General features: G+C 39.0%; 12 protein-coding genes and 1 long non-coding RNA gene across 21 annotated transcripts; 6 read left to right on the top strand and 7 right to left on the bottom strand.

Moving 5' to 3' along the window:
• Positions 1-754: 754 nt before the first annotated feature.
• On the top strand, positions 755-10,981 carry LOC121972066 (probable galacturonosyltransferase 7). 3 transcript variants are annotated; one of them, XM_042523669.1, is made up of 10 exons: positions 755-1,267; positions 1,526-1,554; positions 1,633-1,692; positions 1,787-1,843; positions 3,772-3,904; positions 3,986-4,041; positions 4,315-4,610; positions 8,909-9,266; positions 9,349-9,894; positions 10,076-10,981. In XM_042523669.1, exons 1-10 carry the CDS (start codon positions 1,111-1,113, stop codon positions 10,355-10,357), a joined length of 1,974 nt encoding a protein of 657 aa, XP_042379603.1. In that variant the 5' UTR covers positions 755-1,110; the 3' UTR covers positions 10,358-10,981. The 3 variants fall into 3 exon arrangements, with proteins under 3 accessions (XP_042379603.1, XP_042379605.1, XP_042379604.1); XM_042523671.1 differs by lacking the exons at positions 755-1,267; positions 1,526-1,554; positions 1,633-1,692 and having other exon boundaries at positions 1,793-1,843; positions 3,783-3,904; XM_042523670.1 differs by lacking the exons at positions 755-1,267; positions 1,526-1,554; positions 1,633-1,692; positions 1,787-1,843 and adding an exon at positions 1,904-2,202.
• A 1,202-nt stretch (positions 10,982-12,183) lies between these two features.
• On the bottom strand, positions 12,184-13,989 carry LOC121972065 (L-ascorbate oxidase homolog). Its single transcript, XM_042523668.1, has 3 exons — positions 13,748-13,989; positions 12,582-13,685; positions 12,184-12,481 (listed from the first exon to the last, which is right to left on the bottom strand). Exons 1-3 carry the CDS (start codon positions 13,987-13,989, stop codon positions 12,184-12,186), a joined length of 1,644 nt encoding a protein of 547 aa, XP_042379602.1.
• Positions 13,990-14,043: 54 nt separating this feature from the next.
• On the top strand, positions 14,044-16,869 carry LOC121972063 (pentatricopeptide repeat-containing protein At2g29760, chloroplastic-like). Its single transcript, XM_042523666.1, has one exon. The coding sequence runs from the start codon at positions 14,602-14,604 to the stop codon at positions 16,333-16,335; it is 1,734 nt and encodes a 577-aa protein (XP_042379600.1). The 5' UTR covers positions 14,044-14,601; the 3' UTR covers positions 16,336-16,869.
• Positions 16,870-16,966: 97 nt separating this feature from the next.
• Positions 16,967-22,539, bottom strand: LOC121972064 (S-sulfo-L-cysteine synthase (O-acetyl-L-serine-dependent), chloroplastic-like). The gene is made up of 10 exons (XM_042523667.1): positions 22,271-22,539; positions 20,897-21,006; positions 20,757-20,814; positions 20,421-20,684; positions 20,168-20,305; positions 19,522-19,573; positions 19,383-19,432; positions 18,243-18,302; positions 18,047-18,127; positions 16,967-17,430 (listed from the first exon to the last, which is right to left on the bottom strand). The coding sequence occupies exons 1-10, from the start codon at positions 22,472-22,474 to the stop codon at positions 17,341-17,343; spliced, it is 1,107 nt and encodes a 368-aa protein (XP_042379601.1). The 5' UTR covers positions 22,475-22,539; the 3' UTR covers positions 16,967-17,340.
• Positions 22,540-23,015: 476 nt separating this feature from the next.
• LOC121972062 (ABSCISIC ACID-INSENSITIVE 5-like protein 2) lies at positions 23,016-27,878 on the bottom strand. 3 transcript variants are annotated; one of them, XM_042523665.1, is made up of 5 exons: positions 27,685-27,873; positions 24,191-25,015; positions 23,985-24,094; positions 23,790-23,861; positions 23,016-23,397 (listed from the first exon to the last, which is right to left on the bottom strand). In XM_042523665.1, exons 2-5 carry the CDS (start codon positions 24,810-24,812, stop codon positions 23,320-23,322), a joined length of 882 nt encoding a protein of 293 aa, XP_042379599.1. In that variant the 5' UTR covers positions 24,813-25,015; positions 27,685-27,873; the 3' UTR covers positions 23,016-23,319. The 3 variants fall into 3 exon arrangements, with proteins under 3 accessions (XP_042379599.1, XP_042379597.1, XP_042379596.1); XM_042523663.1 differs by having other exon boundaries at positions 23,985-24,868; positions 27,685-27,878; XM_042523662.1 differs by having other exon boundaries at positions 23,985-25,015; positions 27,685-27,872.
• A 1,159-nt stretch (positions 27,879-29,037) lies between these two features.
• LOC121973861 (histone H3-like) lies at positions 29,038-32,517 on the bottom strand. Of its 2 annotated transcripts, none has more exons than XM_042525208.1 (7): positions 32,310-32,517; positions 32,177-32,223; positions 32,041-32,077; positions 31,745-31,869; positions 31,549-31,623; positions 30,401-30,476; positions 29,038-29,301 (listed from the first exon to the last, which is right to left on the bottom strand). In XM_042525208.1, the coding sequence occupies exons 1-7, from the start codon at positions 32,404-32,406 to the stop codon at positions 29,249-29,251; spliced, it is 510 nt and encodes a 169-aa protein (XP_042381142.1). In that variant the 5' UTR covers positions 32,407-32,517; the 3' UTR covers positions 29,038-29,248. The 2 variants fall into 2 exon arrangements, with proteins under 2 accessions (XP_042381142.1, XP_042381143.1); XM_042525209.1 differs by having other exon boundaries at positions 32,041-32,074.
• Positions 32,518-33,547: 1,030 nt separating this feature from the next.
• On the top strand, positions 33,548-34,837 carry LOC121973008 (tryptamine hydroxycinnamoyltransferase 1-like). The gene has a single exon (XM_042524607.1). It carries the CDS (start codon positions 33,548-33,550, stop codon positions 34,835-34,837), a length of 1,290 nt encoding a protein of 429 aa, XP_042380541.1.
• Positions 34,838-34,980: 143 nt separating this feature from the next.
• LOC121972061 (protein HEAT STRESS TOLERANT DWD 1-like) lies at positions 34,981-39,619 on the bottom strand. Its single transcript, XM_042523661.1, has 14 exons — positions 39,498-39,619; positions 39,331-39,409; positions 39,211-39,258; positions 38,985-39,091; positions 38,812-38,890; positions 37,652-37,828; positions 37,477-37,575; positions 36,967-37,135; positions 36,783-36,883; positions 36,551-36,690; positions 36,390-36,462; positions 35,525-35,637; positions 35,326-35,443; positions 34,981-35,235 (listed from the first exon to the last, which is right to left on the bottom strand). The coding sequence occupies exons 2-14, from the start codon at positions 39,376-39,378 to the stop codon at positions 35,104-35,106; spliced, it is 1,404 nt and encodes a 467-aa protein (XP_042379595.1). The 5' UTR covers positions 39,379-39,409; positions 39,498-39,619; the 3' UTR covers positions 34,981-35,103.
• A 647-nt stretch (positions 39,620-40,266) lies between these two features.
• Positions 40,267-41,401, top strand: LOC121973860. Its single transcript, XR_006109781.1, has 2 exons — positions 40,267-40,527; positions 41,195-41,401. It is a non-coding gene; the product is annotated as an uncharacterized LOC121973860 (long non-coding RNA).
• Positions 41,402-43,139: 1,738 nt separating this feature from the next.
• On the top strand, positions 43,140-46,822 carry LOC121972057 (LRR receptor-like serine/threonine-protein kinase GSO1). The gene is made up of 3 exons (XM_042523657.1): positions 43,140-43,325; positions 43,449-44,786; positions 44,858-46,822. The coding sequence occupies exons 2-3, from the start codon at positions 43,529-43,531 to the stop codon at positions 46,486-46,488; spliced, it is 2,889 nt and encodes a 962-aa protein (XP_042379591.1). The 5' UTR covers positions 43,140-43,325; positions 43,449-43,528; the 3' UTR covers positions 46,489-46,822.
• Positions 46,823-48,033: 1,211 nt separating this feature from the next.
• Positions 48,034-56,437, top strand: LOC121972058 (phosphatidylinositol/phosphatidylcholine transfer protein SFH8-like). 2 transcript variants are annotated; one of them, XM_042523659.1, is made up of 15 exons: positions 48,034-48,278; positions 48,353-48,475; positions 50,110-50,404; positions 51,205-51,304; positions 51,981-52,247; positions 52,354-52,431; positions 52,519-52,620; positions 52,693-52,742; positions 52,841-52,940; positions 53,019-53,117; positions 53,201-53,317; positions 53,931-54,063; positions 55,348-55,751; positions 55,966-56,040; positions 56,132-56,437. In XM_042523659.1, exons 2-15 carry the CDS (start codon positions 48,442-48,444, stop codon positions 56,150-56,152), a joined length of 1,875 nt encoding a protein of 624 aa, XP_042379593.1. In that variant the 5' UTR covers positions 48,034-48,278; positions 48,353-48,441; the 3' UTR covers positions 56,153-56,437. The 2 variants fall into 2 exon arrangements, with proteins under 2 accessions (XP_042379593.1, XP_042379592.1); XM_042523658.1 differs by having other exon boundaries at positions 48,342-48,475.
• Positions 56,438-58,164: 1,727 nt separating this feature from the next.
• LOC121973007 lies at positions 58,165-58,803 on the bottom strand. Its single transcript, XM_042524606.1, has one exon. The coding sequence runs from the start codon at positions 58,801-58,803 to the stop codon at positions 58,165-58,167; it is 639 nt and encodes a 212-aa protein (XP_042380540.1).
• LOC121972059 lies at positions 58,778-64,256 on the bottom strand. 3 transcript variants are annotated; one of them, XR_006109308.1, is made up of 6 exons: positions 63,971-64,255; positions 63,159-63,874; positions 59,700-60,134; positions 59,265-59,506; positions 59,059-59,173; positions 58,778-58,909 (listed from the first exon to the last, which is right to left on the bottom strand). XR_006109308.1 is itself a non-coding variant. In XM_042523660.1 (4 exons), the coding sequence occupies exons 2-4, from the start codon at positions 63,517-63,519 to the stop codon at positions 59,337-59,339; spliced, it is 966 nt and encodes a 321-aa protein (XP_042379594.1). In that variant the 5' UTR covers positions 63,520-63,874; positions 63,971-64,256; the 3' UTR covers positions 58,994-59,336. The 3 variants fall into 3 exon arrangements, 1 of the variants encoding a protein (XP_042379594.1); XR_006109307.1 differs by lacking the exon at positions 58,778-58,909 and having other exon boundaries at positions 58,994-59,173; XM_042523660.1 differs by lacking the exon at positions 58,778-58,909 and having other exon boundaries at positions 58,994-59,506; positions 63,971-64,256.
• Between the last annotated feature and the right edge of the window lie 2,452 nt (positions 64,257-66,708).

Below are 66,708 nucleotides of genomic sequence, written 5' to 3'. Positions count from 1 at the left end.
AGAATCCAGTATATTTCTATCAAAATTCAGCACTTTAAATAAGAATCCAATATATTTCTATCAAAATTAACCCTCCCCTATTTTTTAGGTATAAAAAATCTAAAAATAAGTACAATTCCCCTTAAATTCGACACTTTAAATTAGATTTCAGTATATTTTCTATCAAATTAAATTTTTTTCCTACTTAATATAATTCCTTAAAAATTCAGCACAATTCAAAGAAAATCTAGTATATTTTCTATCTAATTGAGTATTATTTAAAGAAAATCTAGTATATTTTTCATCTAATTAAAGTGGAAAAAGAGTACTCAATTAGATATAAAATATACTAAATTCTAGTTTAATGTGTTGAATTAAAGAAAAATTATATTCATTTTTGGACTTTTTATCCCTGAAATATCATGGAAAATTAGATAAATTAGTGTCTATTATTTTAGATTAGGAAAGTGAAAATAAAGATTTTAATTAATGGGACTACATGTAAAATTGAATTTATTGTGACAAAAGGTGAATATGCTCACCTCAGTACCCCGCTAATCCGTTCTAAAACAAATACGAAAAAAATAAATTACGGACAGCTAAAATTAAATTTATGATGGAGTACTACATACAAATTTGCACATTTTAAATTATTGTAGCTGATAATTAGGAATAGAAGTCTAGCAAAATATAAAATATAAAATATTTTCAAATTATTCCCTTTTTTAATTATATATATATATTTACCATCTCCTGTCTCCTTCGCCTCCTCCTCCTCCGCTCTCTCTCTCTCTCTCTATTTCTCTGTCTCCCCTCCTCCTCCGCTTTTCTTCTGTTTTATTTTGCGACTTTTGAAAGCGACTAATTCACATTCCAAATATTCTCCGAAGAGAAGAGAAGAAGAGTAACGCCAGATTGTAGCCGGAGATCGAAATGGAGCGAGATTTCCAAGAGGAAATGGGAATCCAGAGATCTGCGTATTGATTTGGATGCGCCCGCTACCCCGATCGGAATCGTCGTGGAGCCGTGCGGATTGGTGGGAGAGAAAAGGGAGGTTTGGGCGAAGAGGAGAGCGGAAGCCGAAGAGTGTGAACGAGAGAGGGGGAGACGGAGAGGTAGCGGCGAAGTGATATGAAAGGGTACGGCGCCGGCGGGCTGTCGGCCGCCGCGCAGCAGGCGGCGAAGAGGAGGTGGAAGGGACAGCCAGCGGCCGTGTTCGCGCTCGTATTCTTCTCGCTGCTCGTCCCCCTCGTGTTCCTCCTCGGCCTCCACAACCGCTTCCCTTCCGGTGCGTCATCCCGCCGGATCTCTCCTCGTAAAACCCTAATCGTTATTCGCAGATCTACTCGTAGCGAGGGGCTTCCTTACAGCATCCGCATTTCGCGGCGGGACAGTATTCTTCCTGATCCAGCTCAGCTCGTGGTCGCGATTCGATTGTGGAAACGCGACGTTGAATATTTTACTTTTCAGCCGTTATTTTTATAGGTTTTGAATTTGAACATGTGGTTGGTGAGATTTCTTATTCCGCATCTGTCATTTTCTGCAGGATACTTAGCGGACGTTCGCTCCCAGCAGGTGAGGGGATTTGATATCTTGTAGTTCCCGATTGTGATTTGTTTATTTGATATCATTTTCTTTTGCATCAATGTCCAGGAAAGTAACTTTGACACTTACCACAATCTTGCTCGTGAACAAGAGCAGATCTCTTCAAAGGTTCTCTTGAACTGTTTATGACAATATCTCAAGTAACAATGATTTATATGCAGCTGCAGCTTCTTATATAATTTCATTGATCTGAACTCGATAGGTTGCTCAGTGGATGGTTCCTCACCTCGAAGAAGAATTTGCATCGACATTTTCAAAGGTTAATTTTACATACTGTTATCAAATTTCTAATGACAATGTTCCTTCATCATTAACGACAACAAAGTATTTTGCTTTGCTTGCTTTGGTTGTTGATGTTCATATGTATCTTTGTATCATAAAATTGATGGATTGAGGAATTGAGATAAATTGGAGAAATGGGAGTTGGATATGATAATTATCCTGTATATTATAAATTAATCTTTTGCATGGATCCATTGATCTTGTTATTACTAGAAAAATTAGCTGCATTCCTTTTGTAACTTTCCTTAATTTCTTTTCACATGTATGGTGCTGAGTGGTGACCCTGTTAAGATGTACGCCCGTTGTCATTTGATAATGGATATGCTTTTGATTATGGTAACTATCCTGTTTTATCCATAGGTTATCATTTAATTGGATTTAATCTACGTTATCCTCTTTGTGTTGTTCTGTCAGTATACGGATGAGTGAATGCTGGAATTCAGACACATTCTGTATTAACTTTCTAAATAATCCTAATCCAGCTATTCTAAGGATGTATTGCTGTGGTGACCAATGAGGTTACCTATTCTATTTGAATGATGAAAAGTATAAACAAAACAATGTTTTTTCCCAAGGCCTGAGTCATGGATAAATATGATTTTTTATTTATTTATAATATATTCACAACTGAAACAATTCAGGTGTAAGCAATTGGTGGAATATCAGTTGATGCTTTTTCAGCCCTTCAAGTAATGGCTGTCTGTAAATTATAATCTCCACCAAAATTATTTAATCCTGCACTTTTCATTGATCAAAGTAGGGGTCCTATATCAATAATTAATTGAAAGACTAGCTCTGCAAGCAGGGTGATTCTTTGCTTTTCATTATGAAATGTATTTCACACAAGTATGAAAAGGAAAAAAGAGGAAAATTACCAAAAATTAATCCCAATCAATTAGTACTAAACACCTACCATTTGTGAAAGAAACAAAAAATGAATTTGCATGATTGGAGGAAATCTTGTTGGATATAGACTTGGAGTCGAGGATGAGGAATTGAGGATAGAGTTGGCCAAGCTCAAGAGTGACTAAGGAAAACAATTATTGTCATGTCAAGTCTTGGAATTGATACTGAGACTCAAGTCTTTGGTGGCTCGACAATGATTGAGAAGAAGCTGAAGTCTGGTCTTGAGAAGAAGTGTTATCATGTTGAATCCATCTTCCTTTCTTCATTTACCATCATCACTGTCTTGATCTTCCTCTCTTCAATCACATACACAATGAAGGTTGATTTGACAATGACTACTCTATAACTGCAAGCAATCGACTTCAAATGCCTCATTGTCCATTTCATTTCAGTTTTAAATGTAGTGTATAATTCTGTAATTTTTTTATCCAGGTGGGTCTAATGCGACATCAACCTGGGTTTTATTTCTAATGGAATCAATCTCATTTATTAATCATATTCTACTATTTTAAACAAGATATTCTACTATTTTATTTATGACCTTGGGGTTCTAAAGATTATTTCAAGTATGTTATAAATCTTTTTTTTACCTATTACACAATGTTTCAGTGAACCTTACAATTCCCCTTCTGAAATTCACTAAAATGATCCATGGCACTAGCGTCAAATTGACAACCTTACATATGATGTTAGGTAGCTAGTTTTGAATCATTATTCAAACCTTTTCCTTGATTCACATTGTTTATTTCTTTAATATCATTATCCTTTAAATCTTAGGGAATTTAAGTATGCAAGCGCCCTACATTTGTATTTTTGATTCACATTGCTATAGCAATTTTGCTCTTCTTTTAATCCATAATCAATCTTGAAGGAACCTTTAAACTTGCAAATTGAACATGGGAGAACTACTGATTCATCCATGAATGAACAAATTTAATTTGAAGTTAATGAAATTTTGTCAATATTTCTTAAAAGGAAATTTAATTGCTTATTTATCAGGATGTCCCTAGTGTGTTGCCTCCTGCTGAGGAATTGAACATGAGGATCAAGAAAACTCTTAGTTCGCCCTCCGCATCACATTACAATAATTATAGCTCTCAGGCAACAACAGGCGATGAGATCAAATCAAAAGGTATATTTACATGTGAATTCTTTCTTACCAACACGTATGTTTTTTATATCTTTTAATTCATCCTTGACCATTGATTTGTAGGCCCTGTTAAGGGACATAGTGATGTCTTAAAAGAGCCTTCATCTCTGAATACTAAAGTAAGTCCTTGACACCTTGAACAATTCCAGAATTCTGTTCAAAATTTCTGTTTGGCGTACGATACTGAATATGTTATCAATGTGCAGTAAATCAGGATGATAATTACTTGTATACCAAGTGAAGTGCTATTTTTCATGACATAAATGTGTTGAATTTACTTATATCTCATGCTTTCGCCTGTATATTACTGATTTAGCTCTTTATACTAGATGGTTTATATTTTCTACTTCTCTTTGATTGCCTAATCTAATTATTGTATTTGTTTTTTTCAGCCTGATGTAGAAGGTCCGAAGTCAAGGCATGACACAGGTTTGAGTGTATATGAGACTGACAGATCTTGTGAACATGAATTTGGAAGCTATTGTCTTTGGGCCAGAAAAAATAGACGAGTTATGAAAGATTCTAATGTGAAGAGACTCAAGGATCAACTTTTTGTGGCAAGAGCTTATTACCCTAGCATCGCAAAAATTAAAGGAAAGGAAACCCTAACTCGCGAATTGAAACAGAATATTCAGGATCATGAGCGCATTCTTACCGAAGCAGTTTCTGATCCTGATCTACCGCCACTGTAAGTATTCTTCTGATAACTATTGGAGCATATGAGCATCTTTGTTTGTTTCTTGATGAAATCAGAAAAACAACTCTTGAGATCTTTTGATTGTTTCAAAGATGACCATTGAATGGCCCACCCCTCTTAGTTAAATAGGAGCCAATATTATTGGTAAGAGATAAAATAGCTAATCAAATGGCTGATAGCACTAATAAAATATAGTATTTTGACATATGTTGTCATTGTCTTTCTCACACATGAATAACAAAAAAAGAAACGATAGCCCGGTGCATGAAGCTCCCGCCAAGTGAGGTCCAGGAAAGGATATATTGTACGCAGTCTTACCCTGCTTTTTGCAAGAGGTTGTTTCTAGGATTCGAACCCTTGACCTTTTGGTCACAAAGCGCCAAGGCTTCCTTTCTTTCTCACACATGAATACCCAGCTTAAATTTAGTAATGTCTCATTAGAAGCGATTTCATGACTGAATGGTTAGTTTATGTGGTAATTAGGTTTCGGTTGGTTTTCTAGTTGTCTCACCTTAGGAAAGTTGCTACTGGTCACTGCCCCATCCTAGGTATTTTAAACAAAATGCGATCTCCACCTAGATGTAAAATAAAGTCCATCACTTTTTCCCTTCACTTTTTTCTCCCACCCACCTGATATAACTCCATGGCTAGTTTTGATATATACAAATAGATTAGTACCATACTTTTTAGAACAAATGTTATATAGTAAGAAAATTTTTATGCCAATTCACATAAAACAATATTTGAAGGACATCCTTAGAAAAATAAAATTATAACATGAAGAAATAAGTTAAATTTAACAGGTAAACTAGATAAAAACAGTTTGGTCTTATCTACAATATAGACTAAAATAATGATTGGCTTGTTTAGAAGTGAATATTATACTATGTGAATCATCAACAGTGTTAGACAATGCTAGTTCTAACTATTTGGTATATTATTTCACTCTCTCATGTTACTAATGTAAGATCGATTGCACGAGAGGGAGGAGGGGAGTGAATCACGTGTATTTTAAAAATTGTTTCTTTTCGACTTTTTAAAACTAAGTGCAAGTGCGCAGCGGAATAAAACAGATTAAGTAAGAAAAGTGGAAATGAAAAATCGAAAACATCAATATGGTCGGTTACTTGGTTTGAAGCCTTTGACGACTCCTACTCCAAGACCCAAGCTCCTTGGACCTATCGATGGGAAATCCACTAAATTCTCTACCGGTAAACTCGAGCTAGAGTAATCAAATACAAGAATACGAAGAAGGGCAATGTAACAAACCTACACTGCCTTAGCAATAAAGTAAATAACTTTAATTAAATTGTTACCAACATAGAAATGTCGAAGTTGAATGCTCATGTGTCGGTGTCGGTCTGCCGGAAGCAGTTGGAAGTTGTATATTAGTAGCATGACAGCGACACAACGAAGTCAGAGTGGCAGAACGGTCGTATGAGCTCGTATGGATGTTGTATTTCAGCCGCTGTCCGAACAGGGCTTTTAAGGAGTGTTGAAAGTGCCTCAAACTTCATCTGAGGCCCCTTCAATGCCAAATTTGATCTCACAAATTCCATCTTTTATCAACTCTAAAACCCTCGGTCTTTATCCACGCGAGGGCGCCTCCAAGCACTGCATCCCTGAAGTTTATCTATGCATTAGCGCCTTCACTGAGTCCATGGCGCCTCCGCGTAACTCCGAGACGTCTCAAATACTATTCATATGAGGTGATTATTTGCAATTCAATCCTACAAGTTCATGTTAGCCCAATAACAAAAATAAATAACCTGCAAAACAAAGTTAACACAAATAAAATGATTATTAATTAGATCTTGTCTTCACAAGACTAGGATCCAGTCATGGTCTCAGCTTAGACATCTGAAATGGCTCTAAATTGGACCGCGCCTATAGTCCCTTTGGGATTCGGTCTCCTTGGATCACTTTTTTCAGTGACTTACCTTCACTTACCATTTGCAGTCATTTGACTTGCCTCTTGACCTACCAGTCTTCCTGTCAGTTGTTAGGTCCATAGATCCAACTGGATTTCAGTTGGTTGTTAGGTCCCGCGGACTGACTTCCTGCCAGATATCATGTTACACTTTGACCTATCTGGACTTCATGTCAGGCTTCAACCTGGTGTTAAGTCCTCTAGACCTGTCAATTCTTATACACTCGGTAACAGTATCATATCACGCAGAATCTAACTTTAACTATTTATCGTTCATCAAAATTAAAGTTCAATTATTAGTGCTAACTGCCAATTGCACTAACAACTAATTCTATAAGCGTTTGTATACAAAGATTTTATGAATTGAGGTGCCGTAATTTTGGTGGATAAGAGATCAATATCAGCCTTGACATGTTTTCTAAACTTTTAAACTGCCAGTCCGTTAACTCTGTCAACATCTGTTAAAATACCCCAATCAGTCTAGTGGACCATGGATTTCATTGAAGCTGCCATCTCTAATTGTAGAGATCAGGGTATCAAGCAATATTTGTTCTAATGGAGGCAAGGGCGGATTGGAATTAGAGATACTTAGAGAAGAGAGAGGGCTGAGGGGATGTCTAGGTTAGTGGGGACAAGGATGCAATGAGGACTTGGTTTGTTAGAAGAGCTTGGTGAATGATATTACAATGTTCCTGGAGTATTCAAAGGGCAGGTTTGAGCAGACTAAATAAGGAGGATAAAGTCAATCTCATAGGGTAAAGAAATGGGGAAGATGGAGATGAAGCTGATTAAACATAATTTCACTGTATCCTTGTGTATATTTAAATAAGAAGAGTTACAAAAGGAAGGAGGCAGTTGAAAGAGTTAGTGAAGAGGGACTTTGAAGAAGGTGAGGAAGAGAAAAGGGAAGGCAATGCAAGATAAATAAGGCGGTCTAAATAAAATATATTGATTTTGAAGTCCGAGTTAATATTATATTTATTTTTCTGTATCTTTCCAAATTATTCATATTAATATGTCCTAGTTAGACTTGCTATAATTATTTAGGTTGTAGAATCCTATATAAGGAGCCTGAATCTATATTCAAGATATTATTCATATATTGAATGAAATTTTATACTTCTTCCTGTTGTCCTTTGTTGTAAGATCACCAACTGAGGCGCATAACCTTGTGCTATCTCCAAGGATGTTGACCATGAACTCAATTTTCCCTACTGTCGTTGAAGTTTTACCCAAAAACTGGAGAAGAGATTTTGTAAATCTTTTAGCTTTTGAGGAAGAAGCTAAGTTCACGACCTCAGCTTTTTGATTGTTGCTTACCTTCGCCAATGTCACCCAATTGTTTGTCGAGACATGTTGTCTGGAGGAAATATCTTCTGCCATTAGTGGAGAGTGTGGTGCTGATGGTGGACATCTCAGATAGGCAAGGAGAGGATTAGAATTTCATTGGGTGATTGGTTAATGTGGTAATTTGATGGCACTTTCGGCTTCTTTAGCGTGGTTTTGCTTGTCCTCTCAATTAGCAGCATTTTTCTTCTCTGTGTGATCTTGGTGTGAATATTTTTGTGGGATGAATAATCGAATACCATGATTACCATACTTTCTCCAAGTGAATGAAATGAATGAGTACACCTCTTTCTTTCTTTGGATTCAAGCAAACATAGTTTTTCCTCTCTTTTCCTGTCCCCTTTCCCTTCCATTCAAGTAAACATGTCCGTTAACCAAGTATTCTAGTTAGCCGCTCTTCTGCTTGCCATCAAATAAATAATAATTGATTGGCTAAAATGGCATAAATTTGAAAGTTGACGGATATAGTTGAAGCAGAAAAAAAGATAAAAAGGACCCAAATAAAACTGGCACCATGTGTAGGGCTATTTTTGTTTCCTCTACTTGTTTATTTATTTTTCTGAAAAAAAACTCAGGGATTGTCATTTGATTTGATATGGAATGATAATTAAGAGCTCATGCTCTTTCATTGGACAAAGAAACAAGCTTAATTCATAGTTTAGTTGATCTTCTGATGGGATGCTTCTGTTGTCATGAGAAATCAATGATTTTGAGAATAAATTGAGACTCAAAACCAAGCTTGGCATCACAATGTTAATGCTTTATAGAGCATTTAACTAGATAATAGAAAGTCAAATGATGAAAGTTAACTATTAGAACTTGAAGTAAAACATTTTGCAAATAGAATGATTGTGATGCTCTGTTGTTGTAATAGATGGCTTGTATGGATTCACATGAAACCCAATATTCCATTTTTGTCTTTCATAAGATCAATCCATTGAAACTCTTATTAAAATATTGCATTTCCTTCCTCTTTCTTTTGTCACAAATGATTAACATATTCTCTTTCCAGTGTAGGTAAGAAGATTTCAAATATGGACAAGATCATTGCAGAAGCCAAGTCGTGCCCCATTGATTGCACTAATATTGATAGGAAACTAAGACAGATACTTGATCTGACAGAAGATGAAGCTCAGTTCCATATGAAACAAAGTGCTTTTTTATATCAGCTTGGTGTCCAGACCATGTCCAAAACTTTTCATTGTCTTTTAATGAGATTGACAGTAGAGTTCTTTAAATCTCCTGCATCTATTATGGATCATATATCTGTTTCTGAAATTGGCAATCCAAGCTATCAACACTATCTTATATTCTCAAAAAATATACTAGCATTATCAGTCACTATCAACTCTACTGTATTGAATTCTGAGGTTTGACACTAACCCTGTTCTTCTATGATTCTCTGAAGATTTTTCTCATCAGTTTTAATGACTCCTCCCCTTTGTATTGCAGGAATCTGATAGAATGGTTTTCCATGTGCTAACCGATAAACAGAATTTTTACTCTATGAAACACTGGTTTGTCAGACACTCTTATGGAAATGCAACCATTGACATTCTGAATTTTGATGAGCTCAAGTCTAATCATATTTCCAACTTAGACTTGGGAGAGATGTCAATGTCAGAGGAGTTCCGCATCTCTAGTCACACTATTTCTCAACGAAGCCCATTGCAGATGGGAACTAAATATCTCTCCGTGTTTGGCCATTCCCACTTTCTTCTTGCTGATATGTTTAAAGATCTAAAGAAGGTAGTTCTTTTGGATGATGATGTGATTGTTCAAAAAGACATATCCTTTTTGTGGAATCTTGATTTGGGTGGCAAAGTAATTGGCGCTACTGAATTTTGTGGAGTAAAATTGGGTCATCTCAAGTCATATTTGGGCACCACTATGTATGACAATAACGATTGTGCCTGGATGTCTGGCATAAACATAGTTGATTTGGAGAAATGGAGAGAACTTGATATTACTGGAGTTTATGAAAGGATTGTCAATCAGGTAATTGCCAAGGATTAGACGTTGTTATGTGTAAATATCAATAACTATTCCTGTTTCCATAGTCGATAAGAATTTTTACTGAACATCAGAGATTTTAGTTTCAAGTGATTCCTTGGTTACCTTTACACAATTCAGAATGTATATGCTTAATTTTTTTTTTCTCTTTCATTGCCTATGGCAGTTGAAACAAGAAAATGAGGTACAATGGAGAGCTGCTGCACTTCCAGCAAATTTACTTGCATTTCATGGTCATATATATACTCTCGACAATACTTTAGTTCAGCAAGGGCTTGGCCATGATTATGAAGTCTCTGAAGACTCCTTAAAGAATGCAGCCGCTTTGCATTACAATGGCAACATGAAGCCTTGGCTTGATTTAGCCATTCCCAAGTACAAGATATACTGGAAGAAGTACCTTACACGAGATGAGCGATATATGGAAGAATGCAATGTCAACCCATAGCTTTAGTCGCAGACTCAAGTATTGGATTTGAATTGAAGAGGAGGAACCAAAACTTGCCTGCATTTTTGTCAATTTGCTGCTGAGCCATCAACTGATACTTCACTGTCAAGAGTCAACCAATAAGAATTGGAAAAGGAGTTTCTTCCATCTTCTGGTTCAGGAGCACTCGGATGACGACGCAATGCAAGAAAAGCATCTGGTTTCTTCAATAATTCTTGACCTCAAAATTTGCAGGGAAGTAAGCTGCAAGCATAGGTCTTGTAAAGCATGTTTCAGGTAAGCTTGTGTTAGCCGGTTGCTTGTCATTCATTTGTCATATAGTCTGAAGTAGTAGGTTGGCACTTCTAAAATGGATTGTCGCCGTGTTTTGACCAATGCAGATCAATTCTTTTTCGCCCCCTATTGTTACGCTAACCCTTATTGCTTATTACCGTAATGAGGGTATATTTTGACATCTCCCATTAGTAATTATTTGTTATTAGTGCTACACTAGCCAAGGTTTTCCATTCTTGACAAACTTAATGTCATTTTGTATTTAAAAGTTCTAGTGTTTGTCTCAAACTTGCAATTTTGGAACTGCCACTCGTGTATCTGTTTCACTTGTAAATTACTTGCAGTTCGCTGGATGGCATTCTTGAAGTTACTTAGCTTTCTTCGATAAGCTTCGTCGTCTTAAATTTCATGTTCGATGTGCATGAATGTTCTAACAAAAAACTAGTTTAACTAATCGATCAATTTATAAAACTTGTTCGTAGAGATGTGCTTGGTTTTGATGTTTTGTTGTTCACTGTGAACAACTTAAAGGAGACGAAGTGGAGTGAGACATCACAAAAGAGTAACCAAATAAAGCTGGAATCGATTGAATTAAAGCTAGATTATTAGATAAATCAACGAGCTCAAGTGAGATTTCTTGTTTTGTTTTTGAAGAATATGCATTCAAGTTTCTTTTACAATAATAAAAAAAAATCAAGCCTAACTCAATCTTTTGTTTATGCTATAAAAAATTATGACTAATGATTCTTTTAATTAGTGAAAAATATAAATATTTATTTAAAAAAAACCTTACTCTTTTATTTTTCATTCACCCGCAATCCATTTCTGTATACTCAAGTTAATGGGGTGATCGAATAGGATAGTTGGATTAAGTCAAGGCAAGAAACCTAGTTTAGTTGGTGGTGGGGGTGGGCACATTAAGTGATTTAAACGTCTTAAGTCTTGCTTCCTTGGTTTACTGTCTAATGTCAAAGCGTTCCATCATAAAGTCTGGAATTCAAATCTCGATAAAATTAAGATAAATATCTTTCTTATGTGTTAGTCATTATTTTAAAGATTATTAGTCGTCCGTGATTTACTTTCTCCGTGTTGACCCTGAGACAGATTGACGGAGACACTAGGAGCGAATGTATTCATCTCTTATCATCATTCATATTTTCGGAATGGCATTCAGTATTTTTATATATATTTAACAAATCGATGAACCTAACTATATTAATTTCTATTCATTACAATTAATGACTATTATTTTATAGTTGGGTTTACTATGAAAAATAGAAAGAAGAGATAATTATTTTCTTCATATTTTTTTTAGTTTAATATTTTTTATCACTAAATAATTAATGATTTTTTCCTTTATGCTTAAATAATAAATTACCACATATATATATATATATATATATAATATAAAATCCAATTTTTAAATAAAAGAATTCTTTCATTTTTAAGAATTTCGCATGTGCGCGGAACACACGTTACACGCACGTGCTGATTAACCAGGAAAAGCCAATAACAAGCGTTACTTCAATAAGGAGGTTGCTGTCGTCGACGAATCAAGTGTAGAGGGCGGGCAGGGGGCGGCCGACAGCGCCGCCGCAGATGATGGCGTTCTCCGGTACGTTGTACTCGTCCCTCAGCGACTCCTCCAGGTTTCCAATGCTGATGTAGAGCTGCTGCCCCAGGTAGCGCCGCTCCCACACCTCCGACCTCAGGTTCCACATCCCCACGTTGTCGAACGACGCCATGATCGCCGACCAAGACCCCGGGAACACCTGCACCGAGTGCTTGCTGACGGCGTCCATCAGGTTGTAGTGCTTCCTGCTCGCCTCCGACCACTTCCCCGGCCCCATCCTGCTCGAGATTCGAGTTTGCCCTAAATCAGCGTCGCGCGCACCGCTTGTTCGGCGAAATGCCGCAGAGAAGGGGCGAACAAATGGAGGGTAGGACTCACCCTACGAGGAAGAAGGCGTAGCCGTCCAAGTGGTAGGCCTGCATGCTCTTCTCTGGATTCTCGAGGATGATCTCCACGAACGACCTGTGCTCGATCTTGATCACGTTGGGGGCGAGAGTGATCGGGCTCGACGCCGGAGGCGGCGGCACGTCGCCGATCAGGTTGTACTTGAAGACTCCGTCGACGGAGAAGTACTCGGCGAGTTTGAGCGGCGTCGCGGAGTCGACGTGGGAGACGCCGTTGAGCGCGAAGCGCTTCTTGCTGGTGGCGGCGGCGGCGCGGGAGCTGGAGAGGCGGATGGTGCGGGCGATGTCGATGGAGCCGTAGTGGTAGGAACCCTGAGGATTGGGGCGGGCGGCGCTGGCGGTGAGGTTCCACCGGAACGACCTCCATTGGTTGAGCGACCATGCCCAGCCGACGGGCGCCTTGGGGAGCGCCTCCGGCGCCGGCGGCGCCCCGTTGGAGCCCGCGTAGCGTACGATCGCCGTCGCGGTGAGCTCCTTCTTGAGGAACCTGGAGGATGCCACGACGTAGTAGTCGGCGGGGGCCTGGTCGGCCTCGACGAGCACCGAGAGGCACTGGCCGAGGTGGAGGTCGAGGGAGGCGTAGGCGTTCTGCACCGTGTGCGATCCCTCCATCTCCACCAGCTTCAAGACGTGGCCTTGGATGCGGAAGTTGAGGGAGGCCTTGGTGCCGGTGTTGCAGACTCTGTACCGGTACACTTTCCCGGCCTCCATCGTGAACAGCGGCGAGTCTCCCCTGTTCTTCCCGTTGATGAGGACGCCGACGGGAACCCCGATGCCGCGGCCGCCGTCGAGGGCGTTGGCGAGGCTCTTGTGATCCTTGGCGTACCAGTCGTTGATGAGGACGGTGAAGTCATCGGCCGGGGGGTCGAACGGGACTGGGATGAGCAGGCGGCTGTTCACGCGGAGGCCGCCGAAGCCGCCGACAGCCTTCTGCATCCCCAGCGAGGGGAAGTAGTAGAAGCTCCCGATCTGGTCCTTCACCTGAAAATGGTAAGTGAAGTTCTTCCCCGGCTGGATGGGGCAGTTGGTTCCGGCCACTCCATCCTGCCACGAGTTCTTCCTCTGCTGAATCCCATTCCTGCAAATCAACGCCATTACCAAAACCACCATCAAAACCTGCAAAAGCTTCCATTTTTGTACCAGGAGAAGAGGAAGGGCTCGTCGAGCTCGTTGAAGACATTGATGACGATGTTGTTGTTGGTGGTGGAGTTGATGTTCGGGCCGGGGAACTGTCCGTCGACGAGGATCACTCGCTGGGGGACGCCCAACGGAGCAGCAGTGCCGTAGGAGACCTTCCACGTGAAGTAAAGGTACGGGTCCTCAGCTCCGACGGCCAAGAACAACGCGGCGGCGATCAACAGGACAACAACAGAATTCCACATTCTCCTTCTTCCTTTTTTTTTTATCAACCAGGAGAGAGGTAATTTTTGGGGTAAATTAGAAGGGAGAATTTAGCGGGTGGCCATCGAAGATCTCCCAAGTCTGAGTGTGTCGCGATCGGAGGAGGGAGAGCTTCCATTTGAAGAAGCGAGGTGTTGGTGGTTTTATAGCGCATGGCATTGTTCATTGGACTGGTCTTGTGGGTGGTGGAGCTTGCCGATCGCCCAAACTTCGGGTGGTTCTCCTCTTCTTCCTCCTCTCTTCTGTTTCTTCCTCCCCTCGATCGATCAACGGTTGTGATCGATTCCTCTTAGACTCATCGGCCGAGATCCCTTCGTGTTAGTACTAGGTCAAGACACCCCTAGTTCAGGGGAGAGGCGAAGGGAGTGTTTTGTAAAAGAATAAACTCTGAAGGAGTGAAGTAGGATTTTCCTCTTAAACCATTCCATTCCTGGGGACATTCCGTCGAATACTCTGCCGGCCTTCTTCAAGTTCAAACCATGGAACGGAAGCAGCCATCGCCGGCCTCGACGGAGGCGAGAACGGAAATGGCTTGTGGGAGGTTTTAGGTCGACGCTCCATGCTCGCCTCCTCTCAGAGCAGCAGCGCCGCCCATGGAAGCCAGCAGGAAGCTCCACGGCCACCTCACCGTCACCGGCTCGTACGGGCACTCCCATCTCGTCTCCAAGGTACTCCTCTCCTACGCCCTCTCCCCGCCTCACCTTCCCCTCGCCCTCCGCCTCTTCGACCGAATCCAAGCGCCGAACACCTTCCTCTGGAACACCATGATCCGGGGATTCGCGCAGAGCGACGCTCCCGGGACCGCCGTCGCCTTCTACGGTCGGATGCGGCGACAGGGCGTCCCGATCGATCACATGACCTTCCCTTTTGCACTCAAGGCCTGCGCGAGAGTCCCAGCTGCCGGGGAAGGGAGCCGGATACACGCCGATTGCCTCAAGTTCGGATTCCCTTCCGACATTTTCGTCTCCAATTCACTGATCCATATGTACTCGGCGTGCGGGGACGTGTCGCTCGCGAGCAAGGTGTTCGACGAAATGCCGGAGAGAAATTTGGTTTCCTGGAACTCACTGATATGTGCGTGCAGCCAGCACGGTCGCCTGAGAGCCGCACTGCGTCTGTTTGAATCGATGCGAATGCAGGACATCAAGGCCGACAAGGTCACCATGGTGAAGGTTGTCTCTGCTTGTACTCACTTGGGAGCTTGGGACTTGGCTGAATCCATGGCCAAGTACATAAGAGAGAACAACATAGAGGTGGATGTCTACTTGGGAAATACTTTGATCGATTATTATGGTCGACGGGGGTCGGTCGAACATGCTCGAAGGGTGTTTGAAGAAATGACGAACCATAACATAGTCACTCTAAATGCTATGATCACAACTTATGCTAAAGCCGGCGATTTAGTTTCCGCGAGAAGGATGTTCGACACTATGCCTGAGAGGGATTTGATATCTTGGAGTTCAATGATAACAGGGTACTCGCAAGCGAACCACTTTTCGAAAGCTTTATCACTCTTTCGGCAGATGCAGAAGGATAACATTCGACCGGATGAGGTTGTCATTGCTAGTGTTCTCTCTGCGTGTGCACATCTTGGTATGCTCGATCTAGGTAGGTGGCTTCATGACTACATGAGGAAGAACAATATAAGGGTTGATATCTATGCGGCGAACTCTCTTATTGATATGTATGCGAAATGTGGATCTATCATGGATGCATTCGAAGTCTTTAAGGGGATGGATAAAAGAGACACGATGTCATGGAATATAATTATGTTGGGACTTGCGACAAATGGCTATGCTGATAGAGTGCTGCGAGTATTTTCTGACATGTTGAGCGAAGGATTCCGGCCTGATGATGGCTCTTTTCTCGCTATCTTAGTTGCTTGTGCTCACAGTGGATTGGTTGAGAAAGGTCTTGAATACTTTGACAGCATGAAGAAAGATTTTGGGCTGGAACCGCAGATGAAACACTATGGATGTGTGGTCGGTCTTCTTAGTCGTTCCGGTGAATTGAACAAGGCATACAATTTCATCAAGGAAATGCCATTCACTCCTGATCCGATCGTATGGAGAACACTGCTTGCAGCGTGCTGCACACACGGAAATGTGGATTTGGCTGAGATTGCTACGGAGAAACTTAACGAATTGGATCCAAACAATAGTGGAAATTATGTTCTTTTGTCGAACACCTATGCCATGGCAAGCCGATGGTGTGATGCAACTGATGTAAGAGGAAAGATGGAATGCAGTGAAGTGCAGAAAGTACCTGGTTGTAGCTCTATTGAAGTTATTAACTTGGCACATAAGCCGACTGCTACTGAGCAGTGAGCTCCCTCAGGCGACTAAGCAAAAAGTTATTGCCTGAGTCGTTTTACGCAAAGTTATTGGCTCGAAAGATAAATGGTGTTTCAGTTTCTCTTCAAATTGCCAATGCTGACTTTGATTATGAGATGAAAGATAGCTTGGACAAGTTTCCATAGTGTAACGACGAGCAGAACATGACGATATAAGCCCAACGTAAGTCCACTCACAACTATGAAATGGCAACTCTAAGCAGGGTGGCTAGATCAAATTGGAAAGCTTGCCGTCTTACATTGGCAGCTTCAACAATGATCATGTGTAGCTGAGAGACGAATTGACGGAAACACTGAGGACGAGCGAATCGTCTTTTATCACTTGTATAACCGATGTGATGAGGATGGCTAATAGGTTTTTGGAAGTTCTGACCTTAGAAGAATCTGTCATACTAAGCTGGTGTTATTTCCTTACCTGAAAGAAACCTTTGGACTGGCTGAATCATTTATGAACCAAGCCAATTTTCCAAGATTTTGGTGCATTATTTTAAAAAATAAACACAGTTTTTGAGAAGCAGTTGATACACATCTTTGTTATGTCATTCTAAATTTATAAAAATACTAACACAATAACACATGATCAAGGTTACTGAATAATCAAGGCAGAAGTGGAACATCAAAATTTTCATTCAAATAAAATAATAATACTAAAGATAATTGCATTTGTTCGTAGGCAGAATAGTTGTTTGAGTGCAATATCGATTGGACAAGAGTGATGCATGAAAATGTTGTGCAACACTTGGAAGATTATAACCGAGTATTAGGTAACGGTTGCAGGTACTAAAACCTAAAGCTTCGATCATAAATCCCTCTTCTTTAGAATTGTACACTTGAGGCACCGTCAGCTTTGGCCGCGCCAATAATCAATTTCTTTGGCATGAGGCTGATCTTCTGCATCATGTGCAGCGTTAAGGCATGGCTGAAACTTCAATTGCTTGTGTGAGATGGTGAAGTTATGGCTCCTCCAGGAGAGCAAATATCACTTCTTCCGCATCTTCCTGACTTCCTCATGTATCGAATGGAAAAGAACAGTGGAAATGTATCTTTCGCCGAAGCTCGGGAAAACAACCTGTGGTGATTCGCAGATACATGGCCATTGCATCAGCATGCTATATTATCAACATTGGATAGACTCTTCGAGTTAAAAATGCATGATCTAGGAAATAATGAAAACCGATAACTTTTGTCTATCTTACTTTGATTTCTAATATGTATTTCTTTTCAATAAAGCACTCAATAGGATATTAACGACTGACAAAAAACAATGTGCTGAATTTTATAAATGAACAAGGAAGCAAATGCAGAAACTTGAGTGTAGAAGTGAATTACCAGACTCGAGAACTCTTCAAGTTCTATGGTTTACATAGTTTAGCTTAGAACATCTTGGTGTATTGCTTCTAAAGCCTAATAATTAGTCAGGGAAATTTTATAAAACTTTTAACAAAGTATCACTGGTTGATTTGCAGCATGTCAAAATTACCATATGCTTAAGATGTTTTCCTAAAGTATTCTCGCCGAAAAGACCAAATTGATAAATATACCAAAATTCTAGAACAAATTTCATGAGTTGTAGAATTTGTGACTAACAGTGGCTTCTTAAGCAGTAAATCGCCATTAGTTTTATATGCAGAATGTTGAAAAATGTCAATAATGAAAAAAAAAAAGAAGAATAAATAGTTCATTACCGCAATTAGCTTCCCTGCATTTTCAGGTCTCTTAGCTACATGTATTGCAGCAGCAGCAGCAGCTCCTGAAGATATACCAACCTAAAAATGAACTGAAAAAATTCAGACAACATATATGCACTTAAAACCCGTGGCCTTATTGTTCCTACAACTGTTCCACGAATACAAACAGAGAATTTAGATTTCAAAGAGGTACCAGTAAACCTTCCTCTAGTGCCAGCACCCTTGCAGTATGGATGGCCTCTGCAGTGGTAATCTAGTGAATGAATGACTCAGTCAGTGCAAAGAAGTTGTTTGACAAATTAGACCAAGTTAAAGGAGAGAAAAGAGAGAAGGCAGAGCAATGTAGGCGGTAAGCTTTGTGAAAATGGAATAGCATACCAAACAAGTAACATTTGATAACATAACAAAAGCTATCTAGAGGTGCTTAAATTTCAGAAACAACTAATAATGTTACCTGACAAGCATAATAGGTGAAACAAAAATATACAATACTAAGGATTCTACTCAGATTTCTGCGCCTCCAATCACAACCTAATCGATTGGTAAGTTAGAAAAGAGTGGAGTTCTTCAGCAAGGCATGAAAATTTGAAACAAATAGAATCCATGTTATTGAGTAATAATGTTCGAAAGAATTTACATATCAAAAAATGTATGTTTTGCAATAAATCAAACATTTTGAAGCTGCCATCTAGATGTATGTTTTGAGTTATTTGTATGCAAAATATTGCAACTTTTTGGTAATAGAAAGAAATAGATTTTATGATTTTTTTAGTACTGAAAAACATTCAAAGCGTGAACTCGAATGGGAGTATTTTGGCTCTAGAAATGTTGATCTTACTCAAGTACAATTTCATTCTATATACACGAACACATTCACTAAAATTGTTCATGATCTGTTTGCCAGCATGATCGCTGAAGCAAACAAAACAGAGTACAGAGATGCTGACCCACAAATTTTGTACGACATGACAGAAAACTGATTTAAACATCCAGTTACTCCGCACAGCATACTTGTAAGTTGTTAGTGAATCCAAAACAAATGGTTAATTGATCCAACCCAAATTTCATACCCAAAAACCAATTTACCCAATCTTCAAACAACTCAATGATTCAAGACTATTCAAATATTAACAACAGAAAAAAAGAGTTTGGTTTTCCCATCATATTGTAATTTCAAATGACTCCAATGAGAGTTAGGTTGCTCATGACTTGCTATACGACTAATTTCTGCTGCATCCACAAAGTAATTTAAGTAATCGAAATAAAGAGGATGAAAGTGAATATCTTAAAAAGTAAGCATCAAATGATTTGAATTAACTCGAGACTTCCGAACCTTTATAACCTCGTCAAGTAACTTGACGTCCAGGATGCTTGGTATGTAACCTGTTTAATTTATCAGGAAAAGTAGAAAACATGAGCAGGTGGAAATAAAAGAACGCATGAAAAGACAGGGTATTGATATTGTCATTCACCTGGATTATCTCCAGAAATAACACTGGTTTCAGCAGGTTCTACTCCAATAACCTAAATTGAATTACTCAAAAAATAATATAAGATTGTTGAAAATGGTTGAATATCAAAAGCAATTACATACTAAGCCATATGTAACTCTAGCAAGAGCATCATTACTAACAATATGATGGTTTTAGGAAATTCTAGCTTAAAAACATTGAGCTTATTCGATCAATTGAAGAATTCTTATAAAAGGTAGAAATAAAGTGCATAAAATCAAATAAATCTAATAGCATTGCATATGGTGTTGATAGATTCTCAATATGGGATTATAATGTCAGCTTTTTATGTAGGTTCAATTAGCAAATGTTTTCCAACATAAGTGTAATTTCTTCAATCAAAAATCATATCATTTAACTGACAAAATGATGCCATATATGTGAGGTTATCTCATATACTTCAATTGCAGACATTGACGCTCTTACATGTCAAATAGATGACCCAAAATGTTGCTTTGCATATTTGTCAATTATTTGGAAAGCATTGAAAAACCGGACCTTGATTTTATAAATTTTCTTGCGGAACATCAACCATTAGCAATGTACTAAAAATATAGGTAATTTATGAAGCTAATAATAAGCATATGCGAGAATGCTCTAATGTTACCTTGATATCCTTGTTCATCATTTTCAGATAACTCCCTGCACCTGTTATGGTACCTCCAGTACCAATGCTCGCAATAAATATGTCAACACCACCCATGGTGTCCTCCCATATCTCTGGGCCTGTGGTTTCAAAGTGGATCTGTGTATTATCCAAATGGTATTTTAATAAAAGCTACAAGGTAGAATCTACCTACACTACGCATCTTTGAAAAATACAATGATTTTTTAAAAAGAAGTAATCCATCAAAAACAACCTTGGTATTAGCTGGATTGTCAAACTGCTGAAACATGTATGCATTAGGTGTTTTGCTAACTATTTCTTCAGCTTTGTCCACAGCTCCTTTAATTCCCTTAGCTGGATTTGTTAAAACAATCTCTGCTCCAAGGGCACGAAGAAGTACACGTCTTTCCAAATTTATTGATGCAGGCATAGTTACTATTAGTTTGTATCCTCTTGCAGCAGCTGCAAATGCAATACCAACCCCAGTATTTCCACTTGTTGGTTCAACTAAAATAGTCTGAGGAAAAAGATAGCAAATATATTATATTTAGAGAGGCAAATACTTTTAGCCAGAAACTAAAAGGATCACCTTCTTTGGAAAGATTAACCCCTTTTCTTCAGCATCATTTATCATGCCACATCCAATTCTGTGTGTTAAAGTGTCAACAAGCTAAAAATCATTCAAGCAACGGCAGAATATATCAACAAGTTAAATAAATTTTATGTTACCTGTCCTTGACACTACGGCAAGGTTCCATGGATTCGAGCTTGGCAGCAATGTTAGCAACACAACCTTCAACAACTTTGTTGAGAAAAACCATAGGTGTGTTCCCAATTAACTGATAGCAAACACAAATAAAAGAAAACAATTGTTGAGGTGTAGATTCTGAACGAAAAAAAAAACTCAATTTAAATAACAACATACATTTTCAAAGAAAGTCTGTCTAAACGTTTAAACAAATTGAAATTCACTCGGCATTGTTCACATTGTCATTTGTATAGCATGCATACAGGACTAATAACCCATAGAAGTGGTTCTTGATATGTAGGGGAATCAAGATGTTCTATTAATTTAGACCAAGTAACTGTCAGATCATAAAACTTTTCATCCTAAAAGTTTCATCACTTGTGAATTGTGATAACACAAGCAATGACTGTTCCCACAATAAAGGTATGCCTATGTTGTCCAGAAACAACAACTCGCCCTCATCGAACATCGAACTGTTTTTTATTCCCGTTAATGTTTTATTTATTTTAGGAAATGAAGAATTATGTACTAATAGTATGGAAGTTAAGATACCCAATAGAACGTGAAAAGATGTGAATATTACAACGCCTATGAACTAAATCAGCTAGTCAATGAGCTTCACCATACATAAATAGTATCCACATATGTATGCCAATTTTTTCTGATATGGATACAACTTGTCAAAACAAAATCAGCTGATTCTGTAAGCTACCAAAGGGCAGCCCGGTGCACGAAGCTCCCGCCATACTGGGTCCCGGGGAAGGATCCATTGTACGCAGCCTTACCCTGTTTTTTGCAAGACACTGTTTCCAAGATTTGAACCTGTGATTTTGGTCACATAGCAACAACTTTACCGTTGCGCCAAGGCTCCCCTTCAAAATTGACATTTTCCTGAGTGACAATTTTGGCCTCAAGGAAACAAACCAAGGTATTGTGTGTTGAGAATGAGCTCATTAACAATTTGTATCTACAAATTACCTCCTAGTATGACAAAAAAAAACTTCAGAATCAACACAAGATTTAAATGCAATCTGTAGCAAGATTTATGTTTCTGCGGCATTATAATCATTAACAATTCATATCTGCATATTGCCTCCCAGCATGGCAAAATGCTTTCAAATCAACTGCAGGGTTTAAATTCATTAAACTGATTGGATGATTATTGACTGGTAACTAGAACCGTCACCCAACTAAACTCCCACCAAAAAGCAAACAATGCAGTCAATCATCGAATCTCCAAAACCAAATCAGACGAATAGCGAACGAAATCCGGAAAACATAAGAAATAGCCGATCAGGAACTACACTAACCAATCAAACAAGACTCGAAACACTATGCGCGAGTCGAGAACGAACCTGGGTGACATCATCGGCGATGTTGACGGTCTCGACGTCCTCGGCCAAGCGTAGGGAGATCGCCTTGGCGCAAATGGCGGCAGGCTTCCTCCGCGAGAATCCCCACCCGTAGGATGCGCCGAAGGAAGGATCGGGTCTGGAGGCGTGCAAGCGAGCGCGTCGAGCGGCGGAGAGAGGAAGGAACGAGGCGGAGAGCAGCGCCATCGCCAGCGGGGAGTCGAGGCTTTCCGAGGGGTTTAGCGAACTCAGAGATGGTTCGCAAGGATAAGATGGCCTCTCTCCAAGCATACCTTATTGGGCCGTAAATGCGATCAACTCACCTACTCTTTGGGCCCGATAGATCCATCCAAGTCGTCGGATACAAGTCCAAAACATTTGTAGCGATTTGATTTCATTTGATGTATCTATATTTAATAGATTTTAATTTTTTTATATATAATTTTAGACAAATGAATATAAATAATGAATTAAGATATAAAACAATTCCCTCTCTAAATTATATTTTTTAAAATAATTTATTCATCTTAATGAGCATCTCTCATTTCGTAGGCAAATAAGGAAAAAAGATTAATGCGAAGGCTCTTCCCTGTACTTTTTTTCAGAGAGAGTCCGCAGTTGGTATGCGATTACTTAATAAATGATCAATTTCAACGGATATAAAATATTTTATTGGGTGTTTAGTCTCTCCCATGCAAGGGCGCCTACGTTAAGACAAGTATACCTTCCAAAAAGTATAGGACCGTCCTAGAGGCCTGCTAAGGTAACGACTTCAGAGAGCAACAATTGTTCACAACAACTCCACAGACAAATATCTAGAGTACAAGAGTTGTGCTACAAAACCTCACATTTTACATAACAAAGTTACTATAGGACTATGGACATGAAGGAAGAAAAAGATACCTAGGTTGTGAAATTTACACATTAACTTGTAAAGCAAGCAGATTTACAAGGGAACAGAACCTAACTCTGAGAAGGCAAGATAGAGCAATACCTAGGCGTTGCCTCTTCAGAACTACAACGTCTGCATAAGTATCTGATTTACAATTAAGTTAAAGCGGAGCAGAGCTAGTTCGACGAAGTTGATACCTCGGTTCCCGAGGAAGGGAGAACACAAACTCGTCCAGCTCCTGAAATGGTACAAGAAAAATCAGTTTTCTGCAGCATTATGGACTCAGAATTACACAATTTTTTCTCTCATTTGAGGTGTGTCTTCTGCGTCATTTTGGCATAATTTTGGTATAAAATACTATTGATTATCAAGTTGTTTGACGAAATGATCTGACAGTAAAAGAAGAATGATATATAAATCTATCATCATGTTAAGATGTCAAAAGGGCATTCAAATTTAACCTTTAGTGCTCCAATAACTCTCTTATTTAAGTGAAATCAAGTTATTGAAAGAGCTCACTGAAATTCATTCAAAAAGGCATAAATCAGTAAATTAAACCACTGATAACTGATCATAACAAATCAAAACAAGGAAAGATATTCAATTCATGATACATGAAGATGAGTCTACCTTTAGTTTTTTTAACCTCTCATTCTCTTCTTCTAGGCCAGAAACCTTGTTCTCCAGCTCATTAGTGTATGCCTAGCATAAAAACATAGTGGATTCCAGATTATGGTGATTCCCTTAGGAACTGAATTACTAATTGTAACTTGCGAAGATATTGACAGGGAAAAAGGTTTAATGGGGCAATAAGTAGGAACTGACCTGTTTCCTTGCTCTTGAACGTGCAGCAGACTCCCGATTTTTTATCATCCTTTTCTGTCTCCTCTCGGCTAATTTGTCCACGATTTCTTCTGAAGCACCACGTTTCCTACCTGGTGTTTGAGAATCAGGAAAAACACCTAGTGTTGATGATGATATGTTTATCTGACCTTCAGAAAACATTGCCTCAAGCATAGTTCCAGTATTACTTGGATGAGGAAGTAATCGATTTGATACATGAGTGCCCATCATGCTTTGTTGCCCATGCATGTGCTTGTCCATACTAGCCATCGGTTGAAATTGCTGCAACCAACCTGTTCCTCGTGTAAAATTCTGTGTGTCCGGCAATGGATCAATATTTCCCAATGGATCTACATCCCCCATCAATTCCTGTCCATCTTTATCAAGGATGTCCGCAACCACACCAGCCTTTACTAGAAAAACCTCTAGCGTCATTTCACCAAGAGTAGGCTGCTTCTCACTACCTAATCTCTGTACCTCAACATTCTTCTGCTCCTGCTGAATGTCCCTCCACACTTCATCTACTGTCTTTTTACTTAACTCGCATGGCATGGTAATGCTACCCTGACGAAGGAGACCAGAAGTGGGTGCATGCTGATCAGCTGGCATATCAACCTCAGCACCAGATAACTGATTAACCTCGCTCGCAAACACAGTCTTGAGGAGGTCATCTAGGTTCATGCTAAGAAGAGGCTCTCCTATGTGGTTCTGGACTTCATTGAGAGTCAAATTGTAAAGTGATCCTTGCCTAGAAAGGCTTTGTATCTGGTAATGCTGGTTGTCACTGCCCCCATCTCTTTCTGCTGCCATTGTGTTCCCATCCACTAGATTCTTTAGCAAGAGATATCGGTGGCCAAAACCTTAGGCTAAAAACCCACATGCAAATTCTTGAGCAGCAATAAAACAAAGGAGTAGAGAACTTAGAATCATGGCAAAAGAATTCCCACTCTTCTTATTAGTGCTTTATTATCTCACAGGAACAGGAAATTTCACCAAACTATCTGTCTCACACTCTGCCAACCCAAAAGATAACAAAGATCATAGAAAGACTCTGGATTCGATCAACAAGTTTAATCGATAATAGATTCTATAGAAATTAGAACACAAAGCAGGTCAAATATTATCTCATAAATACCGACCCCATAAACAAAAGGAGATACTCTCACATGCAAACAGTGCACAAGTAAGATTACCATTTTCAACAACTGAACTCGATCTTGATTCTGAAAGTGAAAAAAACTACAAGCTGGGGGCTTTTAAATTTCAACCATTTATCATATTAGAAATGAAAAAAATAATAATATCTGCATAAGAAAAATAGGGATATGAAGTTCTGTCACACACTATGCAAAATAAGAACTTGTGAGTGAAGGATGGCATTACTCAAACAATAAATAAATAAACAAATAAAATGCAAAGGCAGAAATGGAGTGTTCATCAATCATATATGTTGCGAGCATGAACACACAAATACACAAGAAAAAAGAAGCTATCTTTTCTTTTAAAAAAACACCTGCCTTTCCCAGGACTAAAAAAAACTCTTCCCTTCGATCTAATTCCTTCAAATTAATCATTTTGATCTCCACAGAATTCATTGTTCAGAAGAAATATAAGGAACAGATGTCAGCATTGATCCACTCACTTTGGCAAGAATAAGTCCACTCCATTCAGCAATTGAATGCAACATTGCACTGGGAAGTGAAATGATAGCAAGGGAATGTTTCATTGGACAATGGCATGGGAAGTCCTCCAAAAGGTGACTGCCCATTCGCATAAAAAGAGTAGGAATACATGGGTGCCATTAGTGAGGTCTGTTAGAGGAAGTAGACACAAATTACCTACTCTCCTATCTGCCTAGTGATTCAAAGTAGCACAAGGATAGGAATTGCTACAGATCACCAATGATGGACCATGTAACACGATTAGGACAGAAGTGAAATTCTACCACACACTTCATAACTACACTATGAGGTTAGAAAAAAATGCTACTAAAGTAAACACATTTTTCATGCAAAGATCATATTTTAAGTTTCCAACTTCTCTTTAAGATTCAATAAGCAAAACCACATTTCCTTCACTTGCCGAGAAATTCATTAATAGATAATACAAATCAGTCCTTCCAGTTTTTTTTACTAATGCTGATTACAAACTAAACCATATATTTTCTAACAAATGCTGCAAGGTACCTAAGAATCTAATGATGACAACACTAAAGCAAGATCCTGTTGCACCTTAAATACTTGGGTTCACGTACAGTCCTACACTTTTTGTAAGATTTTTTGTACTCCAAACTTATAGCTTACACTAGTTTCTAAAAATATACTTGTTCTACCTTTTAAGGTTCAACATATCTTTTCCCTAATACTTAAAATTTGAAGCATAAAGCAAGGGTTGAGAATGTCAAAAGAAGCCACTTTGTTTCACTAGGCTTCACTTAGGTTCTTTAGAGGTATCTCTACATACCCTTGAGTGTACAGGATATCATTAAACATCCTTGAGTTGAGATAAACTCAAACAACCGATAAATCCATAAAGTTAGCCAAATCTCCATTTATAGCGTTTGGAGCATCCAGTTAGTCCCTTTCCTAGCAAGTCACTAGTTTGTTGGCTAGGTTTAATTGATGAGGAAGACTTGCAACATTATGAAAGAGAAAGTCACAAAAGATTGGTTACCCTATCTCTTTAAGTTCAATTGTAGTTCAGTTCAGTAAAAGGGTTCTTTCGAGATGTATAGAAATAAATCAAAACTTTGGTTTGAATGCAATTCGGATTCATCAATATGGCACTTGGAGGCAATGATTGGTTGTGCTCTTGTCCATAAGAACCTCTACTTTGGAAATTTCTTTATGTCTTATTATCCTTTGGCAATTTAAAATTGAATCATTGATTTGAACATTCATTCTTTTCATATCCTTTGACAATTACAATCTCAACCTTCCTCTTGTTGCTAATTTGTTTGTACAGCAAAAACAAACAAGAAATTTCTGCAGAACTCACAATGGCCAATCAATCAACTGATGAAAAACTTGACCCACTAACTTTTGTTAATGCCAGCACAGGAAATCCAGTCATCTCACAGAAATAGTTTTCTAACATTGGACGTTAACATGAAGCACCAATCCTGTCACTCTTGCAGTCTGTAGACGTCATCAAAGTATTCAATCAATATACAAAAGCTATTCCAGACTTGGAGATCACAAACATTTTATGGTTCCGAGTCGTTAGAGGGGTGTAAAATACCAAAGATTATACTCACCTATGTGAATCCTCACATCTAAATTCACAAGAAAGCATGCACAACGATAATCCTAGATTCAGATCGTATGGCAACACAGAACACTATCAGTCATTTCCTTAAGAAAAAAACATCTACGTCCGCAAATGAGTACCTCAGCATGAAACCCCAAAATCTCAAGGTCCAGTAAGTCCTACCGGTGAAACAAATTGCAGTGCACATAAAGAAGACATAAAACTAGACAGATCTAAGCAAATAAACGACCAAATGGTGGTCGATGAAAAATGTACATCGACGGTACGAACCAAATAAAACAGTAATTAATGAACAGGACGAGTGGAATAGCCAAAAGGACCAATGTCCCCTAGATCAAAAATGGGGGCAACGAAGATGGGAAGCGAACCAACGAGCTAAACAGGTGGGGGGAGGGATTCGTAGGGAACAAACCGTCTCCATTTGAAAGCGAACAGGCGAAGGCGGCATTGAACAAGGAGATCTGCTCGTCAGTTGGCTGCTCCGCTACGAATTCATGGAGGAGATCGGAGAGGAGATGGAAGACAGAGAGAGATACGAGATCTTCGTGAGAGAGAGAGAGAGAGGCGTTGTCCTGCAGATTCTATTTTGAAAAAAAAAAAAAAACGAGAAAATAAAAGATTTTATTTTGTTCTTCGCTTTGGTAAGAAGTAAAGGAAACCACTCGGTCCACTCGGACTGTGAACCGCCTGCTAAATCCAACCGGATGGGTTTTTTTTTCCTTCTCGATTGATCGGTCACAGTTTGCAGCCAAGTTTAATTAAAAAATAATAAATCCAGCTACTCATGCAGAAGCACACGCGTTACGTTTATAATATAATAATATATAAGATATTTATGTCTTTGAAAATTCGACGTACATTTTCTAATATTGTCTGTCTAAAATATTCATAAAACTTTCTTTAATAATAGTATTGTCAATTCTAAGATATGGAATTAAAGAGAATTATATTTTTTAATATAAAACAACCAGAGAAAATTAATGATAAGAAAAATTCATAATAATATGTTGTAACTGAGTCCCGAACTCTAGAGCACTAATTATTTCGCTTATGGAATTACTAATAAATCTTGGAATTATTTTTAATGTAAATAGAAAAAAATACATTAACGTAAATGTATTTTAAATTTCACCAAAGTTAGTTAATAAAGGGGGGAGATTTTTAATAAAATCGTGAGATAGTAATATATATATATATAATTTCACTATTTATAAAAGTTAGAGTAAATCAATAAATTACTATTATTTATTCCTCTTCCTCTTCTAATCTTTTATTTATTTGGAGAGAGAAAAAATATAAATGTAAAGGAAATAATAAAAATAGTACATGACACATCAATTTCATATAATTAAAACTTCTCCAACTTCACTATTCAAAATTATTATCCATATTCCAACCATGAATGATTGTTGTTTATCTCAACTATTCAAAGTTGACTTGTAAAATACTTCACTAATAAAACACCAATAGTCGATAATTGAATCGAGCATCTTTAAAGCTTAGGCCCTTGGTGCTAATCTATTTTCAGAAGAGGAAAGGCACCATTCTTCTTCGTCTTCACTCAACAAGTTGATCCTAAAAATATCCAAAAAAAAAGGGAAATCTAATTTAGTTGGCATTTGCATTTTTAAGTAAAAGAAGAGCAAGACAAGGAGAACTTGAAAAAGAGTGGAACCATAAAAGGCAAAAACTAAACCAGAAAGAGATCAATTAAACCATCGGTGAGGCCATTTGAGAGTATAATTAGCCAATGTTTGATGGGAAGTTTCACCTTGCAACAGTCCTCAATGGCTAACTCGTAGATAGATGAATCGATAATTAGAAGTTTCAGTATGTGAATTCAATGCAGTGCTCCTGCAAATACACATCAGCTACATTTACAATGTATCGGAAATCATTTGGAGCAAAGGCTGCTCGAAGAGCTACACAACGCCACTTGCTCAAACAAGAATACACAGTTCCATCAATGGCCTATATCACCAGTGCCGCCTTCCTCCTATGCGCCTAGCTAACTGTATATCTTTTTGCACTGCAACCAAATACGAGAAAATCCATAAGGAGACCAGTGCAAAACTAAAAGGAAGGAGAATTACTTCTTCAATTAAATAACTATCAGTAATTAAATAGAACGTAAAGAGTTTTGAGCCAACTTTTTTGCTTATTCCATTGGTTCCTGACTAATCGTATATTACAATGCAATCACTTTAAAACTAGTTCTAGAAAAATTGTGAAACTCGTTTTACTAGGGAATTACTTGTCCACATAAATGTTTATTATATAATTTCTACACCAAACATGGCATAAGTAGGCCACCAAATCTCATAATTCAACTAGTCACCTTCATTGAAACTATTATAATATTGTATATATACTAAATGTGACAACTCCGTTTAATCCTACATGTAGAGTTGTGGGATAATGCGATGGGCTTATTAGACTTGGATGAGTGAACTGTCATCAGAAGAACGAGTATTTTATGTTAGTAGTTGGCCTTAACAAGTGAAAGAAATCTCTCGGCTGTAGGAATCTTGTTATGAATGGTATTAGAGCCAGTCTTGTGATGGTTGGAGCCACTATAGGTTAGGTGTGCATGCCACTTCTAAAATCTTAAGAGAGTGAGATTGTAGCATGAAAAGCTATGGGCTACGAGAGAATTTATGTGGCTTAGATGCCTAAAACAATCTAAAAAAATATCTTTAAATATATAAGGGACTAGTTGAGCCTAACAAGTTAATGGAACTTATTTAGACTAAATGGAATGCAAATTTATTAATAGGCTGAACACATGGACTTTTAATTGATCATCCATCCTCTTATTAGTTGGCACATGCATATTGAGGTTTCATAAATTCAACCATACAAAAAACCACAATCGCCATTTTGATAGTACTTTGAGATTTGAGAACATACTAGTAGAAGTGTAGAACATACTTTCATTTGGACTGACCCAACTACATTCCTTCGGCGTTTGCTAAATATCAAACAAATCTAAGGAAACATCCTACTTGGATGATATAAAAATTCATTTATGAAAAGTCATATATTTTTCATTTTCTAGAATGAAAATTTTCATCTTATATGGTAGAAATGAGATGAAACATAGTCTAATACTTGCTAATATAACTTACTAAGAGTAACACGCTTTGAGTGTAGTGAACATAGGTATGCGTCTTCAAACATGGCCTGTAAGTGGCATTCTGCTGCCTACAATAATTTGAACAATTAATAAGAAAAACATATTCTTAAAACAAAGTTGTTATAATAATTTCATAACTTCTCATAGAGTGAAAGGAAACAAAAGGACCAAAGTTGCATAGAAGTCAAGTTGGGAAGAGAATGTTTATCTAGTTCTGAAACTGTTATTAGTCGATACATTTATGCGTGTTTGTTTGGAAAAAAAATAATCTACATATATTTGTATGTGTGTTTGCTTGGAAAATATAATCTACGTTTTCAATTGAAAATGTATCTCATCGAAATTAAAATATATATATATATATATATATATATATATATATAGCTTATATAAAAATAATAATAATAAATTTTTATGCAAAAGACAATTGGAAAGTTTGATAAGATCAAAGCGCGCCAACAGCATTTGTTTTCCCAAAAGAATGCAGATATCACCTCCAGTTTACATACTAATGTGAAAGAACTAAATAGGCATATTATCTAACTAGGAAATAGGCAAAGACAGAAATAGAACCCCTAGTTATATATTTTTCAAAAAGGAAAAGAAAGAAAGAAAGAACCGTCAAAAGATAATATAGAAACTAAACTGGGTTTTGAATTTGGCTTAAAGGGCTACTTCAAGCAGAAACCTAAAAATATAAGGTACTAAGCCACCCATGCTTAGCCAAATCTGCCATCTTTAGCACCCATTATTTATTCGAGCATAGTTCCCAACATGATCCTCATGTAAAAAGAAAATAGAGACCGAGTGATAGAATCACAAAAGAAAAGGTATTTCTCTAGAGTAGAATGAGTTTCGCCTTGAATCATACATGAAAAGCTATAATAGGCACATGCCCCAACTCCCCTAATTATCCTTTTGGTTTTTATAACTCCAATAGGATGTAAATGAATTAGATTGATTGATTGTTAACCAAGACATGGCCAAATATAAGTAGGTTCAATTTGGAGGCAATTTACTTCTTTTTCTATTCCTTGCTGTTTGATTGGTCTTTGTAACATGAAATAAAACCACATTTATAATAATTAAGTTTCAATCAATCATTTAAGGTAAAAGTATCTACAAAATCTGACTCAATACCTCTTGAAGTGCAAGCATAGCATCAGGAGTCCACCTAGTTACTTCCCTAGAATAAAAACCAGTGATCTCCCTAACCTATATAAAATAACAGACATCATGAGAAGCAAAACTCAACAGCCTTAGATGAACCTCAAATCACAAATCCACAAAAGAGCAGCTAATAACAGTCTCCTAAATGTATTTTGATGGCACTCACAAGTCTGGCAAACGGAGCAAAAGGAATTAGCAGCTTTGTCGACTTCTGAAGCTTCCTAATCTCTCGTAGGGCCACTACTCCAGGTCTAAATCGGCGACCCCGCTTCTCAGTCTTCCTCTGCGTCCCTAAATCCGTTCACATTTTAAGGAAAAATATGTGACTTTATCGTTCAAGTAAAAAAATAATTTATTTTTCAAAGTAAATGTTACAATCAAACGAATATAGAGGATGAACTGCAATGGGAAAAAGATGGAGGGCTCTCAGGATCAAATTAAGTAAAAAAAAAAAGTGAGAACCTTGATCCGCATCCTCCGAGCTGGCCTCCGTGCCCTTCTTTCGTTGAACAACCACAAACACAGACAACGAAATAAAAGCTAAAATCCATGAAAAAAAACGTAGGGAGTAAAAAACAAAAAACAGTTCGAAGCATACAGGAGCAGAACGAGATGGGGTCGCGGCCGCGGTCGCGGTCGCACTAGCTGTCAACAGGAAGAGAAAGTAACGAAAGATGTAAGAAGTTAAACGAAATCAACGCAAATACATAATGAACGGTGAACTGGAAAACCTGCCGCTTTCCGCCGGGCGACGGGAGACCCGGTGAACTGGAGACGCTTCCGAGGGCGACCGGCGGATCGGTTGGAGACGTGCTTCGTCCTCGCCATGGCAAGAACGGATTAGAGAGGGAGATGCGAGAGGAAGGACGCCACCGCGGAGAGGAGGGCAAAGGAATGAAGGGTTTTGCCGTTTTCGTCGTCCTCCGTTTTTGGGGAAGAGGAAGGAGATATCCGACCGTTCGTATTGCGAATCTTAAAGCGAAAATGGGCGGACCAGATTTGATGCAGTATTCGTACCGAGCTAAAATGGTAAATGCCGCTAAAATTTCAAAAATGGGCCGGCGAGCTAGGAGAACCCGGTTCGGGCGAACCAAAGAAAAAATAATTAAATAAATAAATAGGCGGCAATTTACTCAATCAAATTAGGCCTCCTATATTTTTGAAATACAATCTTTTAATACTTTTAAAAATGTACGCTATTTAATAATAATATAACCTTTTGATTTTCCCTAAAGAAAATCCACCTCACCATTATGTACAGTTCTTGCACGAGAACATGCATTTATAATTAGTATTAATCCTCTAATTACTATAATATAATATTAATCAAAAAAATTATTTATGAATCGTATTATAATATGATCTACTCATGTTGTCTAATATTAATCAATGAAAATATCTATATTTCATGAACTATAATTGCTATATTAGAGTTATGAAAAGTAGAAGGTACTTTATTTTTAAAAATAAATCAGAGATAGGTATTTTTTTATTTTTATCCTTATCTATCTATCTTCTCGCGCAATGTGATGCAGAGAACAAAGTCGTTAAGTTTGACTTAAAAGTCAACGCCGGAAGACAAATGTCACTGCGCGATATATATTCCTCATTATGCCTCCACGTACATTCATCGACCAACCATGCATGCAAAATTGACCCTAAGAAACTTGTAAAATTCTACTCAAAAAATTGTAAATTGCAAGTTGCAATTGGGAGCGGTCATGCGATCCCCAACCTACTCCTTCGTTTGGACTGATTAGAGGAATGTGCCTAAGTGCCTTGGGAATGGGAAAAGTATTTTGGAATATTTATAAATATTGGGTAGTATTTTGAAAAATAGCGTTTCTAATATAAGCCACGCTGCCTGCATGGTCTGACGTGGCAGTCGCACGCTACAGTTGTGACTTGATGTGCGCTTGCTATAAATAGCACGTAAAGGTCGAAGATCCAGATAGAGGCTGAGCTCGGCATGGAAGTCCAGGTGCAGAGAACCACCGTCTTGAACCACCCCGCCGGCGCCGGCGATTCCCGGGAAATACCGCTTACCATCTTCGACCGCTTCGCGTCCAACATCAACATCGCCGTCCTGTTCGCCTTCTCCGCCCCCGTCCCTTCCAACCACCAGCTAATCCATGCGCTCTCCAACGCCCTTTTGCACTTCCCCCTCCTCACCGCGCGCCTCTCCCCTACCCACCTCATCCTCCCTGGCTCCGGCGCCCTCGTCGTCGAGGCCACCGTCGACGGCGTCGAGCTTGCGGATATTCTCCCCTTCAAACCGACCCCTGACTTCCTCCTCCACCACCCGCCCACCGACGGTCCCGCCCGCCACGTGCTTCAGATCCAGCTCAACCGCTTCCCGTGCGGCGGCCTGGTGGCCGCCGCCACCGCGCACCACCGCATCGCCGACGGCCAGTCCATGGGGGCCTTTTTCGCGGCCTGGGGCCGCGCCGCGCGCGGAGAGCCCATCCCGCCGCCGCTCCATGACCGGTCCTGGCTCCGGCCTCGCTCCCCGCCGGCGTGCGAGTTCGACCACTGGGACGTCGAGTTCGTGAGCGACGGATGCATCAAGGACTTCGCCGACTCGTACCGTAACAGCGTCGACCCCAGCCGCATCACCAACGTGCTCCTCCACTACACCGGCGAGTTCCTCGCCAAGCTCAAAGCAGAGATGAGAAACAAGAAGCTGACGACGTTCGAGACGTTGCTGGGGCACCTGTGGCGCCTGATCACGGCGGCGCGGGGCCTCGAGGAAGACGTCAAGACAATGATGCGGGTGACAGTGAACGGAAGGCAGCGGATGCGGCCGCCGGTGCCGAACGAGTTCTTCGGGAATCTGGTGCTGAACGCGTACCCAGCCACGGCCGCCCGGAAGCTGGTGGAGGGCGGGACAGAGGGAGCAGCGGAGGTGGTGCACGAGGCGATAAGGAAGGTGGACGGCAGGTACTTCCAGTCGGTGGTGGACTTCGGTGAAGTGCTCAGGAAACAGGGGAGGGAGGAACTGGTGCCGGTGTATGACGCGAACGAGGGGAACGTGCTGTCGCCGGAGCTGGAGGTGGACAGCTGGCTCAGATTTGGCTTCGAGGAGGTTGATTTCGGCAGCGGAGGGAGGCTGTGCGGCTTCCTGCCGACGTGGCTGCCGTGGGAGGGGCTTGTGATATTTCTGCCGGCGGTGGAGGGCGGGGGAGGAGTCAACGCCGTGGTGACGTTACTGGAGGAGCACGCGGCGGAGCTGAGGAAGATATCGCATTCACTAGATTAACCGACTGTGTTACGGCTAACGGCCGTTCACATATGAGCAATAAATTACAGTGAAAATGTTTTTAAAAACCATAATAATATTTTAAAATTATTGGAATTTCTTTTTTTTTACCATTATTATTCGATATAAAATTAGTGACAAACTTAATCGACGGAAAATGCTGCTTCAGAGAAAGATGCAGTGCTCCAAGATACTAAATTTATGATCACAACAGATTAAGACACCGATTTCAATAGCTCAATAGATTCTACTTGTTGCCTTGTAGATTATGCATCAGCTGGAGGAAGAACATTTTCGATATTTGCAGGCATCAGAACATTGAAGCCTTCGATGGCGGTCGACATGATCATTCCCGGAATCTGTGTGTGCCAATGCAACTCCTTCGGGTCCTTTTGACCCTGTCCATTCGCAAAGAAGAAACAATGAGGCCTCTCGAATGGTTCTCGCAATATGACCATCAGCAAAGATGGGGAAATGGAGTTTGATACCTGATGAACGAAAAGAAGCTGCGGAGGCAAGTCCTGCGGCGCGCTTGCTTGCTCCTTCAGCTTGGCTTTGAATTCTGTTTCTTCCTCTTCGTCCCTTTCTAGTGAAAGATCCCATATCCTGTTTCATAAGAACGGTTAAACACCGCGGGTAAAGAGTCTGACGAGATACAAAACTTCGCATTTGAAGATGAACGCTCACGTCAACTGATTGTCGGCTGACGAAACAGCCAGAGTAGACGCTTCATGTGGACACCATTCGATGGATGTTATGGGTTGCTTGTGATACTCAAAATGTGCTACCAGTGAGTCACCCTGTGCAGTGGAAAGAATAATGTTAACAATAGCCAATTTTCGACATATATAGTGCTAGAAAATGATCGGCGAGTGTTTTAAGCATCTGAGCAACGCCACTGATAGGCATGAATCTGATGGCAATAGGAATAGATGATCCAATTGCATACAAAGAACATCTTGATCAAAAAGAATCAGCTTGGAAGCGCAACCAATTATTGTTGCAACCATTGAGGATAAGGAAAATTTCTATAGAATAAAAACAACCAATAATGTGTATCTAGACAAGGTACATAAGCAATTAAGAAAAAAAAACAATTAAGAATAAGGAATTTAGTTTTAATATAAGCTGTTTTTAGATTTTAGAAGGTAAGGTACAGTAAAAAGTATATATTTATCGTATCATCCACCTCTAATATATTTAAATGTGTCAAAGAAGTGTTTGCTTACAACTTTTAAATTCTATTTTCTAAGCAACAACAGAAGTTTTCAGAAAAATTTCTAACACAAACAAGGCATAACTAAATCTTATGTTTCAACTCCTACCCAGTTGTTTGGCGAAAAGCTTCTTCCATTGGAAGAAATTGCTTTGAATGCCAAATTCTAGACTGAACTGACAGTTCTCTACCATGCTCACATTAATCCGTCCTTAATTTAATTTAATTTCCATTGTCCGGAAAGTAGGAAGATTCCAACATATGTTTATAGTAATCTAGAATATAAGGTGAAAGTACGACGGAAATAGACAATAATGATTATCATTGATTCCTTACCTTGATCAGTCTAAGATCACGGATGGAGAATGTACCATCATCAGCTCCAGAAGCAATCATACAGCTTGCCAGCCTATTTAACATTCAACAATATATGCAAAGAAAATCATAATTAGAAGTTGAAGCGCAAGTAGAAGCCTTATCACACAGTAAATATATACCGATTCCATGATATAACATTAACATCAGTGTTGTGCGCCTTTACTGAAAGTGCGGGCGATTTTCCAAGTCTGGTATCCCATATTGCTAAAGTTCCATCCACCGAACATGAAGCAAAAACATCAGGTTCCGTTGGACTCCACTACAAAATTAGCATGCTTTTGTTAGGAACAAATATATGTACGAATCAAAATGTCTTTCATGTCAGCATATGCAAGTGATCTATAAAACTACTTGTAGATCCTCCACACTAGCAGTATGCCCAGCAAAGGGAGTGGCATCGACGTTCCATGTTTCGGAAGGTTCCCATAAGTGAATAAAACTGTTGCAATCACCTTCAAGCAAAAATAGCTAATGAAAAGGTATATTTTATAAAACATTAATAGTTAGTTAAACCACCCAAAAAAATAGTATTTACCAGAGACGAGTCTTCCAGGAACAGTAGGACTCCAGTCAATAGCATAGCCCTCATCCTTGTGACCACCAAATTTTACAAGAGGAGACAGACGATGTATGTTATCACCTCCAACCGTTGAGCTGGACACAGATTCAGCTAGATCATTCAAATGTGAACTGATGTCCCAAACCTGCAATGAAATGGAAAACAGTTTGGAGATAAAGTTACAAAAAAGTTAGTTGTAGGTATACATATTACTTCGATGGCAAGTGTCAGTTATACGGCTAGTCGTTAGATTTTCATACAGAGTCTGCCATCAAATTTATCTAAGTTGCTTTCGAACACTCCTATCTTTACCAATTTAAATTACATGGTTCTACAGGAAGTATGCAAGCCATGTGACAATGAAATTTAGGTTGCTTTCAAAATACTAGGTGAGGGCTGTCATCAACTTTTGGATTTGTGGCCTAATCGTGGTAAATAATATGCGAGTATTTAAGCAAGAGTCAGAATGATCAAGGAATCACTAACCTGAACATGACCAGTATCACCCCATGTAGCACATATATGAGGTTTTTGAATCATTGAGCGTATACGATTTACTCCCCCTTGGTGAGCCACCTTATGCAACTATTATGGAATGAATTAACATTTATTATTTGAAGTGTGAAGAAAAAAAACAATAATACACAAATGGAAGACTAACATGTAGAACAGGCTGTGAAGCTTCACCATTCTCGTCTTCATCATCGTCTTCATCGCTACTACTCTCACTATCCATGTCATCATCACCTTCAGTTGAAGCAGGAACTAGCTCACGCTTCTTTCCGGATATGTTTGTAATTTTGAAAATCCCAATATAATTCCATGATGCTTCCTTAGCCTATCGTGAAGACAGACAGACAAAATAAATCAAATATGGTTAGAGGTCCATGTATTCATCAGTTAATATCTTTTCTCATGCCTAAACAAAACGTGGAAGAATATTAGGTCCATATAAAAGGTGGTTCAAATACTGAAAAAACAAAAACAAAAAAACAGCCAAAACTAAGAAAGCAAATCAATACAGAGTGGGCTCATTGAACAGAATCAATAAATGAATCTCCCATCTACAAGCAAAAGCAACTGTATGCCATAATGAATTTATCTTCTATGTCCTCCTTAATCTATGGAGGAATTTATACACTCAATTACAGTATAGAAACTTTAAGTTCCAGAGATCATCAGTTTAATGAGTAAGATCTGATAAAATCACCAAAAACAACAGGAAGATTATAGATTTAAAGCACTAGGAGTCTCATTTGTTATTTCATTACATTTCTTGTATTCTAAAAGAAAATAGTAGAAGCTTGATAAAGAATTTACCTCGTAAAAAAAAAAATAGCGAGCTGTAGGTAGGAAGTGATCACAATGCATTGGTTCTATTTCTTCTATTCAATTTATGTGTCAATTGTTGTTTCAGTGTTCTACATAAAATGGTAATATGTCCCTAAGCATGAGCTTATGACAATATCACCTATGAATGAACTCTAACTTGTACCTTTTTCTTCATTTTGATGTCAAAATATATGATAAGTACTGAATAGAAATGCATTGCTGATGCTGATACTAGCAGGAAGCAATACTACTACTCACAGAGCTCATCACATTAGATGAGAACTACTAAGTTCTAGGAAACTGCTGGTAGCACATTACGAGTAGAGAACACCAATGCAACTAACAGCTTAGAAGTACATTCAGATTGTGCGTGCTAGATTTCAATATGCATAAACAAATTAGGCCGCTGCCGGTGATGAACTTAAGAAAACAAAATAAACTCAAACTAAGTATTGAGAACTTCGAAAATAGAAATAGCAGGATAAATACCTGGGTACCGCCAACACCATAAACTGTATGTGGAAATTCAGTCCGTACCAACCCCAGAGAATCATGGACAATGTCAAAGCTTCACCAGGAGAGCAAGGATTAACAACTTGAGAAGTGCACATTAAAGTTATATCAACAATTTTCTTTCAGTGTTTATTTCCTTAAAACGATACCTCAAACAGGGCCAGCCAATACTAAATCCACGTAGATGATTGTAAGCGGAAGGATCGAACTGAAGCTCCTCGCCTTCTTCTAATGCATCCACGCCAGGCTGCCAAACCTAAGCAACATATGAAGGAAAAAGAAAATCAAAATGGAAATTTAATGTGGCAGACTTCCAATCTGGCATGTTTCAACAACCAAATTCGATTCGTAAAAATCGTCTTTTTTTAGTCTCACCTTAGCCGGTGCGGAGGGCACAGACGAAGATTCTCCCTTTTTCGATCCCTACAGAGTAAGAGGCCTATGTTTAATATGCGACACAAAGTGGAGTCAAAAATGGTTGAAGTTGGGAGTTACCTTGTTCTTCCTCTTGATCTTCTTGGCGCTTTTGATGCTACGCACCATGTTGTCTCCCGCACTCGATATTAAGAGATTCCTGTTCAACCAGGAGATTCCTGTCTAATGAGCAATGAAACGAAGAAGTAATGCTGGTGTAAGAAGAGGATGGTGTTACAGTCGAATACCGGAGGAGGAGTCTGCGACCGTGCTAGAACAGGACGATGTAAGGAAGAACGGCAGCCGACGGCGTTGCCTGGCTCAAGGCTTAATGCGAAGGGCTAGGGTTTTGTTCCGGGTTTTGGGTTTATATTCATTTTGGTACTCTGTATTTATATTATTTGATCGTTCAAATAATTTTATTGTTGTCGACTCGCAAATAAAAACATTTTTTCTCAAATTCAAATTTATCCGAATGCTAATTTAATTATTTCCTAATAATAATAAATAAATAAAATTTAAACATGCCCATCATTCAACTTTTATTGTTGTAATTATAGTTGGACTGTGATCATGATTCAATCATAATTAATTATGATCCTTATGTTGATTTATCATCTCTTTATATTATAGTTTAGGTCAGGGTAGATGACGACTCCTAACTTAACATTAAGTTGCTTTGTCACTTACCCACTATAGACATCCTCCTAGCGGTCTTTGGTCACCCATCCTATCTCAAATTATAAATTGGAGGGACGATGAATCAAGGAGGGATCGTAATCAATTACGATCGGTCGGATCGTGTTCACGATCCAGTCATAATTGTAAGTGGTATATCCTCTGGTACACTTTTTTATGGACCATATGCTCTTAAACAGGCCCGGACCTGAGATGAGGCCTAGGAGGCGCTCGCCTCAGGCCCATTTTTGAGAGGGGCCCAAAATTCTGATTCTACCTTAATTTTGTCGTGAACAACTCGTCGAGATACTTTTTGTCGGATCGGATGCTAGCCTTGAGGGCTCCGCCGTGCCCTCCACGGACTTCACCCTTTCCGTCATCCCCGGGCCCACCCTTCCCTTCCCCTCTTCAGTCTTCTCCTCCGCCAACCTCCTTCTCCCCTTCCACTTCTTCTGCACTGTCGCCTCAAGCGTGGGGTGATGGGGATCGTTCTCCGCTTCCAGCCCTCCCTCGTCGTCAGTACTAAGCTCCTACTCTTCAAGGGTGCTCGTCTCCTACACGGCCGACAATAGCAACCTCTTCGATCCATCTTTTATTTTGGTAAATTTATGTAATTTTGTTCGATCTATCCAGTTTTTGTTTTCGATAAACTTTGCTGGCTCGCTACTATTGTTTGCGGCGTTAGTTCTCTTGCTTTTGAAGCATTGTGTGTTTAATGTTTTGTGCGGTTACAAAATCAAGGAAAAGGTGAGATCGTGAGAGGGAGACAAACAATTAAGGAAGGCTAATTATTCTTGTTCTCTTCTGCTATGCTACTACTCTTGCTTAATTCCTATTAACTCTATCCAATTCGATTCAATTAGTTTGCGTCATTAAATTTGTTAGTTTGTTGCATTTGAAATCTTTACTCCTAATTAGATATGCTTATGATAGATCATTGTAAATATTATTTTGTATTATTCTTTTAAGCTTAAATCTATCTTACCATTGAATTTTTATCGGTGCATTCCATTTTACATTCTTATATTTATATGTTTACTAATGTCTTATCTAATTTTCCTCAATGAAAATGGTCTATTTTATCTTTGTAGCTCAGTAGCTCTTTGTGGACATGCAATTAGTTTAAATTTATTTGTATTTCTTAATGCTTATATTTATAAATAAATCTCAAATTGTTTTTCTGATTTATTTGATTGTCTGATAATTTACTGTTTACTAGTATACTATTTGATTATGACTAAACTAAATTTTTGTTGGCTCTTGTCAGACACTAAATTTGATAAGAGGAAAGAGCATATTGATGATAATGGGTTCATCCCTGGATGGGCAATATGCTAATGAGGATGCTTCAAAGCTAGTGGAACTTGCTTCAAAATGTTTACTGTTCGAGGCAAGAGATGCACATAGTAATTTATAGTGTTACATAATTTGTAGCCTATGACATTGATATTATTTATCCTTTTAGAGATTTGGATTATGGGTTTATTGATTTTGGTAGTGAAATAAGGCAAGACTTTTGGCTTTCATATTTTGAGCTGTGGATGAATTTTTAAGCTAAAATAGTAGTAAGATATTGTAAAGAGGGGCCATTTTTTTTAAAGCTCGACTCAGACTATCAAAATCTCAGGTACGACACTGCTCTTAAAAGTAATGACTAGATCTTCTAGTCCATAAAAAAAAAAATAGATTAGAAGATGAACTACTTATAATTATGATTGAAACATAGTTATAATCCGATCTGTATTTAGTTGCGAATTAGATCTCTCAAAAGTGAATGTGTCTTCAGCCTTTTTCTCATCCTGGTTCAGTGTGCTTCAAAAACTATGGAGTCAACCCAATCGATTCAAACCGATTCAACCGCGAACCTAGGTCCACCGATCCAGTTCAAGCAACGGAGGATCTATCGTCGCACAGGATACACTGCAATTTGCTTCAAGCATTGGAGGATTTGTGATCAACTTGACGCTTGAACCGGTTCGATTGAATAAAACCAAATCGAAAACTAACAAGACTATGACCATACGCTTGCCTGTAAGGCTTCCACCCTAAGAAAGAAGACATACCCCTTGATCCGGTCCAATATCAAGAGATTAAATGACTAACATAGATGAATATTTTCGACCAATTAGATACAAGTCAGGTTTGTCTCTATCACGGCTGTTTTTGACAAGTTGACGGCTTTCTTTAGGTCGAACTTCAATCAAGTCCGTTGTTATTGAGTTGAATTCTCAGTATGTCAGTCTTTCAAATGCCGAGTACCAGAGATTTTCTGACAGAGTTTTCAAAAGACTCAAAGAAGTTGTTAGAAGGGCGTTAAGACTGGTAAGACCCCTAGTTAAAATCAAATCTTGAAGAAAATATTAGAAAAAAATGAAAGGCAAAAATGAATAGTAAGAAGGAAATAAAATAATATAAATTGCTTGCTACAAACAATTCTCTATGAATAGAAGTGAAAGAATAATCTTAGTTCCAACGAACACACATCTTCCCTCTCTATGGAGAGACAGTTCGTGATTGACGTTTCAATAATTGTCACGTCGAATCAAAGTTTTAAATTGGGGCGGATAAAACTCAGATGCGATTCAAATGAACTTGACTCGATGTCTTTTAGCAGGATGTGACTTGACCGGAGCTCGATCTGATCTGAGTTCAGTTTGATTTAACTCAAGCTCGATTTGATTGGATTTAAAATTGATTTGACTTGACGTGACTTTGTTTGTTTTTTGACTTGACTATGCCACGTGACGCCGACATGGAGTGAAAAAGGATTCGATACAATGCGAGAAGAAGGCCAGAGAGAGGGAGGGAGACAGAGAGATTTTATCTACTTGTTTGGTTTATTTGGGCACCGGATCTTCTACATTGCACACTTTTGGGATGAAGACAGAAGGTTTGATAGTGGCGAACATGGTGACCTTTCAAAAAGGTTGACCCACTTTAGTGGGTGACCATTGAATTAGGTGGGTTTAGGTTGGGAGAAATTTCAGAAACATGTGTTTTTGGCTTTTGGCTCCTGGCTCCATTGCAAAATGGGAATCATAGTCGAAAATTGGTCAATTACAATAATAGATAACACCATCCGACTCATGAAAAAATCTCTCCCTTATTACAATAATAGATAACACCATCATAATTTCCCCTCTCCTATAGTCTTCTCCTCTTCAAAATCTAATTGTATTAGATATCCTTATCCATCACGGTCAACTCTGCCTTTCCCTGAGTCATCTATATAAATCCGGCACACGCACCACCATCTGACAAACTGCTATTTATATCGATTTCTCTAGCATTGCCCTCAAATCATTGCCCCTGGAGACAGTAAAGTGAGGCTGTGTTTTTCAAAAGGCAAATGATCATCCTCGAGAAGCAGACACAGAACATTCAGCCATTGGAGATCAGTAAGCCTTTTTCATCTATTTCAGTTACAAATACAATCAGATTCTTCTCTGGCTATTTGTTTATGTTTAGTTTTTTCACTTAATCACCATCAAAACCTTGTCATAATCAAACTTTTTTGTCAGTTTGATGCTACTGCTGATCCAACTCGCTACTTGAAGAGTTCATCCTTTTGGCACACATTGTTGATGCAAGGTTGGGAAGAATGGCAACCATGGAGAGGTCCTCCATGTTGCTCGCCTTTTGTGCTCTCTGGAGCTTGGCAGCACTCGCCGAGTCCGCAGTGAATTATGCTCATCTCCTCGATGTCAGGCCGGATTTCGTTGATCCCCGGGGAGTTCTATCCGGCTGGTCTCCAGGTTTCGATCCGTGTGGCTGGAGGGGGGTCACATGTTCAGAAAGCAAGAACCATGTTCTTGCATTGAATTTGTCAGGCTGTGGGCTTTCAGGCTCATTGTCTTCCAATATCGGGGGGCTCCGATCCCTCGAGACGCTTGACTTATCGTCGAATTCCCTCTCCGGTTCGATCCCCTCGGAGATCGGCATGCTCAAGAACCTCAAGCAGTTGCTCCTCTACTCCAACTCCCTCTCTGGGCACATCCCCCCTGAGTTAGGCCTGCTGAAGAGCCTCAAGGTTCTTCGTATCGGCGACAACTCGTTCTCGGGGGCGATCCCTTCACAGCTCCGCAACTGCATTGAGCTCGAAGTGCTGGGCCTTGCTTACTGTCAGTTATCCGGCGGAATTCCCCCAGAATTCAACAACCTGAACAAGCTCAAGATACTGAACATGGAGAAGAACAGGCTCGGTGGCACGGTACCTGAAGAGCTATTCAGTGGCTGCAATGCACTCCGAGTGGTGTCCATGGCTGACAACATGCTGCAAGGAGAGATCCCCTCGTCGGTACGAGATCTCGCGGAGTTGCGAACACTGAATCTGGCAAACAACCACATCTCTGGATCCATCCCGCCGGAGCTCGGCAAGCTCACAAGTCTGAATTACCTCAATTTGCTAGGCAACAAGCTCACCGGCACGTTGCCTCCTGTTCTCAACCAACTGACAGAGCTTCGAGTCCTCGACTTGTCGAGCAACAACCTTTCGGGCACCATCAATGCAATCTCCACAATGCACCTCAAGAACCTCACTTACTTAGTCCTCTCCAACAACCATTTCGAAGGAAGCATCTCGAGTGGCCTCTGCACTGAGTCATCCAGCTTGCAGAACCTTTTCGTCGCCGGAAACTCTCTTACGGGAACTGTCGAAGGCCTACTGAGCTGCGGCTCGCTCCGCTCGCTCGACCTCTCCAACAACACACTCACCGGCACCATTCCATCGGAAATCGATAGCCTGGTGAACCTCGAGAACCTTGTGCTCCACAACAACAGCTTGACGGGGGGGTTGCCTCCTCAGATAGGGAACCTGAGCAACCTCCAGATGGTGTCGCTCTTCCACAATGGCATCACAGGTATCGATAGTGGAGATTTGTGCTATGTTAATCGTATAATAAGTAGGCTATTGATTGAGCTCTGCTCACAGGAAGAATCCCAGTGGAGATTGGCAAGTTGCAGAGGCTGCAGCTGCTCTACTTGTATGAGAACCAGATGAGCGGGGGGATTCCGGATGAGATCGCCAATTGCACCGGCTTGGAGGAGTTGGATTTCTTCGGGAATAACTTGAGTGGCTCGATTCCTGAGATGATCGGGAATCTGAAGAACTTGGAGTTGCTACAGTTGAGGCAGAATGGTCTTACTGGACGGATTCCTCCGAGTTTGGGCTACTGCGCCAGGCTTCAAGCACTGGCTCTGGCAGACAATCGGCTCTCCGGCGAACTCCCGTCCAGCTTCGGACTCCTCGCCGAGCTGAGCCTCGTCACGTTGTACAACAACTCGCTCCGTGGCCCTCTTCCGGAGTCGCTGTCCTCGCTTAAGAATCTTTCCTTCGTCAACTTGTCGCATAACAAGTTCAATGGATCGATCTCGCCATTGTTGGGCTCAAATTCGATTGTGAAACTCGACTTGACTGATAATTGTTTCTCCGGGGAGGTTCCTTCGGCGATTGGTGGGTCGAGAAACATGACCCGGCTCCGATTGGGCCAGAATCTGTTGACGGGGGGGATTCCAAATGAGATCGGCCAGCTCAGGTGGCTCGACTTGCTCGATCTATCTTTCAATAATTTTGAAGGTAACATCCCTATAGAAATTTCAAATTGCTCGAGGCTGAAGCATCTGCTACTGGCCGGAAACGGGTTCTCCAGTGAAGTTCCTGCATGGCTTGGAACGCTTAACGCACTCGGAGAGCTCGACCTCTCATCTAACCAGCTAACCGGCGGCATACCGCCGGAGCTCGGTAACTGCTCATCGCTGCTCAAGCTCTGTCTGCAAGACAACTCTCTCTCCGGGAGTATTCCGGCGGAGCTCGGCCAGCTCACTTCCTTGAACGTCATCAACTTGCAGCTCAACAACCTCACCGGTTCAATCCCTGCCGCAGCGGTCAAGCACTGGCAGAAGCTCTACGAGCTGAGGTTGTCGGAGAACTACTTCACCGGAGGGATACCGCCGGATATTGGGGAGCTAGTGGAGCTCCAAGTAATGCTGGATTTGAGCAAGAATCAGCTCTCAGGAGGCATTCCGTGGTCATTGGGGAAGCTCACCAAACTAGAGAGGCTCAACCTCTCCTTCAACCAACTCAACGGTCAAATTCCAGCGTCCCTGCAGCAACTCACCAGTCTCCACCGTCTCGACCTATCGGAAAACCCTCTCTCCGGCGAGATTCCCGAAAAACTCTCCGTTTTCCCGGCAAGCTCCTTCGCTGGGACCCATCTCTGCGACGCGCCGCTGAGTTCCTGCGCGAAGCCGATGGACGGAAAGATGGCTCGGCTGTCGAATGCGGCGGTGGCGGGGATCGTGGTGGCGATCGTTTCCACGTCGGCGGTGGTTTGCATGGTTTTGCTGTGCATGCTGGTGAAGGTGTGGAGCAAGTGGATGGAGGTCTCGGTGTCGAATTCCGACTCCGACGCTGGCGAGGAGGGCTTCGGGGAGAAGGAAGGTGTGCAAGGCGGAGCCAATGGCAAGTACTGGAAGGTTGAGGCCATGAAAACCGTCGGCTCTTCGGAGAAGCAAAGCTCTGCTTCTGAGACTTGCACTGTCGACAAGGATGGAGGGAATTGAGTCGAAAGGATTCAAAAGTTAGAGCGAGAATCTAAAGATTGCTGTTACTTCAATTTCTTGTCAATTTTCCTGATCATTATTTGGAATTTCAGATCATCTGCTTGAATCTTCTTCTTCATATTCGACAAGTTTCTGGAGAAAAAACAAGAATTAAATGTATAATATAATGCGTAAAGCATTTCTATTTGTCCCCTCAATCTTTTTGTAAATATTCTATAGACTCTCATAGAAGCTTTGAGGGGGCGTTTGATTCTTTCCTAGGAATAGGAATCGGAATGGGAATCATTATATTGTGGAATGGGAATGAGTATGAGCATGGATATCACTCTTAAAAGCAATGTTTGGTTAGTTGTATATCTTCTATCGGAATAAATCAAAGTTTCCGTTTTTACCCTTAAAGGAAAATAAGAGAAAAAATTAGATGTGAGAGAAAGATGAATGTGAGAGAAAAATATGATGAAAGAGAATGATGAGAGAGAAAGTATTATGAGAGAAAGTGTGATAAGAAAGAATGAAGAGAGAGAAAGTGTGATGGGAGAAAATGAAAAAAGAAAGTGTGATTGGAGAGAGCATGATGAGAGAAAATATGATGTGAGAGAAAGTATGATAGGAGAGGATGAAGAGAGAGAAAATATAGTGAGAAAAAATGAGGAGAGAGTGTCATGAGAGAGATTGAGGAGAGAGAAAGTATGGTGAGAGAAAAAGAGAATAGTGAATATGATGGGAGAGATTGAGGAGAGAGAAAGTATGATGAGAGAGAAAGTGTGTTGAGGAAAAAAGGAGTAAGTGTGATAAGAGAGATTGAGGAGAGAGAAAGTATGATGAGAAAGAAAATGTGATGAGGAAAAAAAGAAGGAAGAGAGTGCAATAGAAGAGATTGAAGAGAGAGAAAGTATGATGAGAGAGAAAGTGTAATGAGAAAAAAAGAGGAAAGAGAGTGTGATAGGAGAGATTAAGGAGAGAGAAAGTGTGTGATAAAATGATGAGAGAGAAACTACGATGAGAGAGAAAATATAATGAGAGAGAATAAGGAGAGATAAGTGATATGAAAGAAAAAATAAATAAATATATTTTGATATTTGATATTAATGGAGAAAATTTTAGTTTTAAGTCAAGGGTATTTTTGGAATAAGGGAATATTTTGATTGATGAAAATAAGGTAATGGCTCATTGAAGGGGAGGTACATGGGAATGAGTTATTACCCAATTTCAAGGATTCATTCCCTTATTTGTATTCCTATTCCTATAATCCAAACATTAACAATGAGAATCAATCATTCTCATTCCCATTCCCCACTCCTATTACCCTAAACCAAACGTCACTCCTATTAACAATAAGTGATATCAAGATCTAGAGGCCTAGAGGGTGTTTCAAAGAATGACGAAAGGTTAGGGGTGAAATAGAATGTTTTTCGCCTGCCAACCTGCGGGGCCCATAGGTACGCGGCGCCACCTCCCTCTCCGGGCCCACACGCTGGACGACTGCCAGCTGTCGGTCGCTTCGGCTCTCAATCCGAATTGCCTCCCGATTTCAACGCCGAGGATTTCGGTGAGCGTCGGTCCTCTCTTGTCGCTTTACTCTCCCTTGTCTTCCCTTCCTCCGCCCCTTTTTTGCCCTCGCGAGCCCTCGACCATTTTTGCCGTCGGCGCTTCTCACGAACGCTTATCGTTCTCTTTCCCTTCGGTCAACCTCTATCGCGCGTGAATCGGTCGCCACCCGTGGCGGCATCGGGCCGGATCCGTCTCCACGTGCCATCCCGATCATTTCCAGGCACTTCGATCTGATTCTGGTTGGGGTTTCCGCGAGATCCGAACGTTTTAAGGTTTTCCCTAGGGTTCTAAACCGAATGCAGTTTTCTTGCAGGGGGGACTGCTCCATTGAAGCTTATTACTCATCTTTTATTTCTTTGTGGCTTCCTCCGCCAGACCTGCTTCGTTTGCTTTGTGAAGAATATGTCGGGGCCGCTGGATCGCTTCGCTAGGCCTTGTGAGTTGTTCTCTTCTCCTTGTCGGTCAGATCACACGATGGCTGTAAAATGCGGATAGTTTTTTATTCTTAATTTGGGATGTTAGAACAATCCGGCCTGCTAAATTTCTGGGCAAATTTTAAGCACAGAAAGTTGGGATCTGTTTGATTTAGTTTCAAATTCTTTGCCCTTCGCCACTCAGATTGATGCATCAATGTTATCCAAGTTCTCAAATATGTGATCTCGTGCTGAATGTGGAGGAACTATGATTGATTGATTTGATGTTCTCCAAAAATATTCTTTGCTTCTGCTGTAGTCTTGGCATTTTGAAACTGTTTGGATTCTTGCTTATCTACAGGTCTATAGCGAGGAATAAATTGCTGATATGTGTTGCCTTTGAACATCTCCATATCATGTGAACTTATATTCTTTCATATTTTTATATATTAAAGCTTCATTTAATTGCTCTCTAATGATATTTATTTTATTTTATTTTTTCTAGTAAACTCAGACATCAATATTATCATTTAAATTTCCTACATTAACAATTTATGATGTTGTTTTCTAATAGCCAACATATTTGTTTGTAAATATCACACATTCTACCACAGTTATATGTCCTTTTCTTTTCCCTTTGCGTAAGGGGCACATGACAATCACACGAGACTAGAAGATCCTGTCAGTTTCTAATTCCTTTTCATTCAAGGGGCACACAGTGACACATTGATGGAGATTTGATGTTCAATAATGTTGATTATCCTGTTCCATTTACTTTTAGCATATTTTTTATCTGAAGTAGAGATGAGGTCTTAGGTTCCATGAAGCCTACATGCATTTTATTAAAGCATTTTAGCCTAGTTAATGGTTCAGCTTTCTTGTTTGATTTGGTCACGTCAGTATATCACAACAAATCATATTATGCTGAGCAAAAATATGAACATGCAAGGCTATGGAGATTTAAGTGGTCTTCTCATTCTGTGAACTTGGAACAATTTTGAGCTGAGTTGCTGCTATAATGAGGATGCATACCCTCTGGCGTTGGACTCAATTTGTTCCACATCGTATGTCATGTACTTTGACTAATCCAGAGAAGAGGGTTTAAATGGCTTAGACTTGTCTGTTAGCATCAATTTCAGCTTAACTATTTTCTACAAGTGGTTCATGATTTCATGCCTATAAGATCTGTAGGATGGCAAGTTGGATTGTGATTTGTTAATATGAGCTAGTTGAAGGAGTCTTCAATTCCATGTGTTTAGTTATCAGTTTACAAGGTACTGGACCTACATTAGTTTTTCTGCTGCAAATTTTTGCTTAAACATTTAGGGCCAGTGGTTGACAATGTGTTAAACCCCCAGTTTTAGTTAGATTGGGTTGTCACAGTAATTTTTTCTCCTCAATTGCACGTGGAGCTTTACCCATGTTTTTGTTTTGTTTTGTTTTATTGCTTCAATCATTCTACATTTATTACATTGAATTCCAATTTATTGTTTATAAGATGTAGATAAGCATATATTGTTTCACAATTTTCTGTGTAAATTTTCATTGCCATAGAAATTGCTAGATGTTATATTATTTTCATCTTTTGTCACCAAACCTTTACTTTTATCAACTGAATTTTCCCCTTTTGACATATGACTTCCTTGGTTTGTGGTAGGTTTTGAGGGTTTCTCCAGTCATGACGAACGAAAGGAACGAAAATCAGATTTTGAAAATTCAGAAGATGAAAGAAGGACAAAAATTGGATCCTTGAAGAAAAAGGCTTTGGATGCATCTAGTAGGTTTAAACACTCATTGAAGAAAAAGAATAGGAGGAAGAAGACAAACAGAGTTGTTTCTATTGAGGATATACGCAATATTGAAGAGCTAGAGGCTGTTGATACTTTCCGTCAATCTTTAATTTTAGACGAATTGTTGCCTGCCAAGCATGATGACTATCATATGATGTTGAGGTAAATTATTAGACATTATCAATGTTTTTGGCATTTTATATCTGTAAAATTCTTTTGCTAATATCCATTCTTTTTAAAATTTTCCATTATGGCAGACAACTATTTTGATTAGCTAGATTCACAATTTTATTGTATCAATGAAATACCTTTTTTGCACCTTTCCTACAAAGGAAGGAAATAGCCAAGGAGAAAAATGGCAGTGAAAAATATTTTCCTAAGTGCTGCGAAGTGAAATATTTGACTGTTTTCTTCTTGCAAAGAATCAATTTTTTTTAAAAAAATTATTTGTTAAAAGCATTTAAAAAATTAATCAAAAATAAATTTGAAAAGAAAAAAAGTAATTTTGAATTTCAGATTTGATCTTCATTGTTATGAGTGGTCTAACGGAAACAATACAGAGTGTTTCCAGAAAATCTCTGTGACCTTATTTCCTTCTAAGTTTTTCTTCCCTCATAGGAAACACATCCTTAGTTGAATTAATTCAGCAAAATGTATTTGCTTTATTTCCATGAAATATAAACACTTCACTTGCTTTTCCATATTATAACTTAGTTTTTTGTGCTGGGGTTCCTAATGTAACACTCATAGGCATGCTTTGATTTTTAGCATTACAGGTTTTTTATTTTATACTGTCATCCTTGGTATGATTGTTTGTGCTGAGCTATCTAAAGTTAAAATTTCTAGTGTCTTCTCCAAATACTTGCTTCTGGAGTGCTTCATTCCTTGTGACTAGTTATATTTCTTATCAGTAGATCACTATTTGTCATCTCTAATATTTTAAAACCTGTTTATCTTTTAAGATTTCTTAAAGCAAGGAAATTTGATATTGAGAAGGCAAAGCACATGTGGGCGGAAATGCTTCAGTGGAGAAAAGAATTTGGTGCAGACACGGTTGTAGAGGTAGGATTATTCAATTTGCTAGTTCAACTTTTCTGAGAACTGACATGTAATTTGTTTTCTTAAGTAAGTCTCTTGTAATTATTGTCATTGCTTTAGATTCAATGTAAAACACTAGAGCTATAATTACTAGTATGGGACTAAATAATCTATAGTCTGTTAATCTAATATCTCTTAAGAACCTCTCCTTTAAGATGTAACAGATATACTATGTATGTTCATCTTGTTATATAAACTAGAGGAACTCTCATGGGCAAAAATATTGATTAGACATACAATAATGAAATGGAAACACAATGCTTTGAGTTTGGTGAAATAAAACTTAATGTGTTAATGATGACATGACCAATGACCTCATCAATTTCAAATCTGTAAAACGTTAAAAAATAGTTGATTGAGTATCCAGGCGGCTGAGTCTGAGCAAAGAATTGTAGTGGTGGTGCTTTCATTCACGTGAAGTGTAGTCATCGCCAAGTTGTCAGATCTCAAGTAAAGGCTAGTATTGTTGAAGTTCATGTCTGGGTGAGGCATGATTGTTAGTAGGCTATTAGGTTTCTAGCATAGGTTGATATTGGATTTTCTCAATTTCCCTCTTATCCTGAACATTGTCAGCTCATCTTTTGCTCAATTTGGATTTAGTTCATAATCCAGATATCTAACAGAGTTTTATTTTCATCAGGATTTTGAGTATTCTGAATTAAGTGAAGTTCTGAAGTATTATCCTCATGGTTATCATGGAGTGGACAAGGAGGGAAGACCAGTTTATATTGAAAGGCTGGGGAAAGTTGATCCTAACAAACTAATGCAGGTGACCACAATGGACCGATATGTAAGATACCATGTGAAGGAGTTTGAAAGGAGCTTTTTAATTAAATTCCCAGCTTGTTCACTTGCTGCAAAAAAGCATATTGATTCAAGTACAACTATTCTTGATGTTCATGGAGTGGTATGTTATCATCCCAGACTCTTCAGCATGTTCAAATTATCCATTTTCTTTGTATAGAACATACACTGGACTAATTCATTACTTTCTATTATTACCTGATTTATAGGGCTTAAAGAACTTCAGCAAAACTGCTAGAGAACTAATTCAGAGACTACAGAAGATTGACAATGACAACTACCCTGAGGTATACAGAAGCATCTTGTTTCAGCCGATGAATTTTTTATTTGTGTTAGAATATTGGTCTGAGTAGTGGTAAAAACAATGTCTGTAGACCTTGCACCGGATGTTTATTGTCAATGCTGGCCCTGGATTTAGGTTGCTATGGAACACCATAAAATCATTTCTGGACCCCAAGACTACTTCAAAAATTCATGTAAGTTTCATGCCAACACTGATGAGACTTAGAGCATATGCATGTTGAGATTATTTATCAAATTTCCACCAGGTTCTTGGGACAAAGTACCAGAATAAGCTGTTGGAGATAATTGAGCCAAGGTGTGTGCTTTGCCTATTATTTTTTACAGAAAATTTTCACCATTAATGTGACGGATGCTTTGACATTAATCTTTTGATTATATCTGATCAATCTCCAGTGAGCTGCCAGAGTTCCTTGGTGGTTCTTGTACTTGTCCAGAGCAAGGAGGGTGCCTAAAATCTGAAAAAGGTCCTTGGAAGGACCCCAATATACTGAAGGTTTCTATCCAAATCTCATTTGTTGACTTTGTTTTTTTCTTTATAATGTTTTGTCAATTGGTTTTTGTTTTTATGCAGATGGTCCTTAGTGGTGAAGCCAACTGTGCCAGGCAAATTGTTGCTGTTTCCAATGGTGAAGGAAAGATTATTGCTTATGCTAAGCCACCATATCCAACAGTGAGTCTTCTCATTTCTTTCTAGTCCCAACTGAAGTTCAATCTATAAAATGTTGAACTATAATTCTGTTTTTGCTGAAATAGATAAAGGGCAGTGATACATCCACTGCTGAATCTGGTTCAGAGGCTGAAGACGTCACCTCTCCTAAAGCATCAAGAGCATATTTACCAAATCCTCGTCTGACCCCAGTACATGAAGAGGTAATCTGTACCTTTCAACTGTAGCACGACTATCTGATTGGTTTTCTTTCCTTGCTGCTCAAACAGGATCAAATTTTCTAAATTTTAAATGAATTTGTTGTAGCTTTTATTCATTACTTGTGATCTTCGTTTTGTTCACTCCACATAACTGCATAACTTGGGCTTTTTTCTTGTACAGGGAGAACTTCGTTCTATAATGTTCATTTAGTTGTGAATCTTTGGGTCTTATTCTTCTCGTGAAGTTGACTTATTTACTGGATGAATAGGAGGGAAGATGGGAGGAGAAGGGAAACAGGAAACCACACAAAGATGCACATTATTGATAATATCTTCATGTGCAGAACCGTAATTGGGCACTTACTCCCATTTTCCCTCCAATTCCTCCAACTAAGTAAAGAAGAGCAACTTAAATTACTATGCAAATTGTGCCTACTGTTGCTGAGATTATTGTAGAAAATATCTGTTTATTTTCCGGCGAAATTTTCTCAGTTGGAATAGAGGATTTTCATATTTTTCATTATAGTTTTGTACAAAAAGTCTCTCTACCGTTTGCCACTTCATAATCTGATAGAAGTTACTAACATCAATATCTTTCTCTTTTTATTTGACGCAGGCCAAACTGATGAAGGCAACTAGTTCCTCTTCCGTCTTTCAAGGGTATGATGAATATGTTCCCATGGTAGACAAGGTTGTAATTGGTGGACCTAAGAAACAAATTTGTAGCAGAAGGCTAGATGGACCTAAAGGTAATCATGTTTCTACCAGAAATAATTTAATTTCCAATTTTAATAATAACTTGTTAAAGAAATCCATGTAGCTACTCCACATAATGAACATTGCTGGGCGATTATAAAAATGATTTCATTCAAATGGAATTTAAATGTTTTCATGATGATATATACAATCTTGCTTTCCTAAAAACAAAATCATCTCAGCTCTTGCTTCCTTTTTCATGCATACTTTGCATTACCAGTAGTACTTAGCTGCTGAGACAACTATTATATTTTGCTAGCATCTAATTGGAATGTGATCTAACTATGTCTTGCAACAGCATTTTGTTTTAATTTATGAGGCTTATCGTACTTTTATTTGAAACATGCATAAATGTGTAGGGGTTTGACACGAATAATAGTTGTCAAATCTCAGATCCAAAATCAATCAGGAGTATGTCAACCACTGCACTGAAGCACTGCTCATGCCGAAACTACTTTTTTGCAACAAGGCTTAAACTATGCACTTTAAAGTTTATGATTCTAGTGATTGACAATCTGTTTCAGAATAAATTGATTTAACCAATCACCAAGCTTGAAGAACCCCAAAAGTTTTTCGGATTCTTCCCCTGGTCTGTTATATTGAATATATGAACTTCTGGTTCAATATTTTACAATTTTGTACCATATAAACAAGCTGAACTGAGCTGAGCTGAGCTGAGCTTGACTTATGCCAAAGCTCCTTTATTTATCATATTAAGCCTAAAAAATTGATTAAATTTGTTATTGAAAAGCTTATAGAGCTTCTCATCGAGCCATAAAAGTTGCCCCTAAATTAGATACAAATTGGTCTAATAAATAAATAAAATACATATTATTTTCTCATTTTTAATGTGTCATAGATAATTTGGACCTACAAAATTTTTGATATATAAAAAACGATAAAACACAAATAGTAACATAAAAAATCAAAGAAGATCATAATTGAACCTCAAGGAAATTTATTCATGAGCTTTGTTGATGATCATTAACAAGCCTATATCATTAGTGTTCAAAATTGGTTATTTTATTCTTTTTATATTGACAATATAAATAAGCTCTTATTACTTGAGTATCAAGTTTCTCCACAGACATTTTGTCCATTTACAGCCCTACCATCTAATTAAAATGCACCATGGAATCACAAATTTTATTTAATCTTGATCCTCTCAAACAAATTTTTAGAAAAATTAAAATAAACTAAATAATAGAAAATATGATTGTTTTCTATTACAATTGGTGTCATGGAATTTTGATGTTGTCTTATTTTTTTTATTGCAGGACAAAGTTCCGTCTCTGAGATCCATACGTCCACTGAAGGAGTGAAAGCTCAAATGACTCGATATGTAATGACCCTCATCACATATCTCTTTGCACTAATTTGTTCAGCCACCAACCATGTATTGAAGAGGCTCCAAAATGAATGTTCTCAAACGCATAGAGATTATCCTATGTTTTCTATGGATTCTATGCCAAAAGAGGAATTCCGACCTCCATCACCTGCTCCTGCATTTACAGAGGCTCGCCTCCTTTCTTGTCTTGTAAGGAAGCTAGAAGAGTTAGAAGAAAAGGTGAATGTTCTTCAAGCAAAACCTTCTGAAATGCCCTCAGAGAAAGATGAGTTGCTGAATGCAGCTGTCCGTCGTGTGGATGCACTTGAAGCTGAGCTTATTGTCACCAAGAAGGTCCATTTAATCCACTATTTGTTATTTGAATTTTCTTCCTTCAATTTTATGGTTTCATTCCCAATTTGCTGTCCAGGTTCTTACAATCTTTCTATTAACTTAATTTGGCTTCCCACCTATATGCCTTTTCATATCTGTAATAATTCCAGTATCCATATCTACTAATACACTTCAACTCTTTCACAACTGAAATGTTGGTCTATGATAATTGCAGGCATTGCATGAAGCACTCATGAGGCAGGACGAACTTCTTGCATATATAGACCGTGAAGAGGAGGCGAAGTTACGGGTTAGTTAATGCCCCCACCAGTTTTATTGTCCTGCTCTTTTGCTTCACAAGCGAGAAGCTAGCCCAACTATTTTTTTCATGCTTTCTGCAGAAGAAGAAATTTTGCTTTTGAAGTTAGAGTGTACTGATCTCTTCTTCAAACACATCAATCTTGTTCTTGCTACTGCAGCGTAATTACTGAACTCAAGACTTTGTTGTGCATTGTTAGAGAAGCACACTGGCTACCAACAAATGACAGCAATCGAGGCGGAAATATAATTAGCAGATGCAGGTGAATGTAAATAACTGAAGTGTTTACGTTAAATCTTTTCATCACCTGCCAAGTTGCATTGTTTGGCCGAATTAGACCTATAGCAGAGCTTATGTGCTGCGTAAATAAACAGTTACTTTGTTGTTAGCGTCGCTTGCTACTTAGGATAGATAACATTAAATCTCGTTCGAAGTAAATATGGTAAATATGACAATACTAAGTCATGCTAGATTTAACTATTTAAGATTGGTTATATGAATATTGGTAGTATGGAGTCAGGTAACTTGGCAACAAGATAACCGGATTGCTCTATCATTTAGGAATGGAGGCTTGTATATAGAGCTCTGAGTTAATGTTTGGATGTTAGACAAAAATAATATTATAATGTGCTATTAATTTTCTTTAAAATTCTATTTGGGATAGAGACATTGCAGTAGTTTTACCTATTGTACGAGAGCAGAAGAAAGAGAGGAGTGGCATAGGTTGAGAGCAAGGGAAGGATTTTACCTTGTGTTTAACCTTGTTGTACACGAGGGAAGATAAGAGATGAAGGATCGAAAAGACAAGCTCCTAATATATTTCAAGGTATCCTCAATACAGTCAAGAAGGCAATGCATTTGAGAGTGAATGGACCTGCTGATCGAAAGCTGGGATGGGTGTGTTTATCGGTCATGGAGTGAAAATATTTCCTGTTTTCCTCCATTTTCTCAATCTTGTTTAATTCTGCAGAAACAATGTCCTCCTCACCGGAAATTCAACTTCTAACCTCCTGGGCTCATTGCTTGTTCTTGCGCCGAAGGCTGCCACAATTATAGTTCCACATACTTGCGGTTGATCCAACTCGCAATCCTCTCCTGCCTAGATGCTCTTTACAATTTGAGGTAACTTTAACTGATCGAACTAGTTACTTTTGAGTTGGAAAATCCCCTTGCTTTATAGACCATGGCTGCAAGTTTTTAAAAAGGGCTGCATGGTTTGAGGGTAAGGACTAAGGACCGGCCGGTAGAGTCCCGTCTCTTAAAGGCTTAGCGGTCTCCGAGTTAAGATAGATTATATCAAGTCATATCGCCAAGTAAACCTCTTACCTTAGTAGAAGAACAGCTAGCAAGGCTTGTTACATATCCAAGAAGATATAGATTCTTTTCTTTTCTTTATAGATTCACTCTACCACTTAAAATCCTAGGAATCTTCTAGCCGATTAAGTAGAGTATCATATTCAAAAAAAAAAATGGCACAAACAATGAAAGATAATGAATTATGAAGAGGATGGATGCCAAGTTCTTTTGTCCTTAGAAAAAGCTATTCTTGATAGATTTTTTTTAATGACTTTTTATCCCTTTTTTGCAACTGATAAATATCTGAAATATTCCCGGTTCTTCACTATGGAATGAGGCATCAATCCTTTCCAGCCATTTCTTACGAAGTGGAATAAATTTTAAAAAGGTTGTTAGTTTTATCTATTCTTCGATAATCACTTTTAAGATTAACCTTAATTTTTCTCTTTTTTTTTTAATTAATATTATAATATATAATAATATACTTTTTTTAACTAAACCAAATAATACCAATATACTACTCCGCCGTAGCATTACCTTTGACTACAGTTTATTATATCATATTCTTCTTAATATTGAAATTTTTTAAAAGCGGAAAATGTATACTCAATTTTTTTTTATTTCGAAATTTATTAAAGAAGAATAATAGGATAAATATTTATTTTCCAATTTTGATTTTGATTATAATTTAAATTTTAGTTTTTGAAAAAAAAAAATCAACAACCATCTGCGAGATGCTTCTTCATCTTTCATTTCGTTTACACTAATAAAAAGAAACAAAAATACGTACATAAGCTTTTTCTCGCATGAAGTAAGTTTTCAGGAGCAAGTTACAGTATGCCGGTGTGGTTGTTCCTCCAGGAAGGAAGAGGCAACTCCGGCCATGGATTCCTCTCGCTGGAACCTCTTCTGCTGCATCTCGATGAACGATTCTATCATCCGCCGGAATTCCTCGGCGTCCACGTCAGGTTTCGCCTCCACGCCGGAGACGTCCGAGCCGGACCGCCGGAGATCCACTGTACCACTCCACCGGCGCTTAATCTTCACCGACCGGCTTATCCGGCACGCTCGCCTCGCCTTCTTATCCTTCCCCGGCAGGGGAGTAGCCACCTCCTCCACCTCTGCCGCCAGAGACGTTGGGCGCGATGGTGCAGCCCTGCTTTGGCACGCCAGAAACTGGTCGTACATGTCGCCCCCGCTGGCGTCTCTGGCTCCCACATGGCGGCAGGACAGCGCAAGCAGGGTGAGGACGATCGCGTTGCCAAGGAGGAAGATGAATAGGTGGCCGGTGAGCAAGCGGCCCAAGAGGCCGACGGCGAGCCTTGCCGTGGCATACCCTCGGAGAGAGGACCAGAAGACGAGCAGCAGCGCGAGGCAGGCCTCGACGCAGCGGAAGAGCGCGTGGAGGCGGCCTAGGCGGCGCCTGGCCGCGACCTTCTCCGCCGTCACCGGGTCCATATTATATCGAACACTCGGTGGGCAACTGGGATGACCACACAACTGGGACAAGCCTTCATTTTTTATACCCATAGACTTTAACAGAGACAATACTCAAACACTTTGCCTACATGTTCCACACAAAAAAACATTAAGATCAAATTTTGCAATTTTAAAAAAAAATTATACTGATGATTTATCTTTCCAGCATAATAAATTCCAACAGCATATTCTAGCTGGTTGGTGAGAATGTTTAAAATGGAAGGAATCAGATACCATGAGTATGTTAGTAACCATCTGTGCTCGATCCAAATTCTTCAAATCCAATCCAAACCGCAATTGCTAGACATCGATCAAAGTGTAAAAATGAGTGGCTCAGTGCACGAAGATCCTGTCAATGTGAGATTGTACGAGCTTTAGCCTACTTTGCAAGAGATTTTTTCCGTAACTCAAACCCGTGACCTCCAGATGAGCAACTTTACCATTGCTGCCAAGACTCTCCTTCATCGATCAAAGTATAGGCGACAACTAAATGGAAGAATTTTCTTTCACTTTCATTCTCGATGGCTCTCGGTAGCATTGCCTTCGCCTGCAGAAGAAGACCTTGAAAGAGGATGATACGACCATGCCAGAGCAGTTATAATGACAGTTGCAGCGAGGCCGATTGAGGACCAAATCCATCTCTGCCTCCTCTTGCGCATATTGCGTTGTTCTCGTGCCAATTCTGCGACCGCAGTTACGCATGATCAAACACGGCAAATATCATATGCTCTCTGTTCTTATGTATATGTTGATCAGTGAGAATCATCTTTATAGATTGCTATGACTGTTCTTGACAGAATCATAAGTTCGAAAATATGTTTGATCAATGAGAAAATAAATAGATGAAAGACAGTGATCTAGTTTAACATTCTCACCCAAAGCTTTTCGGTTTCTCTGAGACATCTCTCTGTTTGCAGTTTCATAATACTGGAGCCGGTCCTGTAACCTAGCAATCTCAAAGTTCTTGGATTCGATCAAAGGTTCCATAACCATCTCTTCCTCAGCACTAGAAACAACCCTTTCTATAGCATCAGCCACAAAGTGAGAAACCACAATCTGTTGGCACAAGTCCTCTGCAGGATCAATGTCAGGTTGTTCTATATCATCAACAGGAAAAGTTGAAGGAGCAGGAAGCTGCAATCCCACAGATGACAGATGATCACTCAGCATCTGCCATTGGTTTTGCAAGGCCTCAGTTGCTTCTTCAGCTTGCTTGCATCTCTCTATTTCCATCGATATATTCAGCCTCAAGTCGCGCAGCTCTTCAAATTTCCAACTGGAAGATTGTGAAGTGCCATCACTGGATATCTCTGTATCATACAAAAGAATGAATAAAAATTGATGCAGTGGTCAAGTGCAGAACAAATAATAATAACTGAGATCAAGATTTTCGGTGTTTCAGGTCATTAAGTCAACTTCTGGACAAGATCATTCAACAAAGTATAGCTGAAGAGGTTTAACAAGTCAGAATCTTTGACAATGTCAAAAGAGAATTTAGTGTTTTGCTTAATAAACTCGGTTCAAACAATCTATGTTCGTAGGACGAAAAATCCCCTCATTCGTAAAATGCTTTGTACATTCTTTTATCGATGCACTTTCAAACAAGCTGGACAACCTCCATCCTCCATTACCTTGTCAAAAAAATGTTAGTAATATACAGGATTCCAAACAAATTCCAACAGTTTTCAATGGTATTCTTTTATCTTATGTTACAAAGATTAAACGAAAGGCTTCGAGATGTAGGGTGAAATTACACAATCAGTAACAATGATACAATGGAAAAAGAGGAGAAAGAACAATTAATAATCATAGAACATACTCAAAGTCATCATCAATGCATTATAATGCTTAAAGAACTAATTACACTATTTGTAGTTAAAATCGCTAGTAGGGGTATAATCGAGTCGAGTCGAGCCGAACTCTTGAATGTTTGAATTTGATTCGTTTATAATCAAGCCGAGCTCGAGCTTTATTTAACGAATACATTCATGGCTTACGAGTTTATTCGAGCTTTTATCGAGCCTAAACGAGCTTAATAAATATAAATTATAAATTTAAATATTTATTAAAAACTAAATTATATATTTAAAAAAAATATAATATACTTATTAAAATTTATAATTTTGTTCTAATAAATAAATTTAATATATTTATCTATATTTTTATAAGTAGAGTGTAAAATCTATAAATTCAATATAAAAAACTATTATTTTTTTCATTTAAAAGTTGATTCATGAGCTTACTAACGAACATGTTTACGAGCTAACGAGCCGAATATTATAAAGCTTGAGCTTGGTTTGTTTATCTTAACGAGGCTTATAAAACGAGCTCAAACGAGCTTTTATCGAATCAAGTTTCGAAAGCTCATGAGCGACTTAATTCATTTACACCCTAATCACTAAATCTCAAACAAAATAAGAAATCACTGAAAAACATTACTTACAGAAGAAAGAAAAAGGAAATGGAAAACAAAACTTTAAGAAAGTTTTTACTTACAGTATGATCTATTGCAATAATTTGTTTACGTTGAAAAAGTAACAGAACTAAGTGTTGGGAGATTGCTGGTGCAATCGTCCCTGGGTTAAGATTGACCAGTTTGATTAAGTTCGAGTGGATTCGAGCTTGAATTTCGATGTTTAAACAATATGTTTGGAAAATATCCGAAAGAGGTCAAGTAGGTAAAGGTTGACCGGATACTTGACGATATGTGAAAGGAAAGTCAAGTATGTCATGGAGAACCGGATACTTGACCAGCAAAATCCTAATTCGAGGGTTAGACAAAGGTAAAATCCTAAATTGAGATTAGGCAAAGACAAAATCTTAACTCGGAGGTTAGGCAAGAGAAAGTCCTAACTCGAGGGTTAGGAAAAGAAAAGTCTAAGTGGGTCAAGGAGAATCATAAATTGGCAAAGGGAAGTCCTAACTGCGGTTAGGCAAATGAAAGTCCAAGTGGATCAAAGAGAACTGCACATTGGCAAAGAAAAGTCCTAACTACGATTAGGCAAAGGAAAGTCCAAGTAGGTCAAGGAGGATCGCACATTGGCAAAGGTAAAGTCATAACTATGGTTAGGCAAAGGAAACTCCAAGTGGGTCAAGGAGGACCGCACGTTGGCAAAGGAAAGTCCTAACTAAGGTTAGGCAAGAGGAATATCCAAGTGGGTCAAGAAGGACCGTACTTGATGATCGAAAGTCCAACGGAAAGTTGGTAAAGAGAAAGTCCAATTGGGTCAAAGATTGATCGGACACTTTACAATCGTAAATCCAACAGGGAGTTGGCATGAAACGAGGAAGCTCCGACGTAGCAAACTTTCGAAGGATATAACTTTTGACTCGGATATCGGAATGAGATGATCTCGAATGAGAAACGAAGCTCATTTAGAGCTCTACACGTTTTATTACTTACCAATTGATTAGATTGGGGGTGTCAATTGATCAGGTAATCAATTGGATGACGAAGAACAATACAGAAAGTGTCTTGATCGATTGGGTAATCGATCAAGATCTTCCCCAATCAATTGGGTAATTGATTGGGAGAGTTTGTTAACGAACAGTGAGTTTCTGAATTGATCAGATGATCGATTGAAGCTGTCAATCGATCAAGTGATCGATTGAGAGTGTTTCTTCGCAACGAAAAGTGAGTTTCCCGATCAATTGGGAGGAGAAACTCGTGACAAACAGTGGACTTCTCAATTGATCAGTTGAAGCAGAGTAATCGATTGAGAGAAGAAGAAAAGAGCGTTGCAGAGGTTTGAACGGGAATTCAACGTGGCAATCGATTGGATTGGGAACCCTAAAGTGTGCAGATAAAGGGCATTTTCGCCGCAGCTCTTTGTAACCCTTCTCTCTAAAATCATCACTGTCATTGTCGCCAGTTCTTGAAGCTTCTTGACAAGTGTTGCTGCACTTCCAAGGTTCAAGAAGTGTTTACAAGCTACAAGAGATCAAGCAAGAAGAAGTTTTCCATTTGTATTCTTGTATTTACTTCTTGTTTGTATTGTATTCTTGTTGAGAGCTTGTACGATGTTTCTCCACCTCTCCATATCCTTTCAATGAATGAACATCACATTGGAATAACTTTTTTTCATTTCATTTTTCCTTTTCTACCATTTTTCACTTTTTTCTATTTACATATTAACCTTTCTCATTTACAGTACACGAGAGAATTTATACTATTCTTCAACCTGACTGTCAGATATCTAACTTACAGTCAAGATTATTCAATCTATAACAAAGGCTGAAAATTTTGACACGAACTAACAAAAAGACCAGAAAGAAGAGCTGAATGCTTGTGAGAAGATATCTGAAACCAAAATAATCTGGTACAAAAAACATACCTTCAAAGGCATCAAAATACTCCCCTGAAGGAGTAGAAGGGTTCCTACCGAGCTCATTGTTGCTGTATGAGCTAACTGAGCCGTTGGGATCGAAGAAATCATTGATCTCCTTGTCTCTTTCAAGATCCAGAGAGCCAGGTCTAGCCAATTCATCTGATCTAACAGGCCTATTATCCACAAATCCGTCTTCAGGCTTCACTTGATGAAGTTCAACCACACTAGAGTTTGATTCAACTTCGCCTCCGCTTGAAGCACCAGGTTTCTGTTCCCCGCCAATCTCTTGCCTATTAATGTCACCAATCTTAGCGTAGGTACCATTTGGGGCCGCAGACTCAGCCTTTGGCTCCAGCTGCGGCAGCATCTTTCCACCAGCATCGCTCTGTGTCACACTCTTGAGGAGGCGTGGTCCTCGTCTCTTGTGGTTGATGATGTAAGGAGACGCCGGGGAGAAGGAAGAGGGAGAGCATGGAAGTGGAGTCGACTCCGGGATAACGTACAGAGCCGGGGAGATGTTGGGCCGAGGGATGTTATTCCAGTTCCGCGGTGACGGCGGCCGATTCAAGGTGGATGTCACCGGCGGCGGCCGGATGGGGGCAGGATTTCGAGAATCCAGCTTCACAAGCCTCTCCAACGGCGACCACACAGCGAGCGAGCGTACCGTCGATCAAGAAGCACAAGCAACGAATCAAGATGGAAACTTTACCGACATGAAACACCTAAATCACAGATTTTTAGCTAAAATAACAATAATAGTAAAAAAAAATCTTAGCATTTTTTTAAAAAAAAGGGGGAAAATTATTGTTTCTTTCTACCTGACTTTCCTAGCATCTGCCCAACTTGAATCAGATTAACGACAGGAGAGACGGCATTGGCGAGAACGACAGGGGTAGATTAGGGATCTACAACAGAAAGCTCGAGCGATGCGGCGAATCAGCGCAAAAATTGAAATTTCAGCAACGGGAAACGGGGGTAATAAGGAGCGAGAGCCGGAGAAAGTTTGATCTCGTGACCTAATTTCATTAGAGGAAGAAGACGAACACACGGAGAATGCTTGCACAATGAGTTGCGATTTCAAAATGTTGCCGAGGAACGAGACTTTGTATGTTAGCCCTTATATGTTCCATAGATTTTAACTTAACCCCACCTAGTTTTGGCATAAATACCTCTGCAATTTTGAAAATCATTTCAGCACACCCTTCGACTGCTGAACATCACATTCTGAGTCAACGTTCTCGCCTTTGTCGCAGAATTTTTCCTTTGTTTTCTAAATTTGGCAATATATATCGCCAGCTTCTCGACGGGCGGTGAACGGCACCGGCCAAGAGCAACGCGCCGGAAGTTGAACGGGACCAGCACGTCGATGAGTAGTGCGTCCGAGCCAGGCGATCGACGACGGCGACTTGGCTGTTGACATCACGTTCACCGTCTCCGGCCACTTCACTTATGGTGACTCGGTGGCGGTGGCGGCGGCGGCTGCGCCGGCAGAGCGTCCTCAGCGTCAATAAGTTTCCAACTGTTCCCAGTGTTCCCAAAGAGATCTATAAAAAAACAAAAAAAAAAGGGCCTGTCATTATTCTCTGAGTTATAACTTATAACCTAATTTAAATCAACATTTCAACTAATAAAATATACGAGGAAGACTTGATCTATCAATCTGATCTAAGTCGATTAAAAAAATATCTAATTTAGATTGGGGATTTTTAGTTTAGGTTGAAAGATTTTTAGATTGTGTTAGGAACAGGTTTGGATTGACCTGAATTTAGATTTGGTGGATTTTTTTATTAAATCAAATTTCATTTTAAAAATTAAGATACCAAATATTGAGATAAAAGTAAAAAAATTATTAAAAAATAATAGTAAACTTTTTTAAAAAAAATAAATTAGGTTATTCGGATTGGTCTGATTATTCGAATTCAGATTTAGGATTTCCATATTATGTTTGGGTCAGGTTGGTCGGATTATTCGAATTCAGATTTAGGATTTTCAAATTATGTTTGGGTCGAGTTGGTCGGATTATTCGAATTCAGATTTAGGGTTTTCAAATTATGTTTGGGTTCGGATCGGATTTGGTTGAGATTTTTTTATAAAATCTTTACTTCAACCCAACCTGAACTCACTCAATCCACTCAAATTGATAACCCTGGGACTCTATGGTACTCATTACAATTCAAATAAATATTATTTAATCACGATCGACTATGTAGAAGCTAGTATATAACTTCTATAATAGTAACTTTATATCATTTTGATTTTTATTTTTTGAGTGATAACTTGATTAAATAATATTTAAATGAGCAAAACAAAATGTAAATTCTATGACATTTATTACATTTGAAATACAACATAATTTAATCATAATCGACACTACAAAAAAACAATAATTTAGGGATGAAAGTTTTGGACGAAATATTTTCGTCCCAAAATCGCAACAATTTTGGCGACAAACACAAAATTTGATCCAAATTAGAAACGAAATCTGCAACAAAATATTTTCGTCACAAATTGCCAACGAACATTATTTTCGTTGCAAAATTCGTCCCAGATCATGAGAAAATTAGGAACTCAAAGAAACTTGTTTCATGAAATTCCGAGATCGTTAGGTCCATATTTAGGCCTCCCGAATGATTTTTCTTTTAATTTTTATTTTTCTTAAATTTGGGACGAATCATGGATTCGTCCCAAATTTTAAAAAATAAAAAATAAAAGAAAATTTATTTGGAATGCCTAAATATGGACCTAAGGATCTCGGAATTTCATGAAACAAATTTCTATGGGTTCCTAATTTTCTCATGATCTTAAAAATATCCTAAATCTAAATTTTAACCTAATATATTGGGATTAAAAAATTCCAAAAATAAATATATTTGGTAAAAAATATTTTTATAGATGTATTTACGATCACGACAACGATACGAACGCATAGAAACTTGTTTCATCAAATTCCAATGTTTCTAGGTCTGTGTTTAAGGCGTCCCATTTTGTCCTATTTTTTTAAAAAATAATTAACTTTTTGGGACGAATCTTTGGATTCGTCCCAAAACTGAAAATATTTTTTAAAAAATAAAATCAAACACTGAAGACTTATATCTTGACCTAAAGACATCAGAATTTTATGAAACAAGTTTCTGTGCGTTCGTATCGTTGACCTGATCGTAAATATATCATCATACATAATTTTTAATTAATATTTTTAGTGATTCAAATTTTTAACTCCAAATTAGGTCAATTTGGGATTAAAAAATTCTAAAAATAAATATATTTGATCAAAAATATTTTTATGGATGTATTTACGATCAAGACAACGATACGAACGTATAGAAACTTGTTTCATCAAATTCCGATGTCTCTAGGTCCGTATTTATTCCTTCTGATTTTGTTCCTCTTTTATTTAAAAAAATTTAAATTCTGGGACGAATTTCTGAATTCGTCCCAGATTTTGGGACGAATCCAGGATTTGTCCCAAACTTTGGGACGAATCCATGGATTCGTCCCAAATTTAGGGACGAAATTGGGAACAAAAAATATTTGATGCTAATAACCCTAAATCTAC

The sequence above is a fragment of the Zingiber officinale genome, chromosome 4A, assembly GCF_018446385.1.
Source record: "Zingiber officinale cultivar Zhangliang chromosome 4A, Zo_v1.1, whole genome shotgun sequence".
Lineage (NCBI taxonomy): Eukaryota > Viridiplantae > Streptophyta > Magnoliopsida > Zingiberales > Zingiberaceae > Zingiber > Zingiber officinale.
The sequence above is the reverse complement of the archived record's forward strand: the minus strand, read 5'-3'. Positions and strand labels throughout refer to the sequence as shown.

Bases quoted from the DNA above. Each gene is read 5' to 3' on its own strand.
- LOC121972066 (XM_042523669.1), top strand. From the start codon at position 1,111: ATGAAAGGGTACGGCGCCGGCGGGCTGTCGGCCGCCGCGCAGCAGGCG. The intron at 4,611-8,908 runs GTAAGTATTCTT...TTCTCTTTCCAG, and splicing joins GATCCTGATCTACCGCCACT to TGTAGGTAAGAAGATTTCAA. The intron at 9,895-10,075 runs GTAATTGCCAAG...TGCCTATGGCAG, and splicing joins ATGAAAGGATTGTCAATCAG to TTGAAACAAGAAAATGAGGT.
- LOC121972064 (XM_042523667.1), bottom strand. From the start codon at position 22,474: ATGGCGCTGCTCTCCGCCTCGTTCCTTCCTCTCTCCGCCGCTCGACGC. The intron at 20,815-20,896 runs GTAACATAAAAT...TTTAACACACAG, and splicing joins TGCCGTAGTGTCAAGGACAG to AATTGGATGTGGCATGATAA. The intron at 18,303-19,382 runs GTTCGGAAGTCT...TTCATTCACTAG, and splicing joins TACTTGACGAGGTTATAAAG to ATTACCACTGCAGAGGCCAT.
- LOC121973007 (XM_042524606.1), bottom strand. From the start codon at position 58,803: ATGGACCCGGTGACGGCGGAGAAGGTCGCGGCCAGGCGCCGCCTAGGC.
- LOC121972059 (XM_042523660.1), bottom strand. From the start codon at position 63,519: ATGCTGCCGCAGCTGGAGCCAAAGGCTGAGTCTGCGGCCCCAAATGGT. The intron at 60,135-63,158 runs GTATGTTTTTTG...TGTATGATACAG, and splicing joins GTATTTTGATGCCTTTGAAG to AGATATCCAGTGATGGCACT. The intron at 59,507-59,699 runs GTGAGAATGTTA...CTGCGGTCGCAG, and splicing joins GAGAAACCGAAAAGCTTTGG to AATTGGCACGAGAACAACGC.
- LOC121973861 (XM_042525208.1), bottom strand. From the start codon at position 32,406: ATGGCGAGGACGAAGCACGTCTCCAACCGATCCGCCGGTCGCCCTCGG. The intron at 31,870-32,040 runs GTTCTCACTTTT...GAACGGATTTAG, and splicing joins CTCGGAGGATGCGGATCAAG to GGACGCAGAGGAAGACTGAG. The intron at 30,477-31,548 runs GTATTGAGTCAG...AAATTATTGTAG, and splicing joins CTATGCTTGCACTTCAAGAG to GCAGCAGAATGCCACTTACA.
- LOC121972065 (XM_042523668.1), bottom strand. From the start codon at position 13,989: ATGTGGAATTCTGTTGTTGTCCTGTTGATCGCCGCCGCGTTGTTCTTG. The intron at 13,686-13,747 runs GTACAAAAATGG...GTTGATTTGCAG, and splicing joins GAGCCCTTCCTCTTCTCCTG to GAATGGGATTCAGCAGAGGA. The intron at 12,482-12,581 runs GTGAGTCCTACC...AATCTCGAGCAG, and splicing joins TACGCCTTCTTCCTCGTAGG to GATGGGGCCGGGGAAGTGGT.
- LOC121972062 (XM_042523663.1), bottom strand. From the start codon at position 24,812: ATGGCAGCAGAAAGAGATGGGGGCAGTGACAACCAGCATTACCAGATA. The intron at 23,862-23,984 runs GTCAGTTCCTAC...TTTTTATGCTAG, and splicing joins GTTCAAGAGCAAGGAAACAG to GCATACACTAATGAGCTGGA. The intron at 23,398-23,789 runs GTAGACTCATCT...GTACCATTTCAG, and splicing joins AGAGGTTAAAAAAACTAAAG to GAGCTGGACGAGTTTGTGTT.
- LOC121972057 (XM_042523657.1), top strand. From the start codon at position 43,529: ATGGCAACCATGGAGAGGTCCTCCATGTTGCTCGCCTTTTGTGCTCTC. The intron at 44,787-44,857 runs GTATCGATAGTG...CTCTGCTCACAG, and splicing joins CTTCCACAATGGCATCACAG to GAAGAATCCCAGTGGAGATT.
- LOC121973008 (XM_042524607.1), top strand. From the start codon at position 33,548: ATGGAAGTCCAGGTGCAGAGAACCACCGTCTTGAACCACCCCGCCGGC.
- LOC121972058 (XM_042523659.1), top strand. From the start codon at position 48,442: ATGTCGGGGCCGCTGGATCGCTTCGCTAGGCCTT. The intron at 50,405-51,204 runs GTAAATTATTAG...TTATCTTTTAAG, and splicing joins GACTATCATATGATGTTGAG to ATTTCTTAAAGCAAGGAAAT. The intron at 52,432-52,518 runs GTATACAGAAGC...CAATGTCTGTAG, and splicing joins ACAATGACAACTACCCTGAG to ACCTTGCACCGGATGTTTAT.
- LOC121972061 (XM_042523661.1), bottom strand. From the start codon at position 39,378: ATGGTGCGTAGCATCAAAAGCGCCAAGAAGATCAAGAGGAAGAACAAG. The intron at 36,884-36,966 runs GTAAATACTATT...TTTTGCTTGAAG, and splicing joins TCCTGGAAGACTCGTCTCTG to GTGATTGCAACAGTTTTATT. The intron at 35,236-35,325 runs GTATCAAACTCC...GCGAATGGACAG, and splicing joins AGCTTCTTTTCGTTCATCAG to GGTCAAAAGGACCCGAAGGA.
- LOC121972063 (XM_042523666.1), top strand. From the start codon at position 14,602: ATGGAAGCCAGCAGGAAGCTCCACGGCCACCTCACCGTCACCGGCTCG.